The 54,275-nt window shown below is 36.3% G+C and overlaps 1 protein-coding gene across 11 annotated transcripts; it reads left to right on the forward strand.

Annotated features, from left to right (window-relative positions):
* The first annotated feature begins 481 nt into the window (after positions 1 to 481).
* rapgef1b (Rap guanine nucleotide exchange factor (GEF) 1b) lies at positions 482 to 51,051 on the forward strand. Of its 11 annotated transcripts, none has more exons than XM_051877501.1 (28): positions 482 to 740; positions 21,172 to 21,314; positions 22,605 to 22,783; positions 23,649 to 23,681; positions 23,829 to 23,985; positions 24,071 to 24,159; positions 24,235 to 24,387; positions 26,248 to 26,310; positions 28,611 to 28,731; positions 29,618 to 29,804; positions 29,961 to 30,434; positions 30,556 to 30,761; positions 32,469 to 32,624; positions 36,452 to 36,598; positions 39,142 to 39,228; positions 39,333 to 39,418; positions 39,520 to 39,616; positions 42,067 to 42,142; positions 42,319 to 42,403; positions 42,494 to 42,586; positions 44,038 to 44,223; positions 44,307 to 44,391; positions 44,507 to 44,601; positions 45,780 to 45,858; positions 45,954 to 46,055; positions 46,189 to 46,286; positions 47,034 to 47,162; positions 49,058 to 51,051. In XM_051877501.1, the coding sequence occupies exons 1-28, from the start codon at positions 713 to 715 to the stop codon at positions 49,206 to 49,208; spliced, it is 3,585 nt and encodes a 1,194-aa protein (XP_051733461.1). In that variant the 5' UTR covers positions 482 to 712; the 3' UTR covers positions 49,209 to 51,051. The 11 variants fall into 11 exon arrangements, with proteins under 11 accessions (XP_051733461.1, XP_051733459.1, XP_051733458.1 ...); XM_051877499.1 differs by lacking the exon at positions 482 to 740 and adding an exon at positions 7,329 to 7,620 and having other exon boundaries at positions 29,621 to 29,804; XM_051877498.1 differs by lacking the exon at positions 482 to 740 and adding an exon at positions 7,330 to 7,620.
* The last annotated feature ends 3,224 nt before the right edge of the window (positions 51,052 to 54,275 follow it).

The following is a 54,275-nucleotide window of genomic DNA, read 5'->3' on the forward strand; positions in this document are numbered from 1 at the left end:
AATTCTAAATATTTTACTATTTTTTCCCTTTTTATGTTCTTGACACAGCGAAAAAACAAACGCCCTACAGAAAAAACAAACTAACAAAAAAAAAAACGGTTGGTTGCTCTTAGCTGGTTAGCTAAATCTTAGCTAAATCTCACAGACTGACTAAAGAAGTGGCCAAAACTCCTCTAAAAACACCATCCAATCAACTTAGCTGGGGTTAGTCCTCATTCACTGTCACTGTACGGAAAAGAGCAGCGTGAACATTCTGACAAAACATCTCATTTTGTGTTCACAGAAGACAAAAACTGATATAACTTCTGAAAGTCACGAGGGAGAGTAAATATTGACAGAATATGCGTTTTAGCCTAATTATTCCTGTCAGTCTGTCACCAAACAACCCCGTTTTCATCCCTGTAGTTCGTGATTCCAGTCAGAGAGGGGCGCTGTGTTCGCATCCCAATGGATCCTCTGGACGGGACTCCGTACACACACACACACACACACACACACATCAGCAGTAGATTTCACTGTCTGTCTGTCGCCAGCGTGTGCATGTGAACGGATTGTTGGCCGTTTTTCCCGGGGATCTATATCGCCACACCGACCCAGTACATCAAAATGTGTGGCTGAAGAATATAACTCGGGATTACTGTGGCCTAAATTCCCCATTTTGTCCTCCTGTGGCTGTCCAAACTGAGGATTTGCTCCGGCCAGCGCAGCGATCATGTCGGGGAAAATAGAAAGCAAGCACGGTAAGCGCGAACCGGCCCGCTGAGTATGTAGGCCTGCTTATATTGCACTTTAACAGCTCCGAAATCCTTTACCGATGCGTTTAATGATGTTGTTAGGAATGCACCAAAGGCACGGGCCTCTAATGTTTATTTCGAGCCAGAAATATGTGGTGGAATAAATCAGTGTCCGTTAGCACGCGCTAGCGCCCGCTGGGGAGTCCGAGCTCGCGCTGCCGCACGGGACATTTAAACGGCGCTTTTCTACCGAGAGAGACTCATGCAGACCATCAGAGACTGTTCTGTCTGCCTGTCTGTGTAATTAAACATGCATTTATCAACCCATGCTCGCATGAAAAACACTACAGCAGCAGTAGAGACTCTCCATCCTGCTGCTGTTGTCAATCTCATGCTCAGACAGGCTGATTTTCCTAGAGACACAAATAAGTGAAGTTTATGAGTTGATGCATAGGCTTATTTAATAGTGCAGTTTTGTTCACTGGTCGATTACTATTTAAAGGGTTCATATGTGTATTTTCAGTTTTTTTCTGACAGTAAGATATGTCTTTGTTTCTCAAAAGAGTTTTGAACATTTAAAATTTAATGTAAAGTGTATATTTTGTTCATTTTTCTAACCATTTTAATATTTGAAGCTCATTTAAATAGCCTTGAATGTTTTTATGTAGTTAATAAAAGCAGCATGTATTATGCAAATGTTGTTTGAGTAGTAGATTTTAGATAAAGTCACCTCCGGGCAATAATGCAAATGTTTTTTTGTTTTTTTTTGTGGGGACAGTGTCGCCTTGTTATTTCTGAGTTAAATATGTTTGTTTCATTTGTCAGGCTCTCATTGGCTCTCAGAATTGGATGCTGTCATGTTGCATGTTATGTTTAGGAATATGACAACACAGACTGTCTGTCTCTCTCTGGATGTGTCTGTCTGGTTGTGGTGAGTCTTAACGGAAAGCGACAGGAGGTTTCTTTCGGCGGTGGGAAGGAAACTCAATCCCCCTGATCACCTCACCCTAAACAGCTGTCCCGAACGCCCGGATCGGTTTAGGGTGAGGCTGAAGGGAAGTTTTGTTGTTCAGTAGAACAACAAATAAAAGTAGTAAAACCATCTTTTTTATGCACATAATGCAGTATATCATTACTGATCAATGTTAGGATTATTGGTGGATGATTGGGTTGATATTGGAAGCAGATAGTTTCGTTTCAAAATAATTTTATTTCATGTTAAAAAAAAAGGGGGTTGTAGGGGTTTTATTCTTAATTTTAGACTGAAAAAATATAATTTGAACACCTTTTTTACAGAAAAATAAACATCAGGCAAAATGCTATAGATTTATAATATTTTTAATGAAAGTATTTTGCTTTTACTCTGCGAAATGCGTGGAGAAGCTACATTTAAGTATTAAGTATTATTATTATTACATTATTTGAGGTCAGTAACATTTAAACAAATGTTTTTGAAAGAAGTTTCTTATGTTCGCCAAGGCTTCATTATTTGATCAAAGGCTTCATTATTTGTTCGCCAAGGCTTCATTTATTTGATCAAAAAAACAGTAAAACGTGAAATATTATAACTGTTTTTTAAGTATTGTAAAATGTAATTCATTCCTGTGATCAAAGCTGAATTGTCAGCATCATTACTCCAGTCTTCAGTGTCACATGATTCTTCAGAAATCATTCTAATATGATGAGTTGCTGCTCAAGAAACATTTCTGATGATTATCAGTGTTGTGCGGCTTCATATTTTTCTGAAAACACTGATGCATTCAGGATTATTTGATGAACAGAAAGTTCAAAAGAACAGCATTTATTTGAAACCTATTTGAAGTCTTTACAGTCACTTTTTGATCAGTTGAATGCATCCTTGCTGAATAAAAGAATTAATTTCTTTTAAAAAAGCTTACTGACCCCAAACGTTTTGAACAGCAGAAATGGTGAAACCTTTTAAACTGTTACTTTCTATAACAGCCGAGCTGATTTGTGGGAAGGTGAAGAATGCATATCCCGAGGCGTTACTCACCTGAACATTCCTTTGAGGCACGGCTAAAAGACGCATTTTATCAGGGGCTGAACATGTTTTAGCCTTGTAAATCGTGTCAGCACACTTCTTATTTGAGAATGAACCTAATTTGAACAATATACACAATTTAGCTGTTGTATTTAAATCGTTTTGGAAGCCGCATTCTTTGCATGTTCTGTTCAGGCACACGCTGTGTCCTGTCTTGCACCGACCTGTAGGAAGTCTCTCCCATGTGCTTACCCGCTTTGTTTGTATTGGAGATTTGCGTGTGTTTGGTTACCGGGTTGCCTGTTTGTCTTTTGTGCGTTCTGCCGGTCAGGCGAATCGATGTACGGTTCTGGATAAGTCTAAAGCCAGCCCGAAACAACAAGAGCAGGACAGAGTGCGCAGGCTGACTCTGTATGTGTGCGTTCTGATGTAATTCTCCGCATCAACATGTTTCTTTGTCGCTGTGGATACACTGACCTGATGTCATAATGCCACAGTCATTCATGCAGAAATGTTAAAACAAGTCACTTACTATGAACTACATCCCTCTGTCTGCTTCTCTCTATGCCTGTGGCTTTGAACAAAACCAGGAAGCTGATTTGACCTCCCTCAACTTCCTTACGACAGTGAGAAAATGAACTTTTGGGGAGGAAAATGAGTGTGTGAGAAATCTTGAGTGTGTGTACTCGTGTCTCTAGGCTTCAGACTAACCAGTACGCTCTTAAAAATAAAGCTTCCAAGAAAGGGTTTTCTACTCAAAGCCATAGAAATACCATTTTTAGTTCCCTGAAGAACCTTTCTTAAAGAACAGTTCTTAAAAGAACCATTTTTTTTTTTTTTGAATATTTTAATAATCTAAAGAACCTTTTCCACTGTAAAGAACCTTTTGTAGAATGGAAAGGTTCCATGGATGTTAAAGGTTCTTCATGGAACCATCAATGCCAATAAAGAACCTTTATTTTTAAGTGTGTGGAAGATCTTAAGAGAACAGTTCAGTAAAAATAAAAATTCTGCCCTTAATTACTCAACGTCATGTTGATCCAAACCTGTATGATCTTGCTTGCTTTCTGTGGTAAGCAAAATATATTTTTTTTAAGGTTTTTTTTTTTTTTTTTCATGCAATGAAGAATAGTGACCATGGCTTTTATCATATCATAATGGTGTTCCACACAACTATATTCTGTATTCTTTTTGAAAACATTCAATCTAACTGATAATCCTGTCCTTCATAGCTCTCAAATGTCATTGGAATATAGTGCACAAGTCATATAAACATAGTACAATGGTGGCTGAAGCCAGATACCGAAGAACCGGCCAATAAATCTGTGTGCGCTGGAAGAGCTTGTCCAGTAACAGACCTTCTGTATGTGAGTTCATCATCTGTGCTGTGCATATGTGAATAATGGCAGTAAAAATAACCACGATTCTTGGAGAACAATCAGAATAATGAAAATTGCATGTAAACGGGAGTGAAATGGTTTGCTTGTTGTGTCACGTGAACATCTTAAGGCCGGAACACACCAAGCCGACGCCGACGAACTAGTGGCGACGAAAGCAGACTGCGGGGTTGGCTCACTTCGGCAGTGTCTGTGTCCAAAGTTGTCCACACCAAACCGACGCTCGACTCTCGACGGCCAGGTAGCATGTCATTCTGCGCCTGCGCAAGATGAAATGCATTTCCGTACCAGCAGGTGGCAGTAGCTGAACGGCCAATCAGAATGATCAGATGGCCCGACGGACCGACGAGCTTCGACGCCGATTCAATATGTCGAATCGGCCGAAAAAAAGCTGACGAGGATTAACTTCAGCCGACGGTGTGGAACACACTGCGAACACTTGAATATTTACGATCAGAAATCCTGTTGTATGGGGGGAACCCAGAGTGTAGATTGTCACATGGAACCAAACGATACCCAATCAGAAAGCGAGCTAAAGGAAGACAGAAGTGTAACACGACTTTATCCAAACATTTTTCTTTTTCTTCCATGAATTTTCTGTAAAAAGCAGTCTAAACACACCATTTCTTCTTGCCTGTTGTCCGCCATGCTTGTTTACTCTAAAGTCACGTTTGACCGCGAGAGATTTTGTGAGATTTCCCGTGTTCACAGTCGGGATTCTTGTTGTTTGTGAACGGAATCTATTAGGGCTGGTTCACACAGAGACGCGAGCGGTGGAATGTGGGAAAAAAATGTCACGAGATGCATTTTTTTTTTTTTAAAGTTGAACTGATTTGAACTTAAACGCAACATTTTTAAAACGCCATGTCATGCACAAGATGCTCCAAAAGACTTGAGCGCAACGGTCATACACGTCCGTCTAGCACATGTTTACATAGAAAAAACAATGGAAAAGTTTAAATGGAAAACGCGTTCTGTGTGAACGTCCCCTTATGGTGCGTGCACACCAAAAGCGAAGTGAATATTCACATCGCGTTACTCGCGGGATTACTTGTTTTTCGCATCGCTCGTGCGATAAGGAGTGTCTTCCATTTTCTTATAGAAACGGACGTGTCAAACTGAACATGTTAATAAGCTCTTCGCTGATTGGCTTGCGCGACAGCGTGTCATGCGAAGACGCGATTGAAGCGAATATCGCACGTTCGCGGCAATCGCGTTACCCAATTCGCATCATTCGCATCGCCCGGCGTGAATTTGCGTCTGTTCGCGTCTTTGCATTGACTTTGTATGTAATCTGCTTGCGCAAATAATTAAATTCGCTTTTGGTGTACACACAACAGTAGTGTGTGCTGTGATTGCGGCACTACACACACTATAAGAACAAAACTGTTAATTCTATTTTTTTTTTTTTTTTTTTTAAATCTTTTAGGTTGAGCCAGCCTTAAGTCCTTGGAAATAATCACATTATTGGTGCACATGTAAATTAAGTCACTGTTTGAAATAGAACAATGTTTTAGCATTTCTTCTTTTGTGTTTCTACAGAAGACGAAAGTATTTAGGGTTTGGAGCCTCATTTAAGTGATGACAGAATTTTCTTTTTTTGCAAGATCATTTTTTTTCAAAGATAATTGAAAATAAGTTTTCAGTAGAACTCATGCTGTGATGTGCCTTGATCTTGTTATATCTGAGCAGTTCTGAGGAATCAGCCCTGCATGTCTGTGTTTTCATGTGGTTGAACGATTGTGACATTCTCCAAATAACTCGACTGTAATAATGTGTCATGTATTCGGAGGGTGTTTTGGATGTAGTTATGAGTCGCTGCGTCGCTATGTGAATAGCCTGACAACAAAATTATTTATAAGTGCTCGTAGTTGTGTAATGCATTCGGTCGGGTGTGTGTGTTTATCTATGAATAGTTGCATTGCCATGTAAATCCCAGACAACAAAAATGTGTGTGAGTGCTCACATGTACATGCTGGTGTCCTAAACACAGTCTAGCAGTCAACTGAGAGATAACGTACTACTGAGAAATACAGACAAATGAGAGATTAAGATAACTAGTGCATGTTTGGGCTGGATGAGAATATATAGAGAGTTTATTGTGTGTATATATTTATACATTTAAAAGGTTAGTTCACCCAAAAATTATTAAATACTCATTAATTACAACACCCTCATGTCGTTCCACACCCGTAATACCTTCGTTCATCTTCAGAACACAAATTGAGATATTTTTGATGAAATCCGAGAGTTTTTTTTTTTTTTTATCCCCCATAGAAAGCAACATAATTACCACATTCAAGATCCAGAAAAGTAGTAAAAACTTCATTAAACATCGTCTTTTTTTTAATGGGTTTTTTGGTAAAGTAAAAGATTAAAAAGTTTTTAATGTAATGATGCAATCTTTACTCATGCTGATCTAAAAATAAATTACTTTTAAACAAATCTAATAACTTGATAGGCTTTATTCGGCTTACGTTCCTAATTCCTGATTGAGTGCGGTGCATTCTGATTGGCTGTCGGGAGCATTTTGGCCTTTGATTGGCCAGAATAAGTGCAGAATTATTTAGAGTCGTCTCTGGCTACTTGTTTTTTGTCCCAAAACTGTAATTTGGGGTTTTAGAGAAATGAGCACAGTAGATTACTAGAATGAAAAACATGCTCTTACTATCCTGAGCTTCAGTAATTAGATGGTACTTGCGCCATGTGTGTGTGTGTTTGAGAGAAGCGGGCATGTGTATGTGGACATGCAGGGCTTTGTGGGAATAAAGTACGGAATGGATAGATGTGAGATTGAGAATTTCAAGCGCTCTTCTCTGATTTGAGCTGTATTTGAGCTGCTCAAATCTCCATAATGGAGGTTTAAAATGTATTGACCGCTTTTCCATTTCCATTGTCTTTTTCCGGATCGGTGTAATTCAGTTTGCGTGTGCACAGTTTTCCATGCCGTAGGCTTAATCGATCATTTCTCACATGGCAGGCAGTTTTTCATCCGTGCGGATTTTGACCGTCATTTCTCCATAGTTCCTTTTGGAATCGGGATGTTTTCGCATTCCAGCATCATCCGACACACATGGAACTCTGAGACGACGGATTCTGGAAGTTCTCTGCAGTTCTATTTGAGTTTATTTTTAGATTCCACTCGGTTTGATGTCTGAGTCAGGCTGGGTCATGGGATTTGACTGAGGGTGACTAACTGTGAACCTTGAGCAATGTCTCCGGTCCTGGATGCTTATTTCTGACTTCTACTAGTGACCTGTAGGACAACAAGCTTTTTTTCTATTTTTTTTTTTTGTTTGAAGAAAATGTCCAGTATCACATCCAGCTTCAGATCCCTGAGATTGGAAGAAGTCTATTTGGGTCTCTAAACTAGTTCTTAATTTTGATATCCAGAATTTGTCCGGGTCCTACATGGGGAATACCAGTCAGAGAACCCAACGTCTTCTAGAGGAGACGGAATATTTTAATGGCAGAGAACCAGATACAGGTGAGAATGGATGCGCTGAAAGCACGTGCAGCATACAGGAAGGTTTTGAATTCATCAAGGTCATTGTAGAATTTATGTGGAGGAATTTGGACTTTGTTTTCTGAGTGTGACACAACAGGAGTAATATATAATATCAAGGCAGGTTGAACTTTGTATTTGGTCACTTTGTATTTACTTATGAAGTGTAAGGTTGATCTTTTGAGCTTTCGTTTAATACTAGTCATAAAGTGCACACATTCTTATTGCAGTTCACAAACTAGTTGTACTTTGGTTTCAATGACTCTTATTGTGATGTTGGATTTTAGACTTTATAATGTTCTCTTTTATTTCTGTCAGTGTACACTATTGGATTTAGATTGATCAGGCTTTGTTGAATGTCCAATTCTTCAAAGTCAATTTACTTATTTTGAAGGTTGTACTATTTATATTCTTTAGGTGTTCTGGAATTTTTGCTCAATTCAATATATATAATATATATATTTGTGTTACAGGATGGTTACCATATTTATATGCCATGGTTCATTTTTGTTAGTGTTGCATTAATTGCTCTCTTTTTAAAAAAAAAAAAAAATGTGCAAGCAAGTTCCTCTCCAACAAAGAAAGTATTTCTGGGAATACAGAAGCTTCTGATGTGAAATTCCAGGGACATTCCTTCCCGTTCCAGTTGTGTGGCTTTTGTCTAAGTGCTCATTTGATCCAGTCAAACTCAGGGTGGATCCAACCCAAAGATCAGCGTCCAGAAAAAGAGATGCCGAGAAAGTCTTTCATGTTCTGCAGGAGATGAATGAGATGGTCATTTTGACTAATCTGTTTGGGATATTTAGGATATAGAGCTGAGGGTTCATTTAGTGCACTGATGAGGGTTTCTTTAAAAAGGAAAATGCTCGTTTTGCAAACACACCATAGAGAAATAGTTCTGCACTCTTTTGATACCTGTATCAGAAACAGTCTACTTTATCAGTGAAACATGCACTTGAATGTTTGGTCTTCGCTGTGCCAGCATCTATTCAAGGCCCGTAAGTCCAAAATAGGACATTCAGAACTGCTGATGGCAGAACCTCAGATCATATTAAACCGTCTGCAAACGGGTTCTGTGTAACTCAAGCCAAACATCTGGGTTCATATTGTGCTATCAAAGCATCCTGTCTGCTTTAGAGAATATAAATGATCGTTTTACCCTGTAGTTTCAGTGTGCCAGTTTTCATGCTGAAATAGAGCTCACCACTAGGGTTTCAGAAGTAGAAGAAAATTTGGAAAAATAAGAATGCATTAGAGAAAACCGACTGATTCAGTTACTTTAGTAGTTCGTTTATTCGCTCATAAAAGACGATTAAGCCTGTAATTCTGTTCGTAACCCATTTTACTTCTGTAATCTAGTGTAATTCCAAGTGAAACAGGAAATAAAATGTAAGAACTTGATTTTATCCAATAATTGGATCATAAAAAGTGGGCGAATTGAGTCAGGTGGTTGAGGGGGAGGGGTTAAAAAGTAAGTGGACTTGATGATGTCAGCTTTCCAAGTCAGGGCTCCAGACTGCGCCTTAAACGGTCATATTTGCGACTGAAAATATTAATTTGCGAGTGATATTCACATACCAAACAGACGCCAAAGAACTAGTGCTGATGAAAGCAGACTGTGTTGTTGCCTCGCGTCGCCTGCGTTGGTGCAAAACAACTACATTTGAACACACCGTTCTGCTCCTGCGATAACTGCCTATTTCTTCATATAAATGTGTCTCTATATTCGTCATTCAAAAGGGAAAACCGGCTCTGCAGGCTGCAGATACACACACAATGCAGCGCGTGTTTACCGTTTTGAATATCAATCATGCTGATCACTTTCATTATTCCACTCCGCTCATGATCATCAGATAAATTTAGGGTCATAAAAAGTCTTCAGTACCTTAAACAGTATAACAAGAGTATTAATGATCATTTTAAGGCATGTGGATGGAAAAATAAATCGCGATACTCCCTAATGTGATTATTATTATTAATTTCATTAAATAAATGTGAGCGCTGCATCTTTTAAAATCAACAGATGGCGCTGTTGCGCGTTCTTCAGAGCAGCTCGCAATCAATGATTAGCGCATGTTTGTCAACCGATTGTGATAATTGATCAGCATTAGTTCATAAGCAAAGTTTACTTTATATTATTTATATTATATTGTGTTGTAAACGGTTGTAGCAACGTAATTTTTTAATCCTCATCTAAACTTGAATGAGCAGCAAAAGTAAAGCACAGACATTTCAAAATAAGAGTCCCGCTGTATTTCAGAGTAATCAAAGTCAAGTAGTATATCCGTTGCCCCGTTTGTTATTTGGTTACACAAACCAAATTTAATATGTTTATATATTTATTTCCATATATTTATATTTATTTTCATTTGATTCAAAGTAAACTGTTATAGCTTCAGGAAGGAAGGACTAAGAACATTATTTGACACATATTATTCAATATAAAGATTTTACTAGCATCAGGGTTATTATAGTTAACTAAAACCATTAAAAAAACATTTTTTATTGCTTGAAATAAATATTAATACTAAAATAAAAATTTATACAAACTAAACAGACGTGTTTAAAAACAACAAAAAATGAAAGCAGAAAATATAAAAATCTAAGCGGATTCAAAATATTAACAAAAACTATAATAGTATTAAGTGAAAATAGTGACGTTCATTTCCCAGAAAAATCACAAGATGAAAAAGCTGAAACTGTAAAGGGGAGATAAATAAACACAACAGGATGACTAAAAGTAAGTGATTTAAATTTTAAGTTCATTGCTGTGTGGCTCTTAAAACAGGCGCCAAATAACTTTTTTTTCCCCTATAGGAGCCAATGGCTCCTTAATGAATTTTTTTTGTCTGGAGCCCTGCAAGTGGAGCAATTTGATAAAACATTACTAAGACGGACATTGTGTTTATTTGGAATAATGTCTACGAATGTTTTGGGTCAGTTTTGATTTTATGATGACTTTTGAGTAAAAACACAGTATTATTTTGAATTGTAAAATGTTGTTCATATTCATGCTTTTTGATTTGGTCCAAGGCAAAGGACTCTTTTATGATTTTTTTTTTTTTCAGTGCTTTTGGAGGGAATGAATGGGGAAAAAATACTTCCGGAAATTCTATTAGACACCATCCAAGGCCAGACAGAGAGAGTTGAGAGCAGGATGAGGCTCTCTGGAGAAATTTGTGAGCATGTGTGTGAGAGAGAGATAGCGAGAGAAGGATAACGAGTGTTTTGCATCCGGAAATGATAATCTCCGTGCTTTTCTCCCATTGCTGCGCTGTCATTCAGTGTCGGCCTGCGTAACGCTCTGTTTACCAAACAGAAAGTATTGAAACATCATCAGTCCTGACGTACAGTCTGTCTGCTTGCAATACTCTGTTTACCTGACACTTTGACTGTCTCGAAGTCACGAATGTTTCACATAATGTATTGAAATGTATTGCTTGCATTTATGGGAAAAAGAATTACAAAGACACGAGTGTGGGTGTCTAAAGATGTTATTTGGTGTTGTTGCGCGTTGTTTCATAGGAATTGTCTTGAGAATATATCTAAAACTTTCATTTGTTAACATTAGTTAACTACATCAGGTAATATGCACTACACTCAAAAAAAAAAAAAATTATATATCAGTGAACAATACTTCTACAGCATTTAATTATCTTGGTTAATGTTATTTTCAACATTTACATATTTTTTGAAATCAAATAACTAGATGTAACTAGATGAGTAAAGTTTGATGACAAACTTTGATGTTGGCTTGACAAAGCCAGGTCTGAAAGTTTAAAATAATTTTGAACTGCTTGAAGTTACTATTAAAAAAATGTTACTAGTATGTTTTAGCATGATTTAACACATTGCTAACATCTTAGAATGTTGCTGACATGGATTAGTAGGTTCAGTGTTTCCCACACATAGACTTTACTTGGATGGGCTGCCCAGGTATATTAACAGTATATACAAGTATATTTGGAGACACATTTTTGCTTTTATTATTTTTTATCCTCATATACTTTTGTATCAGACCGAGATAATGAAACCATCCGTGATCGATTAACTAGTGGAAAATCTGCCCTCGCGTTTCGCACCTGTTCGTTCTTTGTGCGCGAGAGCTGTTTACTCCCCCTGACATTCCCACGTGCGCTGCAGAGACATATTTGAAGGATGTGCCCGCAATAGTACATAGGCCTACATTTCAAAATAAGAGTCCCAGTGTATTTCAGGCTTGTTTACAATTAAAAGTCACACGTTAAGGTTTTTTTTTTGTTTTTGTTTTTTTCAGGGCATTGTTGGTATTTTGGTTAAATTTTAATTTGATTTCCATTTAATTCATAGAAAATTATTGTACTCTCCCCCACAGGAAGAAAAGTCTAAGAACATTATTTGTATTCATTATATAGGTAAATTTTACTAGTAAAATCTGTGTCCCATTTACTGAGAGAGACACTATATGACATAGCAAGCAGAACTCAATTTACAATGCATAATAATGCATAATATTAGTATGTAATAGTAGGCTATGTAATTAAAATTAATTTCAATGAATAAAAATACTGTTAAAAAACATGTTATTTGTGGTTTGTCACATGTAGTAGACCATTTTTGTGCCATGGGTAATAGGAGGATTTTCCACCCGGCTGCCACCGCAAGTATATTTCAAACCTGTGGGAAACACTGAGGTTGTTAGCATGATTAGCATGTTAGTAGCATGAATTAGCATGTTGTTAACATGTTGCTAGCATGATTTAGCAGTTTGGTAGCATGATTTAACCAAAGACTATAGAATAACACAAGATGCGTCACTCGTATTGTTTTGAAAGGGAGAAAGTGCAACGCGCAATATGGCGGAATAAGTCCCGCCTTCTAAATTAAGAGCCAGTCGCCGATTGGTAAAGTCATCGCGTCACTGCAGCGGCTGTTAGAAGCTCCGGTTTCCGAAATAGTCAGACGCGCCTCCGAAATGAGGCACGAGACGCACATTTAGGACTGCGCATGCGCATTAGCTTGATCTAGCCTGAAAAATAACGTTTTTATTCATGATTTGAGCGTTTAGAAACAAAATTTATGAGACAGTTGTCAAATTTCATTGGTGATTACAAATATGAAATTTAATCGAAAGCTTGGCAAACAGTTTTGGAGAATTTGATGTTTCCCCATTCAAAGAGATAGGAGCTGCACTTAAATGCCCGAGAGGCGTTTCAAAGATGGCCGCCGAGTGAAATGACTTGTCTGAAAGGGACTTTGATTTAACACATTGCTAGCATGTTTTAGCACATTGGTAGCATGAATTTGCATGTTTACCACATTGCTAACATGATTTAATTCTTTGCTAACATGAATTAGCATGTTGCTAGCATGTTTTAACAAGTTGCTAACATAAATTAGCATGTTTTAACACATTGCTAACATTAATTAGCATGTTTGCTAACATGTTTTAACACATTGTTAGCATGATTTAGCACTTTTCTAGCATGTATTATGTTGCTAGCATTTTTTAGCACATTGTTAGCATGAATTAGCATGTTCAAACACTTTAATAACATTAATTAGCATGTTCAAACACTGATAGCATTAATTAGCATGTTACTAGCATGTTTTAACACTTTGCTAGCATGAATTAACATGTTGCTAGCATGTTTTAGCACATTGGTGGCATGAATTAGCATGTTTAGCACATTGCTAACATGATTTAATTCTTTACTAACATGAATTAGCATGTTGTTAGCATGTTTTAACAAGTTGCTAACATAAATTAACATGTTTTAGCACATTAGTAACATTAATTAGCATGTTAACATGTTTTAGCACATTGTTAGCCTGATTTAACACTTTTCTAGCCTGAATTATCATGTTACTAGCATGTTTAGCACACAGCTAGCATGAATTAGCATGTTGTTAGCATGTTTTAACGCTTTGCTAGCATGAATTATTAATAATAATAATAATTGATAGCATTGTCCTAGGATAGTCATTAAGCTTTACTAGTGACAGCTTAAATACTCTATAATTCTTATAGTACAAAAGTTTTGACCCCCTCAATAAGAGTCTATGGAACTTTTCATAGTTTGATCATCCGTTTAACAAAAACCGTAAGTCAGATCAATTTGAAAAGATATAACAACCCGAGTCAGAACAGTCTGAGGGTCTGACCCGAGTTTGGTGGTTGTAGCTTGAAAGCTCTAGGAGGAGATACAGTCCAAATTTTGGCTCAGAAGAATAATAATAAGTTTAAATAGTAGATCAGTAAATCATTATGAAGAATGTGACCTCTTTAAGAGTTGTTTGTTTTGTATTTGTTTCGTGTTGTAGATGCTAGTGACCGGCTCAGAGAAGAGACTGGGAACAGAAGTTAATTTCAGCTGACACACGTCAATCACATGTGTCACTTTGCTTATGTCACCGTGGCAACAGAGTCACTGTGTGTGTGTGATATTGCGTAAAGCAGAAGGGCAGAAATAGATCAGGACCACAGCGTGCGTTTGATGGAATGTGGAACTCTAGATCAGAGGATGACGCCTGTGTGTTTAATCATAGCTGTGTGTTTGGGCTGAACGATATGGATAAAAACAGTTGCTGTCTTGATATTTAATATATAATATGTGTATTGATCATTATATGCTCTAATTTATGTTTGCATTTGTCTGTAGTCACATGAAAACAGACTATCTTTCCTGAATCTATAACCTGAAGACACAAATCCCGTCAGTGAGTGTGTTCAGATAACTCCTCTCCGTTCTGTCTGCTGTCCTTTGGCTGGCGGCACACTCGTGTTTTTCACTTGAGTAAGTCTTTACGCATCACGTCTGCTCCAGTAACCCAGTTCACCTCCTCCTCCTCCTCCTGCACCTGTTTCTCCGCAGCTCTTTTATGACAGCGTTTCCTGCCGTGTTGTTTGTGTGGGTAGATTCATGCCGAGATTTGAGACACTCATCTCACAAGAGCATGTTAACAAGATCATCAGCATCGCAGATTTACATTTTTGTGCATGATGTGATGTATTTGAGAGACACAAAGTGACTTTTTTACCTTTATTTCAACTAAATGAATCAGATGAAAATGCACTTTTTGTGTTTCTGAAATATAGAAACTCTGCACAAGAAAATAAAACATTTTCAATAAAATAATTTCTGTTTGACCATCACAGAGCAAGCATCGATTGTGCTGTAATGTTTTCTAAAACAAAAGGCAGAATCCTGTAAAATGTAAAATTCTGACTTTATTTTTTGTACTTCTGACTTTATTTCTCAGTTGCGAGTTTGTCTCACAATTCTGACTATTTCTTGTAATTCTGACTTTATTTCTCACAGTTTCAAGTTTATTTCTCACAACTCTGACTTTATTTCTTGTAATTATGACTTTTTTCTCGCAATTATGACTTTCTCACAGTTTCAAGTTTATATCTCAATATTCTGATTTTATTTCTTGCAGTTCTGACTTTATTGTAATTATGACTTTATTTCTCACAATTTCAAGTTTATATCTCTATTCTGACTTTATTTCTTGCAATTCTGACTTTATTTCTCACAATTCTGACTATTTCTCAATTTCAAGTTTATTTCTCACAATTCTGACTATTTCTTGTAATTCTCACTTTATTTCTTGCAATTCTGACTTTATTTCTCGCAAATAAATTTCTCGCAATTCTGACTTTTTCTTGTAATTCTGACTTTATTTCTCGCAATTCTGACTTTATTTCTCACAAATAAATTTCTCACAATTCTGACTTTATTTCTCACATTTGCAAGTTTATTTCTCGTAATACTGACTTTATTTCTCGCAATTCTGACTTTATTTCTCGCAAATAAATTTCTCGCAATTCTGACTTTTTCTTGTAATTCTGACTTTATTTCTCGTTTATTTCTCGTAATACTGACTTTATTTCTCGCAATTCTGACTTTATTTCTCGCAAATAAATTTCTCGCAATTCTGACTTTTTCTTGTAATTCTGACTTTATTTCTCACAATTCTTACTTTACTTCTCACATTTGCAAGTTTATTTCTCGTAATTCTGATTTTATTTCTTGCAATTCTGACTTTATTTCTCAGTTTCAAGTTTATTTCTCACAATTCTGATTTTATTTCTCGTAATTCTGACTTTATATCACACAATTCTGACTTTATTTATAGCCATTGCGAGTTTATTTCTCAATTCTGATTTCATAACTCGCAATTCTGACTTTATTTCTTGTAATTCTGACTTTATTTCTCACAATTCTGACACAATTTCTCACAGTTCTGACGCAATTTCTCGCAGTTATTTTTCATGTTTTATTTTTAAATCAGAATTGTAAATATTTTAAAAAATATAATGAATTCAAAATATTTGTGACCATATTGATATATTAGTTAAAATTAGCTGTTTTTTTATTGTTAGTTATCCTATAGTTTTTGTATTTTTTTGTATTAGTTATCCTATTTTTTTTTTTTTTTTTTTTTTTTTTATTAATTTAATATTAAGTTTTGTATTTTTATTGCATTTGTATTATACTTTAAGAGGCGACTATTTCAATTGGTAAATGTATTAAATACTTTTACTGAGTATCTGCCCAGAATTTTATATTAGTCAATTCCTAATATTTAATACTAGGAATATGTAATATGTTTAAAAAAAAATATATATATATATAGTATTTTGTAGTTTAAAGAACAAAATGTAGGCCTAGCACTTAGCAAATTCATGTGTGTGTGTGTGTGTGTGTGTGTGTGTGTGTGTGTGTGTGTGTGTGTGGTTATACCCATGACTCCAGAGGTCAGCCGTCTTTGTTGTAAAGAGGATGGGCAGCACAGGAAGTGCTCCTGTGCACTGGAGCCAGACAGGAAGTTGATGGGTAGGTCTGAGGCCAAAGCAGGAAGTGATGGCGGTGACCTACAGGTGACATGAGTTAGGAGTAATTGTATGTTTGTATGTGTGTACTTTCGTGCTGAAGCAGACCTTGAACCGGAGGTTAGGGAACGCAGTCCACTATGATGGAGTCACTGGACAGGAAATGATGCAGGATTTGGCCAGAGCTTCCTATTCCTGAATTCATTTTTCTAGCGGCTTTCCTTGTGTTCAGACACACGTGTGTTCATTAGTCTATAATGGACATGGTTTGAAGGCCATAGTTAGACCAGCTAATATCTGATGCCTCCCTCTTTGTTTTTCCGTCAATCCATATTATCAGCATTCCATTAAAGACGGTGAAAACACTCCCTCAGGCGGACCGAGAGCGAGCGAGGGAGGGAGCGAGGGAGGGAGGGAAGTGTGCTATAGTTGAACTTTCAGAGAAATACATTAGTCTGTCTGTTGAAATGTTCTGCATTAAGTGGAATTTGATTGACAGCATAATTTACTTAAAGCACAGCATCAGGGTTACCCATAATGCATTTCACTCCTATTGCCTTTGCAGCTTAATGAGCTAAACAAGTACATTTATGCACTTCAGTTTTGTGTGTTTAATGTGAATGTTTGCTTAAGGTGAATGTGTATTAAGCTCATGCTGAAAGAGGCATGAACAAAAAAGGAAACTAAATTAACCACATTATTTGGAAGACAGTTAATTGTCAGTGAAGACAGTGAACTCGTGCACCGCCGGAGTTTTGTAACCGCACATACTTTGTACACGCAGGACGCACATGCGCATTTAATTTTTTTTACAGTAATTAGTTCATCCATAAGCTGGCAACAATGACCTAGGGGCGTCGATTCACAAGGTAATCGAAGAAAACCTTCAGTAAAGTGCTCCAGTGCTTTTTGATGATTTACACTAATCATTGTTAATATTTTTTATTAATTCATGCTTTAATGGCATAGAAACTGGTTTTTGCTAATGCTTTCCAGTTGCCACAAAATAATACATGTAAAAATGGCATCAAACAATGCTAACAGGCTGATATCTAGCTACTTAGCTTGCTAGCTAGCTAGCAAAAGGACAATCAAACATTATATATTTAGTACAAGTTTTTAAAATATTACAACATTTTCCATGTTTTATATCGGTTGTACCGAATGACCTGATGTTTCAGGACATGCGTATGAGCAAGTGAAAACATGAATTCTTCAAATAGTTAAGAGAGAGTTAGTTACTTTGCTTCATGACCATGTGGTCCTTTGCAGGAGTCTGAATGATGTCACATCCTGTCACATGATATTGACCACATGACTTGATCCAAAATGGTCCCTTTATATTGGTTACTCCGAATGACATCAATTAAATTAATTTTTTCCAGACATTCTTTCTCATAACAAAGCAACGACTTCTACACATAATTTTAATACCATTTTGCACTATGTTGATATATGATGTTATAAAATCATGCCATAATTAAAAGTATATACATTTATTACATTTTAAGATATTTTAATCACAAATGAAATGGCTGTATTGGCCTTTGGACAGCTAAACAGAATGACTTTTTGACACTTCAAAATCTTTAAAATACATTTATATGTAGGAAAATATAATTAAAAACTTTTGGATTCAATAAAAGAGATCTAGTTGTACTATCTTACATACTTTGGATGTCATATTTTTGTTTTTTATTATTATTAAGGCCTTTGGACAAAAAAAAATGACCCGTCACGTCATTGACCCGATTGCATCCAGTTGTAATCTCTGAAATAAGTTATATTTAATAGAATTGTGTCAAAAACATCTTAACTTTTGGCAGTCAGATCCAATTATGTGTCAGACTGATTCCAGGTCATCTAAGCATTCTATGCATACTACATACTACTTTCTTTCAAAAATAGCAGGTTGTACTCTGCATGTGTCTCTGTCGATTCTGAGAGTTGTTAGTCTTCACTGCACGTAAAACCGCCCTTTAAATTGCACAATGTTAGGTGGCTTGAGTCATAACTACATTAACTTTTTATGATGCAGCCACTTACACTCAGTATTGTATTGTAGAGATTGATTGCTGGTGAGTGCTGGTGTGTAATATGGATCTGTAATATGGATTTTAGTGGTGGTTACATTTAAAGTACTACATTACCCACGCTCCACTGCTTTTCCTTTCAGCCTACAGGCCACCATGTATGCATGTGTGAGAGGGTAATTAAGAGTTGTATGTCTGTGTATTAGAGCATAATGGCTCCACCCATGTTAGTTACAATACGACTTTTCCGTTTTACCCACAAGGCATTGTTCTGAGCACGCTCTGAACGGAAAGGCAGAGCCCCTTTGTGAAACAATGGCTGTCAACATACACACCAAAACACACAAACATGACATGTAGTTTCCTGCATTTTTGTAACCAAAAATCGCACGCACTGCTCTGTCTAGTGTGTTTTTTTTTTTTTTTTTTTCCCTCATGAGGGGTCAGAGGTCAACTGTGCATCCATGTGTTTGAAGAGAGTGTGTATGATTACAAGCTGTCTAAACTAAGTACACACTTCTTAAACACACTCTAGAACATTGGGGTCGGGGCTCACTAGAGGCCTCAACGAACTTCCAATTGCGAGGTATAGTCAGAATTGCGTGACGTTTTTCTCGCAATTGACTTTATAACTAGCAATCCTGACTTTATATCTCGCAATTCTGACTTTATATCACGCAATCCTGACTTTGTCTCGCAATTCTGACTTTATAACTAGCAATTCTGACTTTATAACTAGCAATTCTGACTTTATAACTCGCAATTGACTTTATAACTCGCAATTGACTTTATAACTCGCAATTCTGACTTTATATCACGCAATTCTGACTTTATAACTCACAATTCTGACTTTATTTCTTGCAATTCTGACTTTATATCACGCAATCCTGACTTTGTCAAGCAATCCTGAATTTATAACTCGCAATTCTGACTTTATAACACACAATTCTGACTTTATAACACACAATTCTGACTTTATATCACGCAATCCTGACTTTATATTACACAATTCTGACTTTAGAACTCGCAATTATCTAGCAACTCTGAGAAAATAGTGAGATATAAACTAACAATTGCGAGAAAAAGTCAGAATTGTGAGATGAAAAGTCGCAATTACCTTTTTTAAATTTTTTTATTACATGGTGGAAACAAGCTTCCATAGTTTCCTGCACCAAAAACAGTCATAATTGTTTGTTTTTTTTCATGACCATATTCCACCCTCTCTGTCTCCTCAGTTGTGTTTGGTAATGCTAGTCATGCAGAAAATACACACTTCATCTTTAAACAGGTGGTTTTGCTGCTGTACCTTTAAGATTTCTATTGATAAACGACTTCTGGTATGATGACTTTATATCTCGCAATCCTGACTTTATATCACGCAATCCTGACTAATATAACGCAATTCTGACTTTATAACTTGCAATTCTGACTATATATCTCGCAAATTCTGACTTTATATCACGCAATCCTGACTTTATATCACGCACTTCTGACTTTATATCACACAATCCTGACTATATATAACGCAATTCTGACTTTATATCACGCAATCCTGACTTTGTATCAAGCAATCCTGATTTTATAACTCGCAATTCTGACTTTATAACTCGCAATTCTGTCTTTATATCACGCACTTCTGACTTTATATCACACACTTCTGACTTTATATCACACAATCCTGACTTTATAACTTGCAATCCTGACTTTATAACTTGCAATTCTGACTTTAGAACTCGCAATTATCTAGCAACTCTGAGAAAATAGTGAGATATAAACTAACAATTGCGAGGAAAAAGTAAGAATTATGAGATAAAAAGTCGCAATTACCTTTTTTAATTTTTTTATTACATGGCGGAAACAAGCTTCCATAGTTTCCTGCACCAAAAACAGTCATAATTGTTTTGTTTTTTTCATGACCATATTCCACCCTCTCTGTCTCATCAGTTGTGTTTGGTAATGCTAGTCATGCAGAAAATACACACTTCATCTTTAAACAGGCGGTTTTGCTGCTGTACCTTTAAGATTTCTATTGATAAACGACTTCTGTTATGATTGTGTTACCTCTTCGTAGTGGAGAGGGCTGAAGTTCCTAAAGAGTAACTGTTGCGTAAATGTGGCCAGTTTTATGTTAATGACCTTGTTGTTGTGATGTCACAATCATAATGATCTCTTAATTTGAGCTGTGTGAGAGTATTATTTAACAGATCTTACCTTGAACAGAATAATAAATTAAGAAATTCAATAGCAGTGTATGTATGCAGTGTCTCTCTCTCTTTCTCACTGTAATTACAGCCCATAAAATTCCAATTATGATAAAACCCCACAGACGGGGATTCCAGTTTATGTAATTGCCTGTGGGAGCATGTTTGTTTGGTGATGTTTATCGCCAGCAAAGCTTCTATGTGTTTATTTGTATAGTTTAATTGAGCTTATTATATAAAATGACTCTGATCTTGCATTGATTGCAGGTTGTAAATATCCCACCCTCCTTTGTCAGTGACAGATCATCTCTCTAAACGTATCTGTCTTCTCTCTGAAAACAAAACAGTGCTGCGAGTTTGTCAAATTGCTGAATTGTCTGGGGTTTTTTTGGTCTGTGACAGAATTTTTTTTTTTTTGTGCAAAAGTTTCTCTTTTTTTTGTACTTGTGAATTTATCCTTCTGTGTTTTATTGTCTTCCAGAATCCCAGAAGTCTCACCTCTCCTCTTTCACGATGAAACTGATGAAATTTCATTCCCCGAAGATTAAAAGAACTCCATCTAAGAAAGGCAAACAACTCCAGCCAGAGCCCGCAGTGAAGACTCCAGAGAAACCCGTCAACAAGGTAGAGCAACTCTGCCCTCTCCTTTTAAGTTCTACAGTTACTCTACTGTAACTCTACATTACACTACATAACTTTCCACCATCCCAACTCTACAGTTACTCTACTCCTGTCTTCCACAATAAACATTGACTTTCCATCCTCTTACCTCTACACTTACTCAAAACACAACCCTCTCAACTCTATGGTCACTCTACGTCAGTGAACAATAACTCTCTAATTTCAATTCTGCAGTAAATCTGCTGCTGCTCTACGACAGTAAACATTAACTTCACACCCTCAGAACTCTACATTAACTTTAAGTCTACTACATCTCTACATCAGTGCACATTAACTGTATACCCTTTTAACTCTAATGCAACTCTAGTGCCAAAAATGAAAATTCTGTCATTAATTACTCAGTAGAGTTATTCTACATCTAAAAAGGTGTGGAGATAATCTCTACAGAGACAGTAGAACTTAAAGCGTAAAGTTAAAGGGTTATTTCACCCAAAAATTAAATTTCTGTCATTAATTACTCACCCTCATGTCGTTCCACACCCGTAAGACCTTCGTTCATCTTCAGAACACAAATTAAGATATTTTTGATAAAATCTGAGATGAAAAAATAACGACATTATTCAACAATCTCTTCTCTTCCCTGTCATTATACTTACACAGGTGAGCACAGTGAAGGCTTCCGTGTTTACGTCCGAATGCCGGCTCAGTATTGGCCAAAGCTGATCACATGAGCACCACGACGCATGCGTGTGATGCTGACGCAGGAGCCGCCAATAATGAGTCTGCGTTCTGACGTAGAACCTGGAAGTGCTAGACGTAAACAACGTATGAGAATGACACAGAAGAGAAGATATTATTAAATAAAGTCGTTATTTTTGTTTTGTTTTTGCGCACAGAAGTATTCTCGTCGCTTCATAACATTAAGCTTGAACCACTGCAGTCACGTCGACTATTTTAACAATGTCTTTAGTACCTTTCTGGACCTTGAAAGTGTTGATTATATTGCTGTCTATGGACGAGTCATATACCTCTCAGATTTCATCAAAAATATCTTAATTTGTGTTCTGAAGATGAACGAAGGTCTTACAGGTTTGGAACGACATGAGGGTGAGTAATTAATGACAGAAATTCAATTTTTGGGTGAACTAACCTCTACTGTCCCTGTAAAGATTATCTCCACACCTTTTTAGCTGGAGAATAACTCTACTGCTGCTCTCTCAACTCTACAGTAACTCTGTTGCCACTCTATCATCGCAAACATCCTCTGTAAATAATATTAATGTCTTTCAACAGAAGGTGAGTCGATTGGAGGAACAGGAGAAGGAGGTGGTGAGCGCTCTGCGTTACTTTAAGACCATTGTGGACAAGATGAACGTCGATACGAAAGTTCTCCAGATGCTTCCTGGTTCAGCTAGTAAAGTTTTGGAGGCCATATTGCCTCTGATGCAGGTAGAGGCTCGGATACAGCACAGGTGAGAGGACCAGCCATTAGCGGCCTTTGCTATATTTCACTCGTTTCACTTAAAACGTGTCTCCGCCTGAGCTCCAAAAAGAGCCTCGCCATCACACCAAGCCACAGACCAGTGTCAGAAATTAACAGAGGCTTGAATCAAAAATGTCACCAAAATTAATAAAAATGTCCCCAAAATACAAGATATGCTGCAAAAATTGTCTCTGTATTAGTTCTTGTTTTTAATATTTATAATCAATAACACACGAGCAGTGCAGTTTTCCCGAATATGAGCATGTTTGCACATGTGATATTGCTTTTATACAACAGTTCAATAAACAACAATTTAATATTAAGTGACTGACATTTTAGACACAATATTGTCAATTTTTTCTCTATTTTGCCAACAAAAATAGTCCCAAACAGTAGAGCCATTTCGCGTCTCCAAGCTATACAGTTTGTTTCGTTACTGAATGAATCTGCGCTTTTAAACGAATCGATCTAGAAATGACTCGACGATTCACTCTCACTTGCTTTGTCCCTGAATGAATCAGCCATTTTGAATGAATCGTTTGACTGAATGACTCAATGACTCACTCGTTAAGACAATGATTTGCCGCCACCTACTGGCGGTTTTAGTATCATTTCATTTTAGCTGAGGGGGGAGTGAAGTATGAATGCTGTTTTTGTTTTCGGTTGTGATTGTAGAAGTAGCCTAGATTGCTTTTATTTATAGGCTGTATCTCATATAAGAGTGAAATATGAGATAGCATTGTTAAATATAACAAAGTAATTGCAGTCGCATTGCATACAATGTTTTGTTTGTCTTTTTTTCTCATTGGGGGGCCTCCGACTGATTCTTTGCAACGGGTCTCCGAATTGCAAAGGCCGCCTCTGGGACCAGCACTAACAAAACAATAGTAACATGGTTTTTCGATATGTACCATGGTAATACCATGGTATTCTTTAAAATATCTTGGAGTACCATATTAAATACAGTGGTACATGAATGCTTTTACAGCTTGCATGCAGCCTCGTTCCATTATTCTCCCTCTCTCTCACCGCAGCTCGGCAATGTCCTCCTGTCATAACCGCGTCTATCAGAGTTTGGCGAATCTCATTCGTTGGTCCGACCAGGTGATGCTGGAGGGCATCGACCTCGACGACAAGGACACTGTGACAACCGTCACCACGGTGATCAAAGCCGTGCTGGATGGTGTGAAGGTGAGGGGATGATGAGATGTGCGTTTGTGACAAGGTTAAAACAACACTGGCATATTTATAACCAGAGTGTGTGCGTTTGTAACAGGAGCTGGTGAAACTCACAATAGAGAAACATGAGCAACCGTCCCCGACGTCCCCCAGCAAACCAGCGCCTCCTGTGACCAAAACTGAGAGGTACAGTCTTAAAGGCCGATATGGCTTTATCAGTTTTGCATAGAGACATTTTAACAATGCTTCTGTTTTTCTCAGTGTGTGTGAAAATCCTCTAACTGAACGAGAGAAGGCGATCCTGAGTAAGACCACGCCCATTGTCACGCCCACTGACAGCTTGACTGACATGTCAGAGGAAGAGGTGGCTCCGCCCAAACCTCCTCTACCAGGACTCAAACTGGCAGAGCACAGGTAAGGGAGCGAGGCTTGGAAATCTGAGATTGTTGTTTGTGGTTTCAAAATATTTTTAAAAGACATTAAAAACATATCTGGGTTAATTTTTCACACTTGAAATCAAAAGCTTGAGTCTGTTGCATTGTGACTGCTTTCTGCTAAACGCAGTAGGCCAGAGAGCTGCTCAGAATACATACTGAATACTACAAGCATACTGAATGTTAGGCTAGTATGCCATTCCAAACTCGGGCCTTCATTTTGGTCTCAAATCATTTGATACCTCACTGTTTCCTTTACAGCCAACAGATTAAGGTAAATACGCTTGTATGTAGTGTGTAGGATGTATTGATGAGGCGGACATCAAGTATACTTTAGTGTGCGCTGTAGTGTATACTCGGGGAGTATATTAGCGTGCACTAGTAGTAGGCAGTGAGTAGTGAATAATTTACAGTATGTAGTATATTTAGTGATGGTAATTTCCGACAGGTGAGTCATGTTCATTCTTAAATCTACTTTTTTTCCCCCACAAGTATGTATCTAAATTTATTTGAATGAGAACACATCCGACACACACATGTGACAGCATCATCTCTCGATTTTTCCATTTGTCTGTGATTAGAGACATGCAGTAGTAACTGCATCATACACACTTTCTGTGAAGGGGAAATACGGATGGTTGTGAGTTATTTTAGCTGTCTGATGAGAAGAGACGTGTGTGTGTGTGTAGGGTGTGTGAGATCATGTTAGATATAGACTTTAGTCAGAGTACATGGCATACTTAATTTAACATCAACGAAAACAAGGCTATAGCTGGACTGGGAGCTGTAGCTGTAGTTACTTAAAGGGTTAGTTCACCCAAAAATGAAAATAATGTCATTAATTACTCACTCTCATGTCGTTCCAAACCCGTAAGACCTTCGTTCATCTTCAGAACACAAATTAAGATATTTTTCATAAAATCCAATGGCTCAGTGAGGCCTGCATTGACAGCAAGATAATTAACACTTTCAGTGTCCAGAAAGCTACTAAAGACATATTTAAAACCGTTCATGTGACTACAGTGGTTCAACCTTAATGTTATGAAGCGACGAGAATACTTTTTGTGCTGACTTTATTCAACAATATCTAGTGATGGGCGATTTCAAAACACTGCTTCATGAAGCTTCAAAGCTTTACGAATCTTTTGTTTCGAATCAGTGATTCGGAGCTTGTATCAAACTGCCAAAGTCATGTGATTTCAGTAAACGAGGCTTCGTTATGTGAAAAGTGTTCAGAAATTTCAATGGTTCACCACTGGGGGGCATGACTTTGGCAATTTGATACGCGCTCTGAACCGCTGATTCGAAACAAAAGATTTGTAAAGCTTTAACCCATTTCATTGGCAATATGTTTCGTCCTAGTCTCTTTGTTTTTCATAATGTCTTTCTTCTTGTAAATGTTTGTTTTGTGCTCATACTTTAGTAGAAAACCCAATGTTAAAAACCTGATTAAGTGGAAAACTCTAAATATCTGTACACATTTCAAACCGTTTATCTAATATTTTAATACATAACAGAGTTATATCGGCCATCAGCCACTCTAGATTTTGATCACATCAGCCATTGTTAAACCCACAGCGCAATATATATTGTACTTCCATCCCTCTCAGCCTCGTTTTCATTTGTGTAAATTACATATGGCATCTGCTCTAATTAATGTCTCTTTGTTTGTTTGGCATGTTATATACTGTGTGATCCTTTCAACCACTGTGTCTGTTTCTCTTTACATCATCTTTGTCTTTCTGCATTTTCTGGTTTTCATTCTTTCTTTTTTTTTCCTGGAATTGTTTGTTCATCTTCTTTCTCTGTACTCTGTGATCGTTTGGTTGTCATGGGACAGGAACAGGATGCAGTTGTGCTCCGATCCTGTTGCCGGCCAGCGGAGGGCCACGACGATGGAAACGTACGTTAGCCAATGGTGTACTCTTGTGTGCATTTTGACATCACAAAGTTACACCCCTCGGCCTCCGTGATTGGACGGTGGCCCTTACCTGCATGTGGTTGTGTGGCATTGTGCGTCCAATTGGATTGCACGTAGCAGAGTGACGGCCAATCAAAGGAAAGCCTGATTGCAGTGAATTTGCATGGCTGACCAATGAGGCCTAGTCAATAAATCCTACAAGAATGTGAATTGAATTTCTGTTGGAATTTCTAAAATAATTTGCAGTCAATCCTTATGGGGATAATTTTAGAACACATTTCAAAGTTTATTGGAGTATAACTTTAATTCAGTGTGCTACTAGCTGTTTCTTTGTAATTATTTGTGGGATTTACTAGCAATTTCTGAGTGAAAATTGTTTCTACTCCAATTTTATTTCAGTGTTGTTTCCATTAGAGGGTATGCATTGACGTCACTTTCCCGCCGGGACATGCCCCCTTAGCCGGACTGAGTGGCAAAAGAGTCTGCTACATGACTGAATTTAATAGAGGAAACTGCAAAAACTAGAGTAAAACAAATGATTATCTGTTTAAACTAAAGGTTGGACTCGATAGTGTTCCTGTTAGAATTTACCAGAGATCCAGTGATCAATGAATATTGACATGCAGCCAGGAATCATGTTTCTTGACATTTATATGTGCCTGATTTTGACTCCAGGGACATACATAAAGCAAATTTGCCTGTGAACACTTTATATAAATGCAATATGTAGGTCTAAATCCAGGTGATCACTTATATGAATGTTATATATATTGTCATATTGTCCAGCCCTGAAACTTGTATAGTTTTTGTCAGTGTTTATTTAAAAACATCCAATTATGCAGAATTTAAGATGGTAAATTGGGGTGTGACCATGGAAATAAAAACAGTATCAATAACAAAAATAATTAATTTAAGTGTAAACAATAAGTACAACCATAATCAAACAGTGCAAACAGAAACCAAAACAGAGACCAGAGCTAAGAGGTGGTTACAACTACACAGCCAAGCCTGAGATAGGTTTGATATTGGGAGACGGGCCACGTAGCCTAATTTGCGTGCATCAGGGAGTTCGCGTTTTACTTTCGCTTTCGAATTCGCGATCACACATACTCTTTGAATAGGCAGCGACAGTGCTGAGCATGCATTTTACAAGATAAGACATTTATCAGAAGCTTAGGCTCTGCTGCACAAGGAATCCTCCGCCATGGTCTTGTTAGTCATCTCGTCTTAGCGTAATGTAATGTAAACGTAGCAGTGGCATATTCTATGCTAATTTAACCCCTGATATCGCTAGAGAGCTTTTCACCTCGACCTCACATTTAATATCACGAGATCTTGTGGCACGAGATCCCGTCACACCCCAATGCTAAATATTTAATTGATGAGTTTTCAATACAATATATAAGGTGTGATTTTACCTCAAAATTCAACATTTTGACACAAAATGATAACTGCAAAACATGTTTCTTTGCCTGGAGTCCAGCTGTTTCTGTGAATTGCAGCGATCCATTGCTTCTCTAGTCTGTAGCTTTCGGCAGTCTGTCAAAATACACCTCAGATTTCTTGTCAAATCTATTTGTACAGTCAATCACACAGCTCTTTCCTGTTTTAGATGTTTTTGGTGTTTTTCACTGCATTCATACTGAAAACCACTGCTGCCACTCAGTCTTTTTGCCACTCGGTGGGCTTAACCGCAGTCACTCCAGCCAACGGTGACGTCAGATGCATATCATAATTGTCAATAGAATTTTCCTTTAGTGCATCAAATGAGAATTTTTCAGGATCTTTCAAATAAATTAAAAACCTAATGTTCAGTAAGATAAAAGTATTCCTAAAACTCTAATTTGATATTTAGACGATTCTAATTTAGGCCTAATCTTTTTGGATCTTATGAAATAGTTCCAAATTATAATAAAAATTCCAAATAGAATCCTGTGCACATTCCTTCAGGATTTTTGACTAGAGATGCATCCCACTCTATTCCCTCCCACTGGGTGTTCTATGATTAGTTTATTCTAATGTTTCCATGGTTACCTGGTAGAGCTTCATTGAAGTGTAAAGAATCGTCAGGGAAACCCAAGATCCGAACTCACCGCCCACACATTCCACTGCTGTGCTACTTTTATGTGTGTGTGTTCTGTGTGAGTGTGTCCAATTAAATTCCTGGCTAGACCCTCGCTAACTGTGTGTAGACTGTCTGTGCTCGTTTCGTTTGACCTTGTTACATTGTTTGTTTCATACTTGTGAACTCATTTGCATATTTATGCATATTGTGCCCATAGCCCGCCCGCTCTGCCTCCCAAGAAGCGACAGTCGGCCTCCTCCCCCACACGTGTTGCCGTGGTAGCACCGATGAGTCGAGTCCCATGCAGTCTCAACCTGCCTCCTGGAGCTCTGAGACAGGTACCTGATCACGGCCCTTGAACTTTGACCTTTGAACTCACTGTGCCTGATCATTTTGTAACCATAATATCAACCCTAATGCTGATTTCTCAACTTAAAAGTGAAGTATGTAATATTGAATGGTGTTTGAATCAACATTGTTATTGTTAACTGAAAGCATTTTTGTTCATTGAAATAAAGCCAAAATAAAATAAAATATAAATATTTGATGAAGAAGTACATGAAAATGAACTGAAATGGGTTTAAGATGAAGTACTAAAATGACTAAATTTAAAATAACAACTAAATAGAAATGTATAGAAATATTAGTGCCGTCAAATCAATTAATCGTGATTAATCGCATCAACAAAAAGTTTGTAAATATATAATGTGTGTATATATACATACACGTGCACATACACATATATTTACAAACTTTAATGTTAGATGCGATTAATTGTGATTGATTTGACAGCACTAATATATATAATTTTAGGGCTTTATATTAATTATATATTTATTTTTGTTATTTTATTATTTATTATGATATATATTATATTTATAATTATATAAAAGTATATAATAATTTTAGGGATCAGTATTAAAAAAAACAATTTTTAAATTTTTTTGAGAATTTTAAAAATATGGAGCAATCTGTTGAATAATTGCAAATTACCTATGACATCATTAATTAATAAACAAGAGTTATTAATATTTTTGTTAAATATTTTATTGATTTTTTTTTAAATAAACTTGCATTTTATTTCATTTTCATTTTTACATTAATGTTAATTTCATATTCAATTTAAAATAATTATTAATAAAAATATATTAAATTTCATATGTCATTGTAGCTGTTGCAAAACCTAGTGTGATGATGTTTTGGTTGCATGTTCTTTGGTTAAAGCAGCAGGAGTTTGATGTGGAGCTCCTCCAGAGGCGTTTCTCCGGCGGTAGCCAGTCGTACGGTGGGGATTCGCCTCGCCTCTCTCCCTGTAACAGTATGGGAAAGCTCAGCAAGTCCGACGAGCAGCTCTCTTCGTTGGAGCGAGACAGCGGACAGTGCTCTCGCAACACTAGCTGTGAAACACTAGGTATACACACACTATTATATTGTTTGTTTGGTTTCTCCCTCCATTTCTGTCACCTGATGGAGTTTTTGGGTTCCTTGCCACTTGACTTCACTATTACGAATGTTTAAGTAAAAGTTGAAGGTTACCAGGATTTGATCCTCTCCTTCTTTTCTATAGAGGGATACGATCCTGATTACGACTTCCTACATCAGGATCTGTCCGTATCTGACCCTTTACCGTTTCCCACCAACACTGGCAGCAGTCTGAGCCCCCTCCCAGAATGCCACGGGGAGTCTCAGTCGTTAAGCCCCGCCCATGCCCCCGCTCACCCGCGTTTCAGCGCTCCCGTCACCAATCAGGCTTCCCTGGAGTACTGGACCCAGCCCCTCACACCCGGATCGACCAATAGCGTGCTTCCACCCGCCCTCCCGCAGAAGAAGCGACGGTCTGCACCAATCATATCGGCGTACCCTCTTTACGAGCGCCTCCCATCACACTACGATAACCTATCAGAAGAGGAGCAGCCCACGCCGCCGTTCCCGCTGATGACGCCGGTGTCGCCCCTACCACAGGTCAACGGCGGAGACGAGCTCTTACAGTGTACTGACCCCGACAGCCCGCCGCCACTACCAGAGAAGAAGGGCAAACAGAGTAAGAGAATATTCCAAACTTTTGACCGATAGTGTATACTGTAAATATAGTATTTTTTTTATTGTGATACAGAAGCAAATGCCTCTTTTTTCATACGTTTAACCATGTTTTTTCTCTATAGTTCTGCAGTACATGCAGTTTGTGGAGGATTATTCAGAACCACAGCCGTCCGTCTTCTATCAGACGCCTCAGAGCGAGAGTATTTACGAGCAGCGGAGGAACAAGCGCTTTCAGGAGGTTTACGGCTTCAACGATTCCTACAGCAGCCCGGACTCTGTACACGAAGTCGTCCCACCGCCAGCGCTGCCACCCAAACAGAGACAACTGGTGAGTTATGATCCAATGCATTATCATCAAATGCATGTTATCAGTGACCTGTGCCTGAGGGCATTGAGCATGGAGCAGGTCAAAGGTTAAGCTCCTAAAGCTGAGAGGTCAAACCGAGGTTCTTTAGATTAGGTCCCATGTGAGTGGTCTGGTGGCCACGTCAGGGTCACTGTAAAGTCAAGTGGAAAATACGGATTAGCTATGTTTTTTTTTGCTTTTTGTAAAAGAGTTACAGATTAGATTCTTTACCAAACCGGAACTCTTAGGCTGTGGGGAATTTGTGCCACAGCAGTATCTTTCGGTTACACTTTATTTCAATGGTCCCCTTTAGACATTGTAATAATAACTCGAAGTAACTTTGCAACTACATGTTGACTAGCAGTCATTAGAGTATTACTGTTAGGGTTAGAGTTAGTAGAAGAAGTTGACATGTAGTTGCAAAGTTACTTATAGTCAGTAGAAAGTCTGTTGTGGAGCATCAAAATAAAGTGTTAGCAGATATTAAGCAGACAGTCTACTCTAATGACTGCTAGTTGACATGGAGTAACAAAGTTACTTGTAGTTAAAGTAGAATATAGTAGAATTTCTAAAAGTGGAAATGAAGTGTTACCCATCTTTCTCTTATTTTCTCACATCATTTCTTTTCTTGTGTAAGTTTAATTGAGATTTATAAAATTAGAATTGGAAGTAGCTCAGGTAGTTTTCTCTTCTTGTGCTTTTTCCCCATTTCTTCTCTGTTTTATTGTTTAAAGGCGACATGAATGTCCATCCTGAATTTTTGTCGCTTGGCTGATTTGAAAGAATTTACCCAGCCATAAATATTTCCAAAAATTAAAAAAAATAAAAATTATTAATGTGTGTGTATATGAAGAGTTCAGATGCAAAAGTCACTAAACGCCACCTCTGTCAAAAATGAGATAATGATATTGAGTGATTGTATACGTTCATCAAATACTTTCACTTCAAATCCGCTAAATCCCAGCATCAGTCCATTCAGAAATACCGGTTCGTTGGCAGAAACCGCTAAACGCCTAAACACCACTTCCCTTTGTCAGCAAAAGCCTCTTAAGTCCACAGAAGAACCAATCGTAAGATGCGAATTGAATCATATGATTTCAAGATGAATGTTGGTGTGCGAATGAGCCACTTTCAATCGCCGAGCTGCAATTTTTTATCATGTTTTGTCCATCGTTACAGTGGCAATGACAGGATTTCACGAGAAACAAGTAAACACAACAAAACCTTTTGCTGCTGTAAAACGGACAGAAACACGTTTTACTGTCTTGTTGTCCAAAGAGGTGGACTTAAAGGTTTTTACAAAAAAATGTTAAATACCAATAAATTGGCTCGTGACATTTTTGAAAAAAAAAAAGCATTTCAATAACTGATTAATAACCTTTTCATTGCCATTAAAGTGAAATTACTGAACCTAAACAGAGGAGCCTGTTAAAAAAAAAAAAAGCCCATTTAAAAGAAATCATGTCAGACAGACTTAGAGGTTTTAGAGGAACTCTTCATATATATATATACACTTACACACACACATACATATATATATATATATATATATATAGCCTTTGAACCAACTTCTACTTTTTTGAGTTAATATAACTCACTTTGCTTTTCCTTCTTTTTAACCTCATTTCTTCTTCTTTTCTTTCCTCTGTCTCTATTCTTCCTGTTCCATGTTTCTGTCTTGCGCTCTAGGCCTCCTATACCTCTCCTCCTTCATCATCCTCTTCCTCCTTTTCAATTCTCCCTCCTCCTGCTGGTCTTCCGGAGGAGGCGGAGCCTGCTCTTGGTCTCAGCCTATCAGTGTCTAACTCCTTCCTCAGTGGCCACGCCTCTTTGACCACACCTGTGGTGAGTGTCGAGCAATCAGGAGTGAAAAGGACATGTAAACAATTAAGAAGGATTTTTTCCTCTTTAAGAAGTTGTGTGTTAAGTATTTCAGGGCTAGTATTTAATAATAATAATAACAACAATTTTATATATATATATAATATACACACACACAGTGGTGGTCATAATTATTGGCACCCTTGGTAAATATGAACAAAGATGACTATAAAAATAAATCTGCATTGTTTATCCTTTTGATCTTTAATTCATAAAATGAGCAAAAATCTAACCTTTCATTGAAGGAAAAGAATTGAAAGTGGGGGGAAAATCACATTATGAAATAAATGTTTTTCTCCAAAACACGTTGGCCACAATTATTGGCACCCTTTTATTCAATACTTTTTGCAACCTCCTTTTGCCAAGGTAACAGCTCTGAGTCTTCACCTATAATGCCTGATGAGTTTGGAGAACACCTGACAAGAGATCAGAGACCATTCCTTCATGCAGAATCTCTCCAGATCCTTCAGATTCCAGCTCCATGTTGGTGCTTCTTCTCTTCAGTTCACTCCACTCATTTTTTTTAGGGTTCAGGTCAGGGGATTGAGACAGCCATGACAGAAGCTTCATTTTGCGCTCAGTGACACATTTTTTGTTGGTTTTGATGTTTGTTTTGGATCATTGTCCTGATGGAAGATCCATTATAAGATTTCTAGGAGAAGCGGTCAGGTTTTGATTTTTTATCTGTTGGTATTTGATAGAAGCCATGATACCATGTATCTGAACAAGATGTCCAGGATCTCCAGCAGAAAAATAGGCCCACAACATTAAAGATCCAGCAGTATATTTAACCGTGGACATGGGGTACTTTTTATCCATGTGTGCACCAAACCCATCTGGTGGGTTTGCTGCCAAAAAGCTCTTTTTTTAGTTTCCTCTGACCATAGAAGCCGGTCCTGTTTGAAGTTCCAGTCTTGTCTGACAACTGAATATGCTGGAGATTGTTTCTGGATGAGAGCAGAGGATTTTTCTTGAAACCCTCCCGAACAACTTGTGGGGATGTAGGTGCTGTTTGATCTTTTTTTTTTTTTTTTTTTTTTTGGCTTTCTGAGACTCAAGACTTAACTAATCTCTGCAATTCTCCAGCTGTGATCCTTGGAGAGTCTTTGGCCACTCAAACTCTCCTCCTCACCGCACATTGGGACGATTTAGACACACGTCATCTTCCACACAGATTTGAAACATCTTTAGTTGATTGTAACTGCTTAATTATTGCTCTGATGGTGGAAATGGGGGTTTTCAATGCTTTAGCAATTTTCTTACAGCCACTTTCTATTTTCTGAAGCTCAACAATCTTTTGCTGCACATCAGAACTATATTCTTTAGTTTTACTCATTGTGATGAATGATTAGGGGAATTTGGCTCTTATGTGTTTCCTCATGTTTATAATCCTGTGGAACAGGAAGTCATGGCTGGACAATTTCATGTTCATGATCACCCTGGTGTGCTAAAAAAATGTAAATATGAATGGGAATATACTTCAGAGATATTTACTCATAAAAAATTCTCGGGGTGCCAATAATTGTGGCCAACATGTTTTGGAGAAAAACATTTATTTCATAATGTGATTTTTTTTTTCCCACACTTTCAATTCTTTTCCTTCAATGAAAGGTTATAATTTTTGCTAATTCTATGAATTAAAGATCAAAAGTATAAACAATGCAGATTTATTTTTATAGTCATCTTTGATCATATTTACCAAGAGTGCCAATAATTCTGACCATCACTATATATATATATATATATATATATATGTGTGTGTATGTTATTAATTTATTAATTAGACTTTAATTAGTTGTTAAATATATATATATATATATATATATATATATATATATATATATATATATATTCAAAATATTTAACAACTAATTAAAGTCTCATTCTTGAAAATAATGCTTATGTACACTGTCATATTGAAATAAATGTGGCATTTATGAAGAATGGCTTTACAAATAATTTACAGAAATTTGTTCAACTCATGTTTCCTGAATGAGGCTCATTATACCTATTGTACGTTTGCTTGTGTATCATCTGTGTTCAGTGTGTTCTGGTTTCGGCACACATGTGCTCTTCATATGGTTTTGTCATCATGTCTCCCTGGGGTGGTTATTAAACCGCTGTTCAGATGTGACTTAAAGATTATTTATGGAGTTTGTGCGTCCACTTTGCCCTTTTGGGTTTTATTGGGTGACTTTTGGAACCAGAACCGAAGCTGAATTAAAGTTTAAGTCTAAAAGCTTATCTAATCTTAATTTATCTGATTATCTGGCTTTAGGGTTTAAGTCCATGGCTTATCAAAATGCTGTTTAATCTTCATGTAGCATTAAAACTAAGTTTTGGGTATGTTCTCGGGTGTTCCGCATGTATAATTTTACTAGCTGTATTGGATTTTGCTAATAACTTCTAGTGCTTTATAAGACACTTTTAAACTTTTAAAGTTTAACTTTTGAAGATTGTCCTCTTTGCATCAAAGGTGGCTTGTGTAGTCAAACTTTTGATTGGCATTAATTTGTCCCATGTTGAGATTTTAATTGAGATTTTATCGGTTAATTTCAGCAATACATCTAAGATGACCAGCTCTTACCTCATTTGTACGTCATGTCCTGACCATCTTTCTGTCATCAAATATTTCTGTCTTTACTAAATATATATATATATATATGAGGAAAATTTCTCTTAGGCATCAGAGAGTCTGTTATTACTATAAATAAAACTCTTAAAAAAATGTAATTGAAATAATGCTAAAATTAAAATATTGGATGGAAAAACTTTTTAAGTAACTAATAAAAGAAGATGAAGTACTAAAGTTGCTAAATCTGAAATAAATATGAATTAGAGCTAATTAGAATGATTAAAAAAAAACTAATAAATATGACAAAAACACAACAAAATAACAAACTTAAATTTCAAATAAAAACTGAAAATATAAAAATATAAGCTAACTCAAAATATTAATAAATACTATAAAAAGGTATTAAAATAACACTGGTTATTACTGTGATCATCAAGCTGTTATTTGGAGTGTTTCTCCCTGGTGATGAGTTTTAGAAACTAGTTTGTCATGGTAACTGAATCTGGGAATTGTTCTGGAATGTTCTGTGCTCTTGACCCCTGACCTTTGAGGTCAGAGAAGAAGCAATATGATGTTTATGTGTGTGTGTGAGTGAGTGTGTGTGTGTTTGCCTAAGGAAAGACCTAACCATTTCAGTCAGTATGTGACCTGTGTGTGTGTGTGTGTGTGTGTGTGTGTGTGTGTGTGTGTGTGTGTGTGTGTGTGTGTGTGAGAGAGAGATTGTGAGGCTCCATATGGATGTTTTTTCTCATTCTATCTCTTTTCCTCACTCCCTCCTCTGAGTCTCTGTGGATTGCTTACATTCCACAATGTCACAGATGGCACACAGAATGGGGGAAGCTCTTCCCGATCTCTCAGGGAAACGTGTTGGACCATGTTTGTTGAGCTGTGTGTGTGTGTGTGTGATGGGATGAATTGGAATGTTGTTGCTGGTGTTCCGGGCGAGTCCCTGCAGGTGTTTTAATCCCTCTAAGCAAAATCCGGAAGTTCAGCCAGGATTTGACTTGTCCAGCATTGTGTTGCCTGATAGAGTTTGTTCTCTGTTTAGTGGGTGGTTACCAATTTAAACTTGCTGTCCTGCTATTTTACACATAATAGAACACATAATATTTCCCTTTCCGTTCGCCAATCTTTTTCCTTCTTTTCAGATTTATTCCAAATACTTCCTCTGATTCCATCTTTTCTCTCCCTTTTCTTCTGTTTCAACCAATCGCAGAGTTCCGACCCGGTTGGCTTGACCAATGCCGGCAGAGCTCTAGATGGTGGTGGTGTCTCTAACGGGTCCTTGACCAGCTCTCTGGTCTCTCTGGCCGTCTGTCTTCCTTCTGAGTCTTCTCTTTCTGACTCACTTCTTACCTCCGCGGTAAACACACACTCAAGAACGCACACACACATTTCAGTAGTTATCGGAAGATGGACTTCTGTTGTTTTTAAATAAAGCAAATTATAATCACTACATAATAACCATGTGTTTTGCATTTCTAGAATCAAAAATAAAACATTACAGACTATTTATTAAGCATTTTGGTAATACTTTGCGTAAAGCCTTTATGTATAATAATAAAAAAGTATTTTTTCAGCAATAATAATGCACCTTATAATGCATTGTATGATCTCATGAATAATTGTAACCACAGTTATAATGCTTATTTATTCATTCATTATTACACCTTTAGAAAGTTTAAAGGGGTCCTTGATTATGATTTCACTTTTTTAACTTTAGTTAGTGTGTAATGAGCATAACTATCACTAAACATGACATCACAAACCCCAAAATTTACATAAACCCTGCCCCAGAGAACACACAACAAAGGGGGTGAGGCCATGTTGGGCTGCTTTAGAGAAGAGGAAGAGTTGTTGTAGTAGAGTGTTGTTACCATGCTGTCATTTTACGCCGGGCTGCTTCACAAATGAGGGTCAATTCAACTCTGGATTTGCACAAAAGATTAACATGATGGCACATGCTAGTCGATGAGTTGAATCAACTCCACAGCAACTACATAAATTTATCCACTAACCGTTCAGAAACGTCCAGTTTCATTCTAAAAGTTGTAACTTCTTCCTGAGTCTCTCCATCAGTGTCGACTCCAGTTTGAACAATGTAAGGCTGAACACCGTTACTGACAATCCTCATTTTGGCTGCGTGAGATTCTCCAGCTTTGTTGTTGTTGAACACGAGCTGTTAAAGCTCCGCCCTCTTCTGGAAAGCGGCCAGGAGCAGCAGCTCATTTACATTTAAAGGGACACACACAAAAACGGCGTGTTTTTGCTCACACCCAAATAGAGGCAAATTTGACAAGCTATAATAAATGATCTGTGGGGGATTTTGAGCTGAAACTTCAGACACATTCTGGGAACACCAGAGATATTACATCTTGTAAAAGGGGCATAATAGGTCCACTTTACTGTTTTAAACTGCATGTCAAACAACAAATTTCAGATGTAACAAAGAATCTACAAACATTATAATGCTTTTTAACTTAGATTACGATTATTTATGAAAAGATATAATGCATTATAATGTACATTATGAATACCTTTATAATGCATTATACATGAAGGCTTTATGCAAAGTGTTACCACTATTTTTTCTACTAAAGTCGTCTTCAAAAGGAGGTGCAGTTTTGTTTGAAAAGCATAGATGTTTTTGAAATAAACATGAAAAATTATATTTTATACTTTATCTCAAATTTTCCTGAAAATATAACATGGGCCGTCACATTATGTGCACTTTCTTGTGTGTGTTTTTTTGTTTAAAAAAAGAAAAAGCATCATGCAAGAATGTTATATTAAGAAAATATTGTAAATGTGTGTGCATCAGTGCCATCTAGTGGTAAATATATTCTAAAAATAATTTCTGTCTTGTAACTTCTGTTTTCAGTGTAAAGTCTGAGTTTTCTGAGTGGAAAAGGAGAGGTGTGCTGTTACTTTTTAAAACAAATTGATCATATTCACATGCAGGACAATAATTGGGGTTCTGGGCAGTGTTATTTTTAAATTAATATACTAGTTTTTTGTTAATATTTTGAATTAGATTCTATTTTTATATTTTCTGTTTTCATTTTATTTTAGTCATTTTGTTGTCTTTTTTGTAAGTTTTTTTTTTTTTTTTTTTAATTTTTACTTTTGATTAAAAAAAAATAGTTTTAGTTTTTACTGAGCACCTAAAGGGACATGGTGATTGAAAAATATGAGATGGGAGGAAAAAATATATTTCAATGCTCTTGCGTTCTTGTGCAAAAGTTTTGTGTTCCCCGAGAAACTGTGTATGTGTTTTTTTCCTTCCATCTCATATTTTTTTCCCACCACCATGTCCCTTTAGGGGCTCCATAAGTTTTAATTAATTTAGTAGTTAAACGAAACAAATGAGAAATGTTGTCTTTGCAACTATCTGCAAAGTTTTATTCCTCTATTATTTTATTTTATTTCAGTTAATGTTTATTTTAACATTAAGTAATGTAAATGCTTTTTTTATGGTTTTAGTTTTAGGGTGCGTTTATATGACATTGATGTACTAAAAACAGAAAAGTTTTTCCTTTGCGTTTTTTGCGTACAGATGACAACTTTGTCCGTACGATCCCCATTTACACAGATCTGTGAAAACGACTAAAACGCTGTATTATGCTGCCAGGCCAGTAGGTGGCGATGTCACTTTGTAAAGAAACACGACATGCCTATAGACTGAATGCGTAATACGCATGGTCACCATCCGTAACAACTTAGTGTAGTGGCAGCACTTTTGCATGGAAAATCTAATTTCAAACAACAAGAGTTTATTTCTTTGGTTTCAATTAATGGTATTTTACACGGGTTCACATTCTTACTGTATGTTGTGAGACATGATGATAAATATTCAATGCCTGCCTGACCAACTTGTGACGTTTGTCCCTGTTGTTTTTGCTATAGAGTGAAAGTATTGATGAAGGTGGCGAGGGAGAGTATGTGAACCTGTACTCGTCCACACAGGCTAACGGAGACAACACACACCGCACTGTAAGTACCCACCTGTGTGTCATTGTGTCGTGTGTGTGTTTTTGGACTGTAATTATACTTTTTTTATTTATTTATTTATTTATTTTTTATTCTTTATTCTTCAGGACACCTCTTCATGTGATGATGTGCTTCAAGACCACACCCCTCACATACCCACGTCCAATAGCAAGGAAGCGTTGTCTAAGGACAGGTATGAATTCAAGTCTTTGTGCTTGTGTGTTGTATTTTGGGCAGGTCGGACATGTGTAAATATTATGTGTAATGATGTGTAATGTTTTCTCTCGCTCACAGGCCGAAAGAACCCAGTCATGGTCAGATAGATGATGTTGATGAATTATCCCTTATTGATCATAATGACATTATGAACCGCATCACACTCAAAGCAGAGGTAATAATGCTCTTTTAAGATTCATAAAGTGTTCATGAACTGTACAAAACCTTTATTAAACATCTTAAACCAAAAGCCAGGATCGATGAAAACCTGGAAATATTATAATTTATTTATGCATTTTTGCGTTTATGCATTTATTTTTTTCATTTATTTATGCATTTAGTTGTGCCTTTATGCATTTATTATATATTGTGTACCATGTCTGCATGCATAATATTTAAAAATGTCCATAATTTAAAAAAAATTCAGGCTGGGAAAAGTTGTAAAAATTAATAAAATCTTAAAAGTAAAAAAAAACAAAAACATTTTTTAAAGTTTTTATAAAGAATATATTTATATATGTTGTTGTTGTTTTTTAAAAAAAAATTTAAAACATGCCTATATAGCTTTTATTAAGTTTTAGTTATTTTAGTACTTCAGTTTAAACTAAATGAAAATGAGAATATTGCCTTGGCATCTGGCTGAAATAAAATATATTTTTAGGGCTTTTTTTTTTTAATATTTAATTGTTTTTCAGTTAATATAAATTTTATTTCAAATAATGTAACTTTTTTTATGGTTTTAGTTAACAATAATAACCCTGGTCCTGGGTCATATCTAGAGACATTTTTATATATTGTGTACCATGTTTTTGTGCATAATATTAAAAATTGTCAATTTTTAAAAAATGTCCATGCTGGAAAATTAATGAAATCTTAAAAGTCATAGAAGTTTTGATAAAAATATTTTATTTATTATTGTTATTATTATTGTTGCTCTGCCAAGATATAAACTATTTCGTTGGGTAGAAATTGATCTTTTGTGAGGGTAATATCTATAAAATTTGAAAACTCTGTATCCAGTAATAGTGATAAGTAGATGCTAGTTTAAAGAGAATGCTAGTTTGAAAGAATGATTCAATGACTCACTCATTAAAGGATTAGTTCACTTTCATATAAAATTCTCCTGATAATTTACTCACCCCCATGTCATCCAAGATGTCCATGTCTTTCTTTCTTCAGTCGAAAAGAAATTAAGGTTTTTGATGAAAACATTCCAGGATTTTTCTCCATATAGTGGACTTCAATGGCCTCCAAACGGTTGAAGGTCAAAATTATAGTTTCAGTGCAGCTTCAAAGGGCTTTAAACGATACCAGACAAGGAATAAGGGTCTTATCTAGCGAAACGATCGGTCATTTTTGAAAAAAATGTAAATGTATATGCTTCACATAAACAAATGATCGCCTTCCAAGTGCTACCGCCAAAACCGTACTTTCTGTATGTCCTACGCCTTCCCTATTCTACCTACGGAACGAACGCAGCACCAGTTATATTTTTTTTTGAAGAATACGAAAGTACGGTTTTGGCGGAATGTTTTCATCAAAAACCTTAATTTCTTTTCGACTGAAGAAAGAAAGACATGAACATCTTGGATGACATGGGGGTGAGTAAATTATCAGGAAAATTTTATACGAAAGTGAACTAATCCTTTAAGACTTCACTTGCTTCATGACTGGATGAATCAGCGTTTTTGAACGAATCTCTTGAATGATTCAATGACAATACATTTTTTAAACAGTCGCGAAACAGTGTAATCGATACAATGTTTATTTGAAGCATCAAGTGTCTTTCAAAAGGTGATTTGCCCTATTTTAATCTGAAAAGTGAAGTTGTTTCATACCTAAACATGACAACTGCTCTCTCTGGCTCAGCGTCAGTGCGAACACGGATCAGAATGAACCGCTGTGATTGTACTTGTCAAATAGGTGAATCGGTTATATATATATATATATATATATATATATATATATATATATATATAATGAATAGGATCATGTGGTTGTTTGAATTGAGATCGTAATCTTGTAAAGAGTAATCGTGCAGCTCTGCGCAGCTACTATCAAATATGTAAATATATAGTAGTGGTTGAATGACTTTTATGGGATGAAGTTGAGTCGACTAGTTGCTGATGACATCATTAATGAACAAATAAGCCTGAGACTCGGGTGGCCTTGTGCACAGCTATGGCATATGACGGCGCTGCCCACAAGGCTATTGTACATATCAGCTTATTTTCATCAGTTCTTTTGTCTTTGGGTGTTACTAGTCGATGTCAAGCTTAAAGCGTCATGGCAGAGCATTAAAGTCAATTAGTCGACTGGTCTGTGCAACCCCTAATATATAGACATGAAATGTTGATTTGAGTTAAAAATTTGTTTTATTATGGATAAAGAAAGAGTGATATGAGAGGCATTAAACTAGCTGGAAATCACGCATGCATGTATTTCGTGTGTTTTTGACGAGGAGTGTATTGCCTCCAGTGTTTGGAGAGCCATTCTGTAGCGGTTGATGCAAGTATAAAACACACACACTCTCCATCAGCTGGTGCAGTGCTGCGATGGGCAGCCGGAGCCAAACTGAGCTCGACTTCGGTGAGCTGCAGTAATAATTCTCTCTCTCTCTGATAGAATGATGATGGTCCTGATGTGAGAGCCGGTTCTGGTGATATACTGTTAGTTCATGCTACAGAAACAGACCGCAAAGGTATTTCACATTCTTTCTTCATATGAAGCTTGTTTAGTAATAGTTATAATGCATATATGTGGTGTTCATTGTTATAATTTGCCTTTAGCATGTCTTAGATTGATTTATTCCTACAGTATCTGTGTGTGATGGAGGTTTGAGTGTATTTTAATTGTATTCCTCTGTTTGTGTTGTAGATTTGGTGTTGTACTGTGAGGCTTTTCTCACCACCTACAGAACCTTCATAACGCCTGAAGACCTCATTAAAAAACTACACTACAGATATCCTTTCAGTCCGTTTCAGTCAGTTTTCATCTGTTAGTAGCAGTCAGTCTGCATATATTGTGTGTGTGTTTCTTAACTCCGCTGCACATACACTCGCTTCTGTCACAGTCCAGACACCTTTAAGAAGCGTGTCAGTAAAAACACGTTCTTCGTGCTGGTGAGAGTCGTGGATGAACTCTGGTGAGTAACCACATGTTTTTATATATGGCTAAAAAGTACTCGTAATGAACTACAGTCAAGCTACACAACAGACTGCTAACAAAAGGTAGCTAACTAAGTTGAAGTGTTTTAAGAGGAATATATGTTTATTTATTTATTTTTTGAGCCAAGGTAGTATTATATCTGCCACAAACACAGTTGGTGACTTTCAGAATCCTGAAAAAAAACGAATCACGATTTTTACAAAAATATTAAGCAGCACAACTGTTTTCAACATTGATGATCAGGGATAGGCATCGAGAACCAAATTTCCAAGAACCGGTGATTCGATAAGAAACGCACATTTCGATTTCGCTTATCGGCTCCTGTGTGTGCATTTTAATGTGATTTAAACCAAGACTCACACATTGTTTTCCATGCTGCATACACATTCAAAGCACGCTCACAGAAAAATTTATTTAATGTGATTTTAAACCTATGCTGTTACACATGCGTGCAGCACAGAAAACAGCATGCGAGTTGTTTCGTGCTTCAGTGGTTTAAAGTCGCTTTTTCTGTGAGTGCGCTTTGAATGTGTGTGCAGCACAGAAAACAGCGCGCAAATCGTCTCACGCTTCAATGGATCTGTGAAGCTCTTAAAGTGACAGCAGCCTAAAATTCCTGCTGCCGTCTCTATTATAACACTAATCAAGCAACTAAAGACAATCCACTCGTTCTGAGTAACTGTAATTATATTTGTAATGTACATTTTATTTATAAAGTTTAAATCGTAAAATTCAGACGATACCCAAACCTTATTACTTACCACTATTTGTTTATTAGTTGTTTAATTAATTTAATGGAACTGGAATCGTTAGGCGGAAACAGAAAATTTCTTACGATTGATAAAAAGAAATGTTTATTTTAGAAAATTGGTTCATTCAGACAATTTATTCAAGGAACTAGATCAAAAGAATGGATCAAATGATTAATTGAGTCATCAATTAGTGTTCCCAGATGTTTCTTTAAAGCATAATAATAATTGAAATAAGGCTTTTTCAAATTGAATAGCTGTATTTAGTATTGAAAGTATTTTATGCTACATTTATTTGATCAAATATACAGTAAAAACAGTATTATTGTGAAATATTATTACAATTTCAAATAACTGTTTACTATTGTGTAATATATTTTAAAATGTAATTTATTCCTGTGATCAAAGCTGAATTTTCAGCATCATTACTCCAGTCTTTAGTCACATGATCCTTAAGAAATCATTCTAATATGATGATTTGCTGCTCAAGAAACATTTCTTCATTATCATTGTTGAAAAATATCAATATTTTTGTGGAAACCATGAATAGAAAGTTCAAAAGCACAGCATTTATTTGAAATAGAAATCTGTCTTCACTCTGTCCATGCTAAATACAAGTATTAATTACTTCCTGACCCCAGTCTTTTGAATGGTAGTGAATGTGTTATTTCTGTGTCAGTCTGGTGGAGTTGACCGAGGACATCCTGCGGCAGTTGATGGATCTGGTGTTCCGGCTGGTCTGTAACGGGGAACTGAGTCTGGCGAGGGTCCTGCGAAAGAACATCCTAGATAAAGTGGAACAGAAGCGGCTCCTGCGGCACATGCACACGCTTAAGCCTCTCGCCGCACGGGGCGTCTCTGCCAGGTAAAAGTCAAAGTTCAGGGGTCATCAGGAATGTTCTCATTTTTGCAAGTTTGTTTTGTGTTTAACTGTCTCTTTCTCCAAAGGCCCGGCACGCTGCATGATTTCCGCAGTCATGAGATCGCAGATCAGCTGACGTTGCTGGACGCCGAACTTTTCTACAAGATTGAGGTAACACACACACACAGTTTTACTTGATGCGGTAATGGAAAAACGTTTTCAGATCTGTGGGTGTAAAAAGTGATACACGATAACCTCTGTGTCTGTGACTCGTCTCTGTGTTCAGATTCCTGAGGTGCTGCTTTGGGCGAAGGAACAGAATGAAGAGAAAAGTCTAAATCTGACCCAGTTTACAGAGCACTTTAACAACATGAGCTACTGGTACATATTTACTGATACCCGCTGCACACTCAGTACAACATGTGTTCCCTATATAAGCATCTAGGGCCCTATGATTTCTGCGATGGCGGAATTGCAGAATCCAGCGTTAAAAATGGAATTTACAGTATTACACGGAATGTCACGGAATTGGGAAATTTTGGATGAATAAATCAAAAGTAGGGCTGTACACTTAATTAAATCATGATATGGACTAGTGAATATTAAAGTGCAAAAGGACTACTGTTTAAATATGAAGTCTGCACACTTTTACTTCCATGTTTTAATGGTATACTGTTATAGTATATATCAGTATTTAGAATAAGCTTTTATTTTTATATTTTCAGTTTTAATTTTAAATTTGTTTTGTGCTTTTGTCATTTTTATTTTTTTAATATTTCTAATTTATCAAATATGAAATCTGCACACTTTTACCTCCATGTTTGAATTTTAACAGTAAACAGAATTTAAAAAATATATATTTTCTTTATATACTGTTATTGTATTTATTCAGTATTTAAGCTTTTATTTTCAGATTTTCAGTTTTTATTTTAATTTTAAAATATATTTTATATATAAAATTAAAAAAAAATATTGTCTTTATATACTATTGTATTATTTATCAGTATTTAGAATAAGCTTTTATTTTTAATTGTATTTTTAATCATTTAGTTTTGTGCTTTTGTCATTTTTATTTTAATATTTCTGTTTACGAAGTCTGCATACTTTTATTTCCATGTTTTAATTTTATTAGTAAACTAAATTTAAAAAAAAAAAAAAACTGATTTCATAGGGACCTATGCATATTGCACACAAAATTTGTGAATGATTTCTCAAAACAGCATGCTCAACTATGATTGGCTGACTTTACACACAATTTGCCAACAAAGAAAGTTGTGTAAAAGTTCCCAGGAGCACTTCTGACAAAGAACTAGGGATTAAATTCATCATTGAATTTGGAAAGTTCCAATTTTAGCCCTTAAACGTAATGCAAAAACTTCTACATATTGTTCAGATGTTGGTCTTTCTGTATAAGTGGGCAGCTTTGATCTGAATTAGCTGCTGTGTGGACCACACTTGTATGTAGATATGGCTATGGAGGAATGCCTGCACACTATGACCCTGTATACTACACCCTGAAAAGTTCCCATACTCACTCTGTAACTCGTCCTGTCCACTAGGGTGCGCTCCATAATCATCCAGCAGGAGAAAGCTCAGGACAGAGAGAAACTGCTGCTCAAATTCATCAAAATCATGAAGGTAAATCACAGTTGACTAAACTAACACACTTTCTCTGTTCTCTCTATCACTTTCTCTATTTTCTGAGTGATTTAATGTTTTCATCTCATCTGTAGCACTTGCGGAAACTGAATAACTTCAACTCTTATTTGGCGATTCTCTCTGCGCTGGACTCTGCACCAATCAGACGCCTGGAATGGCAGAAACAGACATCTGAGGTCAGTCACACAAACTGATTTAAGTCTACACGTCCTCCTCACTGCTAAAGTTAGCATAACTGAAGAAAATCATTCAATAAAAGCAGATATTTTTAACCTGTCTATTTGTCTCCCTTTTCCTGTCTTTTTCCAGGGCTTGGAGGAGTACTGCACTTTGATTGACAGTTCGTCATCTTTCCGAGCATATAGAGCGGCTCTAGCCGAAGTGGAGCCTCCATGTATTCCCTACCTGTGAGTTTGTGTGTAAAACAAAACTAAACTGCACTAATATAAAAACAGGAGCTGGAAAATGAACTGAAATTAAATAAATAAAGCAAATAAATCATTTCATGCTCATTAAAGGCATCCCTTTCAGCCTCAAGACTGCTTATCAAAGCTTTGTCTGGCATAATCTGCCTGTTTTACAACTTTTGAGAGTTAAAAGAGCACAAGTTCCTATCTTTGACAAAGTTTGTAAGGTTCATGACATTGAATTTTGACCTGTTTAGAAAAAAAACATGCACCAGTGTTATATTAGTATTATGTATATATACTAGAATGCATTAATATTTTGAATTAGCTTTTATTCTTATATTTTCAGTTTTCAATTTAAGTTTTAGTACTTTTATTTTATTAAATCTATTCATTTCACTTAGTTTCTGAGGCAACATTTCTGATTTTTGTTTTTGTTTTCCAATTAATATTTATTCTCAAATTTATTTCAACTTGATTTCAGTTACCAAAAATATTGTTTGTAATTAACAATTTTCTATACATCTGCTGAATTGCAACAAAAATGTATTATTATTATTAAATAAAATTAAATCGTAAGTAATTTCATTGCTGAAACTAAAATATTTCAAGTAAAAAGTAGTATTTAAATAGAAATTAATGCAAAACTATGTTTATCTGGGTGTGTATTATATGTGACAGCTGTGCTTAAGATATTCACACTGAAGAATGTTGTAGTTTTGCTAATAATGTTTTTGTTCCCTGCAGGGGTTTGATCCTACAGGACCTGACGTTTGTTCACCTCGGAAACCCGGATTTTATTGATGGTAAAGTGAATTTCTCCAAGCGATGGCAGCAGTTCAACATTCTGGACAGCATGAGACGCTTCCAGCAAGTGTGAGTAATCCGCTGGCCTGAAGTCTGACGTTTGTCTAGCATGAGATTAAATTACACGTGATTCATACTGCAGTCCAGAAGTCTGCCCTGGACTTTGCTTTAATAGACTTACAATAAAGCAATGAGGCATGAGAGGCTGTGGTCAAATCAAACATCACTCATTCAGTCATATTTATATGGAAACCCATTCTGCCACATAAGAAAAAAAATCATGTTTTGTTAAAAGTCATAATTATGACATAAAAAGGCAAATGATTGCAAAACAACATAATTATGACATAAAAGGTTGAAACTATGAGATAATGAGTCATAAGATAAAAAATAAAATTTGGCAAAAACAATTGACATTCATAATTATGACATAAAAAGTCATAATTTTGAGAAAAAGTTGAAATTATAAGATTCTACGTCATTGAGGTAAAGGTTGAAATTGACAAAAAACAATTATGACAAAAAGTATCTCATAATTTTGACTTGTCATTATAACGTCATAAGTTGAAATTATGACAAAAAACTAAATTGTCAATTATTCATATAATTCTTTTATCATAATTTTGACTTGTCATGATTATAACTGTTATTATGACATAAAAATGTGAAATTATGACAAAAAAAAGAAATTAAATAAAATTATGATATAAATATTACATAAAAGTCATAATTATGACATAAAAAGTCAAATGACTGCAAAAAAAACCATAATTATGACATAAAAGGTTGAAACTATGAGATGAATCTAGATTAAAAAAAATCGAATTTGACAAAAAAAAAACGATTGACAAAGTCTTAATTATAACAAAAATGGCAAAAATAATTGACATTTATAAATATGACAAGTCGTAATTTTGAAATTATAAGATTCTAAGTCATTGAGGTAAAGGTTGAAATTGACAGTCATAATTGGCAGTTGAAATTATGACAAAATATTATGACAATCTCATAATTTTGACCTTTCCTAATTGTTTTTGTCATTATTTCAACTTGCCATGATTGAGATAAAAATTCAAAATTATAAGAACCAATTATGACTGTCATAATTGACAGTCATAATTATAACACAAAAATGGCAAAAACAATTGACATTCATAATTTACATAAATCATAATTTTGAGATAAAAAGTTGAAATTATAAGATACTAAGTCATTGAGATAAGTCGAAATTGACAAAAAAAAAACAATTTTGACAAAAAGTATCTCATAATTCATTATTAGAACATCATAAGTCGAAATTGACAAACTAAATTTTCAATTATTAATATAATTCTTTTGTTATCATTTCGACTTTCATGATTATAACTCATTATGAGATGGTAATTTGAAATTTACAAAAAAATGACAATTATGACAACTTAAAATTATGATATAAATATTACATAAAGGTTATAATTATGACACAAGTCAAATGATTGCAAAAAAAATTGACATAAAAGGTTGAAACTATGATCATAAGATAAAAAATCAAATTTGACAAAAAAACAATTGACAGTCATAATTATAACATGTCAAAATTTTGAGATAAAAAGTTGAAATTATAAGACACTAAGTCATTGAGACAAAAGTTGAAGTAGACAAAAAAAAATGACAGTCATAATTGGCAAAGTTAAAATTGACAAAAAAAACAACTGACAAAAAGTATCTCATAATTTTGACTTTACTTGTCATTATTATAATGTCTTAAGTTGAAATTATGACAAAAAACTAAATTGTTCATTATTAATATAATTGTCTTTCGTCATAATTTCGACTTGTCATAATTAAATCTGTCAATATGAGATACAAATTCGAAATTATGACCAAAAAAAGTCATAATTATGATACAAGTTAATAAGATTGATATAAATTATTACATAATTATGACATAAAAAGTTGAAATTTTTCCTTATTTGTCTTTGCAGACACTACGAACTGAAACGGAACGAAGACATCGTCTCGTTCTTCAACGACTTTAGCGATCACCTGGCGGAGGAGGCATTATGGGAACTCTCGCTCAAGATCAAACCACGAAACATCTCGCGGCGCAGGACAGAGCGAGAGGAGAAGACCTAGAACCTGAGATCTACAACCTCAGAGACAATTTACGGTGAGACCTGAACCTCCTGCAGAACCTTGGGAACCCACGCTAGGCTTTTTGAGTTCCTTATCCGGTTCTGGAGATGAATTGGGCTGAACCGAGACACGCAAGCTCCAATTTGCACCAATAAACTGAGACATTGGCAGTATTTTCCCCTGATTGTTGACTTTAAAAACTCAAGAGGGGAATCTTATTTCAGTATCAATATACAGATACGCACTCGCACGCGCACACAGAGGGCTCAAGAGGACCCGAACGCTGTGATATAAAGCTACATCCTCACAACTTTCTATGTTTGCGTGTGTTTATGTGTGGGTGTACAGAAAGACACACTCTAAGAGGGCTTGGTTCATTTAATATTAATACACTGTGCCTGATGGAGTGAGTTCATGTTTGTTTGTCCCATTCGGACGTACCGTTCGGCCTTCCAAAGGTCATCCAACCTACGATTCGCCCGTCGGGTCGACCTTTAGTCACCGTTCAGACCATATGATTGGGAAACGGGCAGACCTGTGTGCAATCTTATAACCATTTTATGAGGAATAGTCACTGATTTGTTAAAATTAAAGTTTTGACAGACACGGTGAGTATTGGATAAGTGGAATATATTATATTAATTCAAAATTAAAGACTGAACTGGACGTTTGGACTCATTTTTCACGTCATCTTGCTATATTGTTTTGTGTGTGACCATGTGCAACCCTTATTATAACTGTTCAACGCTGACAGCCCCTCGAATCCCATGAAATCTGTCGAGAACGTGTGTTTGTACAATTTGCATTGTGACATTATTTTCATTTTCATTCCTCTTCCCAATTCTCAATAGCTTACATAATGAGAAATGCCAAAAAAAAAAAAAATTGTAAAGTGCATTTAAGGTACAAACAAAATGGTTGTATTTGTAATAAACTAAAATAGGCCACATTCATCAAACACAAGCAGAACAAATTTGAAAATGCAAATTGTTCATAAAGCCTTTTATGCAATTTTTTCAGAAGTTTATGCAAGTTTATTCATTACATAAGTTGTTGCATTCAGTTCAACACATAAGAAATGTTTAATAAACAAATCAGAACAAAAAGTAGTTTGTTCTGCTTGTGCTTCATGAATGCTTATTTTGTCATGTTTTATTTTATTTTTTGAAAATAGTGTCAAAATGCAAAAACTTATCCTAATGGTCCCAAAAATAGGCATTTTTTTTCTTTATTCAATATTAATTTATCATTTTTTATCTTTTGATTATTATGGGGGAAAAAGACCCGAACATTTGCCGGAGCAGACTATGATGTCACAAGGAGGGGCGGGGCTCAGTGTTGCCTGGCAGCGAGCAGTTTGCCAGTGTGCATGTGTATGATTTTGATTCTTTTGGGATGTGTATGATATTATGTTCTGTATAAATGTACATGTACAGTTGTGATGTATAATCTCCTATCCCATAGAGGGCAGTTACGAGGAAATATATTTTCAAACCAAACGAGTCGTGCACTAAAATAACTAACATTATGAGGCAAAAAAAAACACAAGGACTGAATATGCTGTGATCTCTGGGCGTCGGAGAGCATGGGCGCGTTTGTGTTTGCGTTTGCGTGTGTGTGTGAGTGAGTGTGTGCGTGTGCGTGTGTGTGTGAGAGCGCATGCGGTTTTTCTACAGAATGTTGTTGTTCATATATGGGAGAAAGGAAGCTAAAAAGGCTTTCTTCAGTGTGTGTGTTGTGTGGCATCTGAGATGTTGACGTTTACTGACTCCTGGGAATTTTTTTCCTGTTACACCTATAACATCCTGTATATTCAACCACCAATAAAACTGCTCTCTTTGTATTGTGTTTGTGTTTTTCCAACACTACATTTAGCATGTTTACGACTACAAAAGTGCCACGCTATTACCGTGTTTTTAAGGGTTATGCCATGATATTTTGTTAAATAGACCACTGTTCAGAACGGGTCAGTAAGATTTTTTCTTTTTTTTAAGACTGTTATTCAGGAAAGACTCATTAAATTGATCAAAAGTGACAGTAAACACATTGATAATGTTAAAAAAAGATTTCTATTTCAAATAAATGTTGTTCTTTTGAACAAAGAATCCTGAAAAAATATATAACGGTTTTCACAAAAATATTAAGCTGTTTTCAACATTGATGATAATCAGAAATGTTTCTTGAGCAGCAAATCATCATATTAGAATGATTTCTGAAGGATCATGTGACATTGATATATTATGATTTAATGATATATATGATTTGTCCTGGAGTAATGATGCTGAAAATTCAGCTTTGATCACAGGAATAAATTACATTTTAAAATATATTCACATAGAAAACAGTAGTTTTAAGTAAGGAATAATTGACGACAGGCGTCGTGGCCGTTACACCTCGGGTGTGCATTATTTTCGAATAATTCAACGGTCCGGAGTCAATAATTCGCTTATACTACGGTTACCAGACCTCAAGACACTGTTCAGATGTATTTCAAGACATTTGTCAGGTTTTTGTCTTTAAAACACTCTTGTGTGTGGGACTTATTTCTTACTCATCTCATCCCAAGCCACAGTTGCTAATTCCAAAACGTTATTTCAGAACTAGTAATGGAAGCTGGAGCCTTGATAGCAGAATAATAGAGTACCTCAGAGATGACGTGTTTTTGTAGGCAAAACCCAGAAGCGAGTTAGCATTTTAGGACTTCCGGTTCCATCGCCCTAAAGTCTATGGGTTTTTTGAATGGGTTTTTGCTAAATCGCCTGAAATAAGGTCTGTGGTTAACAAAGCCTCTAAATATTTTCACGTTTTGATCTATGGCATAAAACACACCAGTTATAACCCGCTTGTGATTTTTTTTAAACCTTTATTGTGTATTAAAAATGGCGGTTGCTAACAAGTTGCTAAAAGGGACTACTTATTTTGGCGGGGACTTTAGACGTCATCATGACAAACAGGACATTTGGACAGCATTTCTCATGAAAAAGTGGATAAGTATTCATACACAGCGCAGATCATAATCAGCGAGCATGTTTTTAAATAAAGTTGTTTTTTTAAATAAAGTTTGAGGAAGCTTGGTGATGGTGACGCTGATCCGCGACCGTGGTGTGCTGTAGTCCGTTTATAGCCTACTGTTAGCTTTTTATATCTATGTTGTGTTAACTTGTAAAGATTATCTTGATAGACAAAACGTGTAAGTGTCATAACCCTTTGTTAAACACAGAGCTTATTTTTTGCGATTTTCCAAAAGTCTATGGGAAAAATGCATAGGCTTTCGATCGAGGGAACCCATGCGCCGCTAACTTCCGGGTTGGCCTACAAAAACACGTCATCTCATTGATACAGTTATTAACGCAGTTGAAAGAGAGAGAGAGAAAAAGCATGTGAATTAGCCTACCTGAGTCTGCAGTCATGGCGGCAGTGTCTCTAATAGCTAAACTGTAAGTTTATCTACCTCAAGAACCGCAGTTATTACCTCGCTGGTGAGAAATGTCTTGTAGCTTTTAAGTTATTAAACTATATTACTGATGAATTCGTCAGAGCAGCGCGGACAACACATTTCTGTGCGAGTGTGTGTCCGTTTGAATGAGAGCGCGTGAGAGAGTTTGCACTTTCAGGACACAAAAAAGGTATTTTGTGTCAAAAACCATGACAATAATTTGTCATTTTTATCCTATTATTTACTATATTTATTTGCTCGGTCGATGTCGTTGTAGGTTTTGTTTCTTTTGCTGTTGTAAGATCAGATGCAAGGACCTATTGAAATAACGGAAATCATTTGGTGAAGTGATAGAGGGTATGCATAGACGTCACTTTCCCGCCAGAACGCGCTCCCTCAGCTGGACTGAGTGGCAAAAGAGCTGCTGCATGACTGGATTTAATAGAGGAAACTGCGAAAACGCGAGTAAAACAAACGATTGCACTAAAGGTTGGGCTCGAAAGTGTTCATTATAACATGTCAAAGAAACTTAATCCATGGATATTGACATGGATCCAGCCAGGAATCGTTTTTCCTGACACTTGCCTGATTTCGACGCCGGGGAAAAACATGAAGCAAATCTGCCTGTGAATGCTTAAATACAATATGTAGGTCTAAATCGGAGTGATGACTTATATCAATGTTATATATTTCGTCATATCTCCCAGCCCTAAAACCCTATAGTTTTTTGTCAGTGTTCATTTAAAAACACCCAATTATATAAGATGGTAAATATTTAATTGATGAGTTATTGTCAACACAATATATAACAATACAATATATAGGGTATGATTTTACACCAGAATCCAACATTTTGACACAAAATGATAACTGCAAAACATGTTTCTTCGCCTGGAGTCCAGCTGTTTCTGTGAATTGCAGCGACCTATTTGCTTCTTTCTGTAGCTTTCAGCAGTCTGTAAAAATATACCTCAGATTTTGTGTCAAAGCTATTTGTACAGTCAGTTGCAAAGCTCTTTCCTGTTTTGGATGTGTTTTGTGTGTTTTTCATGCTGAAAACCAATGCTGCCACTCAGTTTTTTGCCACTCAGTGGGCGTAACCGCAGTCATAACGGTCGGCGGAGACGTCACGTGCATACCCTCTATACATAATGGATAATGTACATCCAGCCGGTTGTTATCGCAGAATAACGACATGTTGATCAGGCCTTGCATCTGTCTGAAGGGGTTTATTCTGCGATAACAACCGGCTGGATGTACATTATCCCGCTTATCACACGGCTACCTGCCACGCAAATAATTAGACATGAAATATTGATCTGAGTCGAAATATTTTATTAGCTCTTTAAACGCAAAGCTTCCACGGAGAGACCAGTTGCTAGCGCGGCAAGTTCGAACTAGATGGACATTAGACATAGGAGATACGGTACAGTTATACCATATATTACACGGCATTTCGCCACATAGATAATTACGGGGATAAGAGATATTGATCTGAGATTGAACTGATTTAAAATCGTACCTGTTTGTTATCTTACAATCCATTACAGTGAACAAAACAATAGTCGCAAAATGGCAGCAGCTGCGTTTGTATGAAATGAGAGAGCGAGTCCGCGACACCGGATGACAAA

This window comes from Ctenopharyngodon idella, chromosome 21, assembly GCF_019924925.1.
Source record: "Ctenopharyngodon idella isolate HZGC_01 chromosome 21, HZGC01, whole genome shotgun sequence".
Classification (NCBI taxonomy): Eukaryota; Metazoa; Chordata; class Actinopteri; order Cypriniformes; family Xenocyprididae; genus Ctenopharyngodon; species Ctenopharyngodon idella.

Bases quoted from the DNA above. Each gene is read 5' to 3' on its own strand.
- rapgef1b (XM_051877498.1), top strand. From the start codon at position 7,545: ATGGGGAATACCAGTCAGAGAACCCAACGTCTTCTAGAGGAGACGGAA. The intron at 39,419-39,519 runs GTATGAATTCAA...TCTCGCTCACAG, and splicing joins GAAGCGTTGTCTAAGGACAG to GCCGAAAGAACCCAGTCATG. The intron at 45,859-45,953 runs GTAAATCACAGT...TCTCATCTGTAG, and splicing joins AATTCATCAAAATCATGAAG to CACTTGCGGAAACTGAATAA.